The sequence below is a fragment of the Neopelma chrysocephalum genome, unplaced genomic scaffold, assembly GCF_003984885.1.
Source record: "Neopelma chrysocephalum unplaced genomic scaffold, ASM398488v2 Primary Assembly neopelma1_79, whole genome shotgun sequence".
Lineage (NCBI taxonomy): Eukaryota > Metazoa > Chordata > Aves > Passeriformes > Pipridae > Neopelma > Neopelma chrysocephalum.
In genome coordinates this window covers 3,056,740-3,128,828 of record NW_020897740.1, presented here as the reverse complement: position 1 = coordinate 3,128,828, position 72,089 = coordinate 3,056,740, and the positions used below count along the sequence as shown (strand labels likewise).

Here is a 72,089-nt window from a genome sequence, read left to right as displayed (position 1 = left end):
CCTGTGAGGCCATCCATCTATGAGAAGGTCACTCTAAACAAACCTACGTCCTGAGGACCTCACTGCCATTGTCCAAGCTTGCTTGGCCCTGGCAGATGAACCTTAGGATTAAAGGGTGGGCTCAGTTCAGCGCATGCTGTGTCTCACCTAAAAAATCCATTGCGCAGGCTGGAAAGGTAAAAGACCTTTCCCCAAATCTTCGTTCGCGAAGACTGGCCATTATTATTATTATTCACTGAGAGTGCTGCTGTTCTCACTAATCAAGAGGAAAAAGTACAGCTTCAATGGTTCCAAATTGTCATTGATTCCTTACTGTAAAAGACTTTGTGTCTGTTTATTGAACAAAAGCTTAGAGGAAATCTCAGCTCCATTATGAGAGTTAGAAATATGTCTGTACACAATGCAAATGCGTGTGAACACATATGAGTGTGTACATACACGTGTGCAGTGCTCAAGCTGCCAATTGAGGAAAAAATCCATCCTTTTATATAGGAAAAAGTGTTTCTAAATATACTGTTGTTGCATAGCTATTATTTTGAAAAGATGAACAGATCTACGTATGAATGCATGTTCTCATGCTAGGAAAGATGAATCTATAAAGGTCTGAATTCTTGACATTAGACAAGGATGAACACTAAAACCATGAACACTTCAAAATTACTGATCACATAATTTATGAATAATTTATAACTTTGGCAACAATTATTTCCTAATTTAGAGAAAAACAGAATGTTGGGTGACTGATTTTCAAGTTTTATTTGAAGAAAAGACTTCAAGTTCATCGACCATTCTGATTGCCAGCAGTGCAACATTCATAGCAAGACAGATATCCTGTTTGGGAATAAAAAAGGGCAATTTTGTGATTACTTCCAAAATAATCTCCTTTTTCTCAGTTTGAAAATATCATTAGTTCACTAGATGCTTATTTACTAGATGTAAGTATGTGGTGGGGGAAAAAAAGTTTTCCCCCTGGAGTTAAAAAAATGGTAACACCCAAGGGGATGGTGTCCCTTGGGGTTGAGCCAATCAGGGCTCCTGCAAAATATAAACATATCACAACCAGACCGGAAAAGAAGGTTAAGGTGGTAGTTGTTGAAGAGAAGAGAGGCCATGTTGTAAAGCCACGAGGAGAAGGGGCAGGAGCCCTGCTGGGGGGTTGCAGGAATTTGGAACAGTGTTAGACTGGGCCAGGTAGCTGTAGCGAAGAGCTGGGTGAAGTTTCTCCACTGTAAGCAGCAGCAGGAGTAGCAGCAGAAACAGCACTGACCAGAGAACAGCGGCAAAGAGCCAAAAGAGATAAGAAGAAGCAGCAAAACCAGCCTGCAGCCAAGCAGGAAGACAGAGAGATCTCTAATAGAGAGAGAGTGAAGACGGAGAGAGTTTGGAGTAAGAACTGAAACAAACTCCCTAAACCCCTCTGCGTCCTCCTAGAGAGGAGGAGGAGATGGAGTCCTATTTGAGAGGAGTCTTGGGGTGCAACATGCACTGGAGAGAGTAGCTAAGAAGCTCAAGACGTCCCGGAGCTGGACCGGGACGATCAGACGGAATGCGGAGGGGGTGACCTTGGCCCCCCCTCTGCTACTGCCAAGCTGACAGTTTTGAGACAGAGCACAGGAGCTCTGATAGAACTCTTGAGGCAAAGGTTTTCAATTGAAAGCTGCCCGAGATGTTCTGACTCAAGGGAGCTTGAATCCCCTGAGGAAAGGGACCGTCACGAAAACCCCCTGCACTTCGTGATATGACGTGGTGACGTGAGTTTGTCCCTGATATCGCAGTCCGTGGGAGAGAGGGGGGAGAGGAGACTCCCCTTGTGTGTATTGGAAAGAGATCCAGCTACAACAGTCCAGCTACAGATGCTGCATGGAAGAAGAGAGGCTGCTGCTCTAAAGGTGGAAAGGATCTTTCCTTCTCCCTTCTGGACTTTTATTGGAGGGAGAAGAGATCTGATCCATTGCAAATACTTGTTTATCATAGGAGAGATAGTTAAGACCGTATATGATGTATTATAATATTTATTTGTATAGCGCATTGTAATATAATTCCCTTCCCCCTATATTGAGTCTTGTGTTTTTGCCTGGAAAATCCCTCTCACACTGGGGTGAGATGTAGAAGGGGGGCTTAGACTCGGGAATTGGATTTTAGGGGTCTCAAACCAGGACAAAGTATTATTGGTGCTTCTAATTTCTGATACTGAAAATAACAATGTGATCACTAGAACCATGCTGCCACAGAACAATGTTTTCTATTTTCTCAGTAATAACCAGACTAAATAAGATAGACTGTCAGTAAAATAATCCTGCTTATACTTCAGGTAATTACAGTTGTATGTGTATATCTTTATATGTTTTTTTATGGTTTCTAAAGTAGATCAGCATTTTTTAAAGGCCGTAAAAGAAATTAAAGTTTAATTTGAAAATTATATTACTCTCTATCAGAAGAGCAAAGCTTTCTGTTCAGCATATCCTATGACATTTTATGTCCTTCCCCCACTGAAATACCTTGACTTTCAACAAGGCACTTTGCATTAAGCAGAGAAACCCCTATGCACCCATAATTACAGACAGTTGTTAATTATTGTTAAGTAGTGCATGATTTCTGAATAATTAAAGTAATGAAATCCATTCTGCAATACTATTCTGATTTGAAAGAGGAATTTTAAAATTAAGATAATTAAGATGAAAATATCATAACCTCTCATATTGACAAGTTAAATCACATAAAGGAAGGAACAGTTGGTTGAAGTTTTCTTTTGAAATGTTCTCTAAAAATTGATGAGCCATAGCTCAGATTGATGCTTTATGCTTAATTAGTCATGTATGGAATTGCTATGCAATTATTGTAGCAATCCGTAAACTAACAGCTAGTACGTGGTATATTATTAAGTTTAGAGTGTAAGCATAGGAAATAAAAAAGGTAATCAGAAGGAAAATGAGACTAAGATTTGTGAAATTTTACAGATGTATGGTAAGGAACCTAATGACTCTTAAGTTCCTCTGCCCATCTTCTAGGGAAGCCATGGTAAAATTTCTAATAAGTAATTGAAATGATAGAGCAATAGAAAGACTTTAATGTAGGAGGAGACTACAGTTCTTTACTGAAGGACAGGGGAGGACATGAGCAGATGTGTTGGGAACTATTTGCAAATGTGCTTGCCTGGTTGTATTAGTTTGGTTTGAGGGTGAGTCTGTCTCCTTGCACTCTCTATCACTGTTTTATAGAGGAGCAGTGGAAGACATGGAATGCTTCATTGAAAGGAAAGGGAAAAAAGAATAGTATTGCCAAGACCATTTTAGGTCCTCAAAATGTCCCTGAATCAAGTGATAAAACCCCATTCGATTTCAAGAAGGTACAGTTCAAGATTTGTACCTTCAGTGGTGAGTCTTCCAGGAAACAAAAGACATGATGTAGCATTCTTTTTGTACAAAAAAAGTGAGAGTAATTTCTTTAGTTGGCATTGATCCCACCAAATTTAAAGTACTTAATTGAAGATCCTAATTAAGAGTATAGTTGTCCTAGGTTCTTGTACAATCAATGGAGAGAAACTTCCAGAGGGCAATTCAAATCTTGCTTTAACTCAGTCACTGCAGGAGAAGCAGCCTTTCTTCACTGTCTTAATCAGCTTTTTACTAAAAAATGCTGGTTAAGTTGTTTCACATTACAGGGGTGAGGGCAGACATTTAGTTTCGAAAACTAAACTCCAAAAGCGGTTCATTTTTTCTCTTTGTTCCATAGCAGAATTTGTTCTTTCCTCTACCTTTTCTACTGTCCTTTATGTTGACCTGCTCTTCATGAATATATAGAATATATTGATGAATATACAGGAATCAAAACTTTGACTGAGAACATGATTTCCAACTAGGAAAAAAACCCCTAAAAAAATATTATGACATCAGTCCCTTAACGCATCTGAAGTAATTGAGTCTTTTCTTGAAGACCTTTCAACAGAGACATGAAAGGTAATAGACACCTACTCTCTGTCTTGAACTGAGCTCTCTCAGGGTATTTAATCCTTAAAGTAATATGTATTTCTCCTTGTTTTCTAGGAATATTGTTTTATACGCACACTGAATTCTCTCTCCCATTCACAAACATAATCTCATTACAGATAATAACCTATGATGGACTTATTTGCTATTTTTGAGCAATTACTTTAATAATTTCTTGTGTACCCTGCTTCAAATTCCCTGCTGTTATCGAAGTCTAGAGAGTCTCAGACCTGAAGACAGGAACTGCAGACAGACTTGACAAGATATTGACATACATCTCGGCTGAATGTTCAGCTGGTGAGATCATGAATTTTTTCTTTCCTGCCTTTAGCACTGAAAAAGTACTTTAGGTTTGATGTGAGGGTTTTGAACTGGTTGGACTAGGCTGGGCTTTCACTCTAAGGTACAGTTGAGGTTGCTTGAAGTGGTACAGGCATATTTTTTTCCCCCTTAATGAAATAAAACCAACATAATTTTTAGATGCCTGAAGGGTTGGCTGTCTGACTCACAAACCAACCCATGTAATCAGCTTCAGAATGTAATAGCATTGTTCAAGTGACCAGGGATACAGACCGTAGGATTAAGTGGTCAAATGCACATAACAGCTCACTTCACCTCTGTAATCAGACAGGTAATTATTATTTCTCAGGATGTCGTAGTCCAGCATTTATAAAATTTAAATATTAATTTTAGAAGTCTTAATTATAGCAACCAGAATAGTTCTGTTCAAAATAGTCCCAAAAATAACCTAGCAAGAAGCTAATAGCAATTTATCTGATTGAGGAACAGGTAGAGGTTTAATTAGAAATGGAAAATGCAGTTTACTTCTATTTGCATAGTAAGTAGGAAAAAATTTGCTCATTTGGGGGAAGTTTTTACTTGTTTTTCATTATTGAAATAATAGGTTATCAACAAATTCACAAAAAATAAGGTTCATTTGATGAACGTAAACATACGATTTGCATTGATATATGCCTGATCCATATCTATTTTGTTTATCTATAAATGTCAGGTAAATAGATTGCAGTATGTAAACAACTTTTTTTACAGTCAGCCTTTTTTTGGGATATATGGAAATTACATAATGTGCTATTTTGCTTCTCAATGGAATTCTAATTTCAATCACGTCCTTCACTGGCAAGTAAATACTATGTAGTTTTCTATTTTTGCCTCAAACAGTGGTTGTGCAATGAATGGTCACATGTTGGTTCTATGTCTGGCATGTCCACTGGGATTTTCTGTCTTCACATGGCTGCTATGGAGCTGTCTATACTGACTCTCAACAGCAACCCAATTGAAACGTATTGCTATTGAATTTGATGTTATTACTAACAGCACTAAGCTGGAAGACCATGCTATCATAAATACATAAATAAGGTTCATGGATTAATACTGTAGAATTTAAAGAATGCTGTAGAATTTAAAGACTACAGCTGTAATCTGATGCAACTGTGACAGGTTCCATAGATCCTGGTGTGGAGACTTCACATAAATAGGCCAAACAAAACGAGAATGTCTGGTCCCTATTTAATGAAATGGGAATACCAAGTACTATAAAATTTAAATAATTTGTTTCATATCTCAGAGAAGAACACTTCTTGATTCCTTTCATAACTACTTTGTTTCAGCTAATTCAAATATTTTCCCCCTTTCATGCACTACATTGAACTATCACTCATTTTCCTTCGCTCCTTGAGGAGCACAGAACATGAGTCCTTCCTTTCCTTCTCTTCTTTTCCCTCTTCCTCCCCCCCATGGCCCCCCCTATCAAGATTTACCTATCCAGATGTTATTCACAACACAATGGTCCCTTCTCTGAGTTACCAAAGCTATTATATATCTGAGCTATTGTGAGAATTGTTACAATACTTCCCATTATTCTTAATTTACCTTTGAAGGATACAGGGAAACTGTTTTATGATATATATATCCAGTGTAGATGTTTGCTGTACAGTGGAGACAATACTCAGAAATCAGTGTTCAGAGCTCCCTGAAGAAAATGCATATTTATTCACCCATATTGCCTAAAGAGAAACTCTGCTTGAAGGAAAATGGTTTTATTATTCTGAGAGAATTGTCTCAACTTAAAAGATTCACTACAGTGGGCTTGAGGGTAGGAAAAAGAAGATCAAGCAGATGAAATACTTTTTAGCTTGGTAATTTTGTTGTTTTCCTGTGATGGGGATTCAAGTATTTGTTCCAGGAAGTAATCACTAAATACAAGGTAGAATAAGACTTGCAAAGTGTGATAGAGAACAGTGAGTGGGGGACATTGGAAAATGGAAAACTGAGGTTCAGTTTTCAAAATTAAATTGGTGTCTTTTTGTGTCCCGGAAGGCTGGACCTTCTGCATTGCTTTTGTTCATCATGACCATAAATTTTATTCTGGGCATGAGATATTTGGTGGATTTTAGTGGTTGTGTCTCTTCCTGAATGAACAATTTCTGATGAAAATGTTTAACTGAAGAATTTCTGACTGGCTGTAGACACTAGAGGGGGTTACTTCAGAACTGTACAATATCAGTACACAACCTGGCAACCTTGGCCATGCTCCTCCCTTAAAAAAACAATGGTCACTTTTTTTCTGCAGCTGAATTAATCAACAAAGGTTCAGTGGAAATGGTGGCAGTAAATTGCACAAGCTCTGCATTGCCCCAAGCCTGATCTAAATTAATCTTCTCTGAACTATGTGTCCTGAATTTAGATCACTATACTGGCCTTTCTTGTAAATACTGTAGAAAATGTAGAATACAAATACTCTGTGAAATACAACATCAAAATAAATGATCTGTTGACTCATCTTTGACATAAAACTTGCCTCATAAAAATTGAAGGAACCTTTCACGTTTTTTGAAATGGCTTCTCATAACACCTGATAAATTACTCCCTCTTTCTAGAAGTAGAAACCAAGTGAACATTTTTGATTGCCATCAAAAAGTGGTATGCTTTACAATCTACACCATTGGTCAGAAAATCAGTTTAGAACTGAAAAAGTTGCATCTGTTACCAAGATTAGTTTATGTAGCTCTCACTTATGGTGGTGTCTTATTTTATACAGGTGTTGAAACAACTCAGCAATGAAAATAGAGTAAATATACCATTAAGAAGAAAAAAGGGATAGTCCCCAAAACACAAATGGCTTTCCCTGACAGTGCTGAATGTACCATCTGTTTCCATTGCATTATAAATTGACGTAGAAAATTGATGTGCAGTGCTATTTCTGAGTAGCTTCTCATTTGCATTTGCTTTTGTTAAAAATGAGCCCAATTGAAAACCATCATGGACTTTGCAAGGAGGCATTCAAACCAGCCTGGGGTGTTCCAGCCTAAGCCTGGACCCACAGCCAAATGATGCAGCTGCCCACATATGTATAGCATGTTAAAACACAACTTTTGATCTAGGCACCACGTGGCTTGTCAGATGTTCAGGTTCCTGGTCAAAATTGTCCACTTTTATTTAGCACTTACATACATTCATTATGATGACATAAGACTTATCACCTACCTACATAAAATAACCATATAATCAGTTAACTCAGACAGCCAATGTGTAATATCAGCAGTAAGGTTACTTTTAAAGAGTACCAAGAATAAAAACTCAGTCATCTTTGATTTATTGTGTGCAATACAATTAAATCACTAGAACAAAACAGGGTAACCATTTGCCATGGCCATGATTGTGATTAATCTCAATGTAAATCACCATTCAAAGTAATATTTCTTCCTATGGCTAGAGGAAACTGAGTTACAGCTTTTTAACCCTGTATAATAGTCCAAATCACTTGCAAGCAGACAAAGAATAGCCAAAGAGCTTGTCAAACCTAAACTGGTGACATATTATCTATGTTGGACTCTATGATAGGTGAGAACAAACGTAAATTAAACTCCTTCCTAACATCCACTTCTTTCCTTGCATGACCTGTTTTGGAGAGGCTTAAGAGACAAAAGATGCAGAACCAGCTCCAAAAGATGCATGTGTATGGTGCATATGTCTGTCTCAATGAGCAGATGTATTTGTGGAACAAGAGTTTCCATGGTTTTGCTTCACAGCACAAGGAGCTATGAATGTCTACTTTATTCCAAAAAGCAGTAGCTATCTTTCCTGTTCTCTAATAAATCTGAAATAAGATTTTTATTTTATTTAGTCCTCTCCATTCATTGTTATTTTTTATTAGCTTTTGGAAGGAAGAGAAAGGAGAATTCAGTAAATATTACATTCGCTCAAAGAAATATGTTGCTGTACTATTTAAGCATACTGTTGAGTAGGGGTGCTAGAACCAGTGTGAATGCAAACTTTCCTGTGTTGTCTATTTGTATTTCTGGTAATTAGAAAATTTCATTCAAACATTCAATCACAGGCAAGGTTGAGCCCCTCTCACAATGATGGGATGCAAATGATTGTCTACACAATTGCTGAGAAAGATGGCAATAATATCCACACCTCTGCAGACCAGCAGGAAAGCTAATTTTGACAGCAGGCTGGTGGCATATAAAGGACGTGGGTTTGTGTTGATTTACCACAGGAAAATTTGGATCCATCATTTCACATTCTGGGCTTTATCAACAGCCTGGGATCCACTGGGCATTAGACCCAGCTTGTGGTTCCCGGTTGGCAGGACAAGCAAGGAAAAGCTTAATTTGCCTTTCCTATGTTCTCTGTCTTCTGTCTGTGTAGAGCTTAAATACCTGGTTTCTGGGTTGTTATGGTATAATGTTGCATTATATGTAAGTATAGAAGAATCTTTCCAGAAGATTTAATCTGAGTAGGCAAGTGGTATGTTGCTCAAGAAAGCTTTGCCACCTGGAAAGAGGCATCTTTCCCAGGGAGAGTCTTAGGTGTTTTCTCCTCTTGAATTCCAGAGCAGCTGACTCCCTGGTATGAGAAAAGATAAGTCCTTGCAGCGATGTTTGAAGTGGGGCCAGGAAACGATAAAAGCCCTGAAAAGAGCAGAGGGTGTGTCTTTCCCAGGCCCGCCACACCTTGTGCCAAAATGTTAAGTGTTCTTGGCTTTTGGAAATAAATCTTCCTAAATCCTTCCACTGCCTGGTATTTTGGGATACCTGCACATAATCTTTCTTCACAATGTGATAATGTGAAAATCCAGGTAAGTGCATAAATAACAGATATTTGAAACTCACTGATTTCCATCCAGTAAAAGAGGTTGGTTTGCTTCTCTATATTATTTGTTAATGAACTGGAACTTTTCCTTGTCAAATTCTTGACTGGTATTTGCTTGTCAGTCAAGCCACTGCTTTTTAAAATTTTGAGGTCATAGTAATCAAAATGTTCTGTTTTAATGGCATTATATTTTTTCTTTATGTTGCTATGTCTTGCTGACAGGATGCCAGAGAAGGAAGAGATCAAAATTAACATATTCATTGAGAAACTGGAGATTTAAGCCTGCTATGCATTTACTCTAAAGAACCTGAAAGTATAGAAGATAGTGAATCTGGAAGTATAAATACAGAGAACACAAGATAAATTCAGCATTTGTTGTAGATATCTAATGTTATTCTACCTTCTTGACAAATTAAGTCTAAAGGGTACATCTAACATTAAAAAAAAGTATAGTCACTTTTTTCTGATTGTATCTAAGGTATTGGATGACAACATGAACATTACCATTAGGAACAAGCAAAAGATACCATGATATAATGAACACAAATTAGCATAGATGAATTGGTGATATAATTCAGACACAGGTTTGTGACAATATGAGGGACCTCAGCTGTTTGTCTGAAGGGTGTAATCCCGAATGTGTTGTTGCAACTCCTGTTGATTTTAATGTTGCTTATGTGTAGCTGGGTCACTGTCAGCTTTTGTGCTACACTGGACTTGCTGCAGGTGTACTTTTAGAAACTTGTGCTTTATAATCTACTTTCTGGACAGTAAGTGTATGGCAGCATCAGTGTCAGTCTATTTACAGTGTATGAGATATATTCCTCCTTGGGAATTGTACAATCCAATTTCAGTCATATCTATAGGGACACGGGTGCTGTCTGCTGCAGAAAAGAACTTGGTGATATTTGTCTGCTTGTAAAAATCACATGCTGGGACGTACCTTGTGTCTTTACTGTGGCTTGGTCTTGCTAAGTTGTATCCCTTGAAGTGTTTGCACTGGCATATCTGAAAGACATGAATACCAGAGAAAGAACTGAGTTTTGTGATGACTCCTCTCCCTGCACTTAATAGGGCTTTCTTTGTAGGTGTGCTGGGCAGAGGAAACAAAAACCAACCTTAACAGACCTTCTCCTCTTTAGATTTTTACTTTTGCCTTATTTGAACATTCTGCTACAGTGGTATCACCCAGGCTAGCTGCTGCCCTGAAAATGAACAGATTGCTTGTGATTTCCAAGGATCTAAGTCACAGTGCTAGAAACCCTCCGAGGGGACAATAGGACACAGATCTTGTGAACATTTAATTGAATCACATTTATTATATTAGTAAGTTTTCAAATGCTTTTGGATCAGAGAGCAGGAAAGTGATAAAAAGTGAAACTAAATAGTTCTGTTTACCGTTATGCATACCTGTCTGTGAGCTTTGAGGACCACCTAACCCCAAGCAATAAATGTGGGCCCAGACTGTATCCATGTTTAAATAGGTTTTAGATTCTTTTTCCTGTTTTATGCTGTCCATTCCTTTAGAAGTAAATGAGGAGTGTTTGGGTGATCATGGAGCAGGACTTCAGGTCTTCCCAAGAGTGTAGACTTGGGCTTAGGTCAGTATAACCAAAGGTCACAGGTTACAAGTTTCAAATTACAAGTAAATTGGACAGCATATACTGATATGCTTTTCTATTTCCCTCTCTTCCTTTTTTTTTCTTTCCCCAAATGTTAGTTAACAAACCCAGTGAAATTTTGTTTTGTAGGCCATGAAATTAAAGCAAACAAACATGGTGTCTCATCAGAGCTTGTATGATCAATGGAAAAGTTATTGAGGCTGAAGATGTAAAGGACCAGATAAACAGGGGAGTTATGATTACAGAGAGTGAATAAATTCAGAAATTTAGCTGAAAAATGGCAAAACACAAAATTAAATATTTCTACTGGAATTATGTGCTTTTTATAAATATTCCTGATTGGTGATTGATTCAATTAAATGTATTATTGACCCTGTTGAATATATTTTTGAAAAGACTGAACATCAGAAGGCCTTTTTTCCCCCGCACTTCTTTGTAAAGAACACAGATAATGTATAAAAAATGCCAGTCTGTCTAATTTATTTGATGAAAACAAACCAGTTTCTAGCCCCGCCTTCACAAACTCATACAATAACCAATATTTGAATATTGTTAAGAATTCATTTCACAATAGAGAGACAAAGTAAAACAGAGAGTAAATTAATTTTGCAAGATCACAAAAAGAATCAGTGACAGAGGTGTCAATGACATCAATGCGTAGCAGCTTTTTCTTAATATGAATGTTATTTTGTCTTTTAACCTGGTAGTCTCCTGAGATCATGCAATATTTGGTGAAAAAAATGTTCAGCCATATTTCCTGTTCTGGATTTGTTGTTCTAAAAATGGTAGCCACGTTATATTAGAGACTCAGACTCTATAGATAGTTAGAGATTTTTCTTCTCACTAGAAACTAAAATAAAACAACTTTGAATCAGTGCTAAAGCAACATTAAAGTTGGTATTGATCCTACTGAACAATGAAAGTGTATATGTTGGTGGTTATCTTACCTATCAATAAAATATTTAGAGAAGTGTGCAATCCTTGTAGCTGTTGACAGCAGCAACAGTAAGAAAGCATTGCTAAAACAGAGACTTTCATTGATCATTTATAAGCTAATATCTTATGTGTCAGTCACTCTTTCACTTCCAAGATATAGATGTGGAGGGGTGGAAGTTTTGCTGTCATCTGATGAGGAGCTGCTAATTTATTCCTCCCTCTTGCATGTGAGCTTCATCAACTTCTGGAGCATTCAGCAGCTGGTAAGAGCTGCTCAGTGTTGAAAATACAAAATAATCAATTTTCCTTTTCAACAGGTGCCTTTTTTCCATTGACCCTGCAAAGAATTGAAGAAAAAAGATCTAAGGTAGATATATTTCAAGCTGAAAAAATGTCTACAATGTCCTTAGCCATTTTTCCAGCTCCTGAAGATATTCAGGCATGCATTCTGTCTCTCAAGACCAATATGATGACTCTCCAGGTAGCTAAGAGAATGCCACTTAGCACTGCAATTGGCAGGGGTATCCTAGGAGATAATATCACAACGATCTACTACTGCTTCACTCCTGCAGAACTGACTCTGAAAAAGGGGAAGGTGTTTGTAAAGTTTGAAAATCTTGTACTGCAGCCACACTTGTTCTGCGGAAGTAATGAAAAAATTTCAACTCTGGAGGCTCTGAGAGCTGTAGCTTTTACAAGCATGAAGTTGAAATCTAGTCATTCTTAGATATGTTAGAAGCACCTTGTCTACTGGAGTGTCTTGTCAGACACTTGTCATGGGTTTACTTGTTCTAAAAAACCAAGTGGGGTTTTTTTTCTTTCCCCTACATCATTATGAAAGAAGAATGTTGAATGAGGGAGAGGGAGAGTAGTTCTTTTGGCTGGGGTGCTTTACACACACAAAAGAACTGGCCGAGGTCTGCATTCCAGACTGATGGCCCTCAGAAGACTGGGGGGGTGGAGATGAGGGGTTTTTTTCTCTCTTGGGGAAACGGCAGGCATTTTACTTCTTCTCCTTAAAAATAATAACTGGAGTCAATATTGGAAAAAAACCCTTGGTAAAATCTTTCTGGGTGCTGAATGATAGACACAGCATTTAGTGGGGAAAATGCCAGACAACCTGAACAGTCCAAATAACAATAAAACCTCTATCAGAATAATGTTTATTTGATTTAATTTAAATTCTTTTGGATTTGAATCCTGAATAACTGTCTTAACTGGTATTTTTATAGTTAGTCACTTGTACTGTGCTGAATAGCTCAAGTTAATATTTGAGTTTTATATGTTGAATATAATTTATGTTGAATAGTATGATCTTCCTCTTCATTACTTTGAATGGTCTATTATGATATTTTTTCAGTGTTTGATTAGGGGATGTATGACACTGAATTCCAAACCTGTCACATTGCCTGTTTTAGGGATGATTCTGCAAATACTTACAAGCAGGCATAATTTATTCTGTGTAGTTCAGTTAACTGTGCTGTAAGGTACCTGATAACAAGCTCTGTGAAATGTTTGTAAGACTAGGACTTTAAATTTCAAGTGTTTCAGAACCTAAAACGTTGCACAGTGCCAGGTCAATGCAGAATTCTATTATTTGCACATTATTTAATGTTAAATAAGTACACTTTCTACTATATAATACATTATAGTTTTCTGGGAGACAGTACACAGCTGAAAAGTGGCATTTCTAGAAGCTAGGAAGAGGCTCAGAATTTTAGCTTCATAGTTTTTGTGCAACCTGTATATTCATAATCTCTGCAGTCTTAAGAGATGAACATTTGCCAACATGCTAACTTGCCTTAATGCACTCTTGTATTAGTAAATAATTTTATTTGTATACTTTATTCACAAAGTATTTTTGTGCACTGAACTCTGACCTAGTCACCAAATTAAGTGATCCAGTGATCAAGAACTCCTTTTATGTCTATTTATAGGTATCATTCTGCCCTTTTTCTACTTAGTTAAAATTTGAGAAAATTGTGAACTTGCTTTTGTGTGACTTTATGTTATTAATATCAAAATTAAAGTGGTGGAGAGCCTGCCTAATCCTTAATAGCTTCAAAATTATATATCAAAATTATATATCTAAGAATTCCTCCTGGACATGCCAGTGAGTGGGTGTGGGGAGGAGGATTTGTTATTATTTGCAAGAAGATTGTCAGCCAATATAATTGAAACATTCCAGTAACCACCCACTATGAAATCTGAGAATACGTAAACCAAGCATTTCACCAAAAATAACCTGAAAATTCGTTTTCTAAACTGTTCCAGGAGAGCATATACATAACAAATGTATTAAAGACAATGAGACTCTGTTTATGAACAATTCATAAATCTAATAGAACTGAGGTAGTAACAAACATTATTCATGCAAAAGAAAGTGATAGCTTTATTAACTTCCAGTCATCGAAGTACATGGGAAATTCTGCATACAGCCTGGCTCTTCAAGTCTACTTTCTTGGCTTCTGCCTAATTAAATAGCTGAATAACTAAAATTAAATAATTTGGTTTACAGTTTGCCTGAGTAACCCTAAATTCTTCTTCATCTAATGAGTATTTCTTGACTTCATGAAATATTGGACTACAAATAGAATCATAGGATGGTTTGGGTTGGAAGGGACCTTTAAAGGCCATCTAGTCCAACCCCCCTGCAATGAGCAGGGACACTTTCAACTAGATCAGGTTGTTCAGAGGCCTGCCGAACCTGGCCTTAAATGTTTCCAGGGATAGGGCACCCACCACCTTTCTGGGAAAGAGAGGTTGTCACTGTTTTACCACCCTCGTCATGAAAAATTTCTTCTACTATCTAGTCTGAATCTACTCTCTTTTAGTTTGAAACCATTACCCCATGTCCTATCACAGCAGGCTGTGCTAAAAAGTCTGTCCCCATCTTTCTTGTAAGCCCCCTTTGAGTACTGAAAGGCTGCAATAAGGTCTCCTTATAGAAGTTTTCTCCAGGCTGAACCCCAGCTCTCTAAGCACACAGAACAGTCCCACAGACTTCCACCACATAAAGCATAGGATATCTGTGCTTTTCCCATGTATGTGTGTGGATAGACCCTGTGATTTTGCATATGAAATAATAAAGTCACACTGAAGATGCCTCTGTTAGTATGCAGGAAATATTTAACCTGGGGAGTCATCTGTGTATTACCTGCCTTAGTTAAGTGTGCCTGACTTTCAAAAGCAGATCAGAACATTTCTTTTTTCCTATATTTTTGATGCTGCCTACTCTGATTCTTCTGCTGTCATTTTGACTGTAGATTTCCTTATCAGTCATTTCCATACAGGTTTCTAGTTTTTTTTCAGTAAAGGAAAAATCATCCTCAGCTGTTTAAATGTTGTGAACTTTTACTGAATACCATTTTACTTTCTAGAACTGTTCTGTGCTATTTGATACCTGCTTTTAGTTTCATCCATTATTTTTCACTTTTTTTAGAAATCACAGTGATTTATGTTTTCCCTCTGCTTTCAAAATGCTTATTTTAGAGACAGATTTTACTTTGAATGTGTTTAAACGCTTTAACTTATGGGAACATATCATATCAGGGCTATCCAGTATGCTCCATTTTTCTAGGAAAATGTGGAATATTTAACCTATTTCTACTCCAGTTACTACAGAGTAATGCAGTTCCTGCATTTTGGTGATACCTTGTCATCAGTCAGAGTGCAAGTTGTTTTAACTTTCATTTTTATGAAGTAAGGTTTCTGGCCATCCAATCTTGTAAATCAATTCTTTTACCTTTCGTGAGCTACCTTGGAAATTGCCCAGCTTCTAAAATCAGGTCCCATGCAGACCTGAGCAGCTCCAGAGGGAATGCAAGGAAGGCTTATTCTGTAAGGGAGCACTGCAGGAATGCTCAGAGGGCTTGCAAACACTGCCTGAGAGAAAAGGCTCTTGGAACTAGGGTTGGTTTTTCTAAAGGAAAATAGAAGAGACGCTCGGTAACAGTTTTCAAATATACATATTGTTTTAAGATCTAAAGGAACTAGTTATTTTTCACATCCACTGCTATATGAAGATATAGTGGCCTGAAGTTGCATGAAGGGAGATCAGATTATGTATTCAGCATTTCTAGTGAAAGGAGAGTTAAGCACTAGAATGCGTTACTTGTGGAGATTGTGGGACTTTCCTCACTAGAGGCTTTTTAGCACAGTTTACGTTAAACATTGTCAGCCATGAATTTCCTATAGTTAATGCCATGGGGTGGTGAGGTGGTCCTAGACAAGCAAGAGGCTGAAGTATATCAATTGATCAGGGGCAAATACTTCCCTGGTACTGAAGCCAGCAGCGAGTGTGACGGTCTGAGCACAGGGAGTAAGCGAGCGCATGGCCTTTTTACTGGCCTTTTACAATTGAAGACTACAGCTTTCAATTTGAGTTCATCTGACTGGTCAAGGCAATCAAATGCATAGATAAATACAAAGCTGAGAGAGGTTTCTTTGCCCCTCCTCCCCAATTCCTGTAGTTATAATTTGATAAGTACATAAATGTGTGTAAAAGTGCTCATTTAGCTGCAGCCTCAGTTTTGTATAGTCTGGATGTAGACAGCAGGTCAGCACAGTTTATGTTCCATCATGACCTGAGTGGAGGAAGGAAAAGTCAATAAGGCAAAGATTAAAAATGTGAGGTTTGTGTATACATATATACATATAGACATTAGCCAATATGACAGTTGCTTGTAGTGGTCAAAAAGTATATTCTCGCATGTTTTCACATTTTGACAGACTTGTGGAAATGCACAGGTTAACAGGTCTCTCTTGTCAAATTAGTTTTTACACAGTACAAATAGAATTTAAATTTCACAAAATTATTAATGGCTAATTGAGGGCTACTGAGAGATGACAATGTCCTAGATGGCTGCAAATTGTTCCAGTGTCACTGTCTACTTCTCTGCTTCAATGCTTTGAAATGACTCAGTAGTCAGCTTTAATTTGTTCAGTTTAATTAAATTCCACCTGAATAAATGTGTTGTGCAAATGCTGAAATTTTCTGGATGATGCATGCAGTTGAGATCTAATTTGATAGTACACAGCCCTAGATTGTAAGTTACTCTCTGCCATAAGAGTGTGCTCCGTGTAAATACTTAAACAATAATTTAGAAGAACTTATAAGGACAACTATATAAAGTAGGCAAAGCAAAATTGCACACAGAAAACTATTTTTGAATATGCCATCATTATTCTTAGAATAACAAAAATCATCAGCAGATCACAAGTACATTTCACTTTCAAAACACATTCTGTTAAGATTAGTAGCTTGTTTACTTAGCCTGATACTGTCCTGTCTACCCATTACATTATTTAAACAAGTACTGTAATCAGATAGAACAGTTTTTTCTGCTAAGATGTCTTGACTTTGGTACAACGACTTTTATGAATCATATTCTTGTATATGATCTGTGATGTGAAGAATTGAAATAAATGCCAGGTCATTGTCCTTCTCTTTCACACTAAGCGCAAAATGGACCAAAAAGACTCTTCCTTTACCAAACCTCCTGGCCCTAACTGACTGATGGAAGCATGTTGACCAATATATCATACTTATTTAGGAAGTGAGGAAGCATGGATACACAGCATTCAGGTAACCAGTGCTTAAGGAGGCTGGGAGCAAAACTTGTCCTTCCTAGAAGAGACCCAGATTGTTCAGAAATTCCTCTTCTCTTGTACTGTATTTAGCAATACTGACTTTCCTTCAGGAGCTCCCACGTATGATTTTATAATACATTATTTTAACTTCTAAATCAGTGTAGTTATCTGAGTCCTTCCTTGCAGGGAAATTCACTTAGACTCTGTTTCCTTTCTACGTGCTTCTAGGTAATTTTCCCTGTTGCTTTTTTAATTTTTAATTTATTTCTTATGAATTCTTGTTTCACAGGATCTGTTTCATCTAGGACAATCTTCCAAAGCATGAACTTTATTGCCTGAAAGTTGCAAAGCAGAGTTGACCAAAAGTAGTGGCAGATAACTGACTAATGATTTATTTTCATATGTGAGAAGCTTTGGAAATCATTATTGGTATAATCACATCAAATTTCTTGGAAGTTTTATTTGCATGTTTAAAATAAAGTCCAAATTATTGAGTCCAAGATTTGGAAAAATTTGCTCCAAAGTCAAGCGAGAAAGCAATGTCTCAAAATGGACAGCACCTGCTTGTACTAAGCACAGAGCCAGGCTGAAGAAGGGTCCAGGTTACTCACAGAGAAGCACTGTAGTATCCCATAGATCCTGCTCTGAGATCCAGCGCCTTTAACGTGATATCAAGGCATGAGAGAGAGCTCAGAGTGTCAGTTCAGAATGAGCTGGACAGAGACACATGTACAGCCAACCAATGGCAGCAGCAATCACTCTGATACTGCTCAAAACCCACCTTCTTCAGCCTACCTTTCAGGTTGTTGGAAGGCAACTTGATTCAGCTGGGATCAAAAATCGGTATCCCACAGAGCCAGAAACTCTTATTCATTTTTTTTTCATGAAATTTGACGTGCATTCACTTTTTATTTCAGCAGAGACCCAAAGAAGGATTAGTTTTGATAATGTGCCCAGAGTTTAGCAAATGCTCTTGGGAACCCACACACATATCTGAGGGCTCTAATCCACAGATCATGTCTCCCAGGAACTTTTCCAGACTGCAGGTTTACACAGTGAGTTCTCTTTAGCCTTCTGAACCTTGCATTTGCTTCCATGTAAATGCCATTCCACATATGGTGGCAGTCCTAGATGCAATGGGAAGCTTAAAAGAAAGGAGTGGCTCCTCCTGGAGTGCTCCAAACTTATGGCAGCTCAGAGCAGAGGAGCATACTGGCAGGGTGCATGCAGAGAATGAGAATATAGAGAGACAGACAGTGGGCAAGTTCCAAGAGTATTCAACTGGCAGATGATGGACAGAATACTGAATAGCCTTGCTATCTGATTGGATAGGCAATAAAGCCCCGTGATTTGATAACCACAATTTGTGGGTTGATATTACAAGAGGAGATTAGAAGGCAATGAGTGCTCTTAACACTTGCTTCACCAAGAAAACAGTGAAACAGTTTAAAATATTATTATACTTTGCGTTGAGAATAATTGATTGATTTGATTGCTAGTAAGAGGGACCAATCCAATTCCTAGAGTAAAGTAATAAATATTAGGTTTAGATACTACTCAGAGATTAGTGAAGATTAAATTGCACAGGTGCTCAGAGAACTTCAATTTTTCATTATTTCCTTCCTAAATTGCTGCAAGCTTTTGCACTGAATTAGAGTAGCCACTCAGTCTGAGGCACATTTAGTTGATTTGCTCAGGTGACTGTATTTCTTCTCCCTGAGCTACATATTGTTCCCCACTTCATGACACAGCGATTAGTTTTGTTCTTTATATTAACAAAAATGAGAAAGAATCTATTACTCTATTTAACTTCTGTCTAAGTTTTACTTGGCTCCCCGCCAAGTCCCCAGACCCAACACAAAGCAGAGAGCTAAGAAAAAAACCTGAAAAATCCAGACTAGCCAAACTATATGGAAATAAATGTATTTACATATATTATAGTTATATACAGTTGAAATACTATGTACAATTCCAAAAGGAAAAGGGGAAGGGATGGGGGAAGGGAGAAAAAAAAGAAAACAAAATAGATATACACACAACCAGAAACTGAGGATCTAGCAAACTAAAGAATTAGCAAAAGAATATCTTACTACTCTCCTTGGGACAACAGAAATCACGCTGGACGACCGCCAGCACCCTCCGCCTCCCAAGGTCTCACAAGGCCTCACCAGGCCCCACTCACCCACACGGCAGAACCAACAGCGGGGAACCCGCACCTCCAGAGCTACCAGAAGGGAATAGAGCAAAGGCCTCTCCTCCCTTCTTCTTTATACCCCTGGCTTATGTAAAAATCGTAGGGAATACTGGGTATTATGGCCACTTCCTTGGTTGCAAACTGGTCACCAAGGAAGGCCTAGACTAAAACTACCACAGCTTCCTGTTTCTACTTTATTCTCCCCCTTCAATACAGCTTTCTCTAGTAATTTCATTCATTCTGTGAGTAATAAGGAGAAGTGGAGTTCACTCAGTGCACCTGCTTTACTAAGAGGTGTGCGGTTAGATTTTATTTCAGTTGTTATGGCCCTTAAATCTGTGTCCACACTTTGCTTTCTCAGCATGAATTTCACACTGGTTTCCTTTCTGAGATTCCCCGAGCATGCTTGGGGAGCTGGGTGCTCTATGTTTCTTGTTTCCACCAGGAGGGAAAGGTCTTGGAGTGAGTAGTGTTGTGCGTAAGGGGTATCAGGGGACACCAGGTATGGACACGAGACAGCCTCTCTCTTGAAAGAAACCCTACAAAAGACTAAATTAGTGATGCAGCTGAACCCACTGAGCTCACAAGCAGTTTAATTTAATTTTCCTGGATTTTTGGTCAGTGGCTTACGACTGTGTTTATTAGGAGTTTCTGGAAACTGAAGATTACCCTCATTACTGCCTGACAAAAGTGTTACATGTGTTTGTAATTAGGTGGTCTAGCTCAGCTGGACATATCCGGCACAAGCCAAAGATGGAAAACAGCTCAGGACAGAACAAGTGAAAAGGATAAAATGCCAGTGCCTTGCTGGATGTCACTGGATAGGGGTGTATATCTCACTTAAGAAAGGGGCTTGTGACATGCCCCCACATGTCACAGGTGTAGTGTGGGGAAAAGGACAGAGAGGACATGCAGTGAGGTCAGCAACAGCACAGACAAGTCTTGGGAGTTCAAGGATACTGCAAGAGAATACATTACTAATTTTAATAAAGATCAGTGTCTTGTCTGTTTACCTCAGTATAAATACAGATGTCACTGCCACTTGCTATTGAAGAGAGACATATAACAATGTTCTAATGCTCTAATTAAGAGAGTAACTTTTCTAGCAACGCTATAATAGTTTCCTTAGTTTTCTCTCTTTGTAGTCAGTTAATAATTGTGACATTTTTCTTGGCTTTAACTGTGTGTCCCTGAAGGCATGTTAAAGACCCCCTGTTATTACAACAGTAGGAATCATGTTGCTGAAGTGACGGAAGCAGAGATACTTATTAAAATTTGGCCCCTGCTGTTTGTAGTTTCTCAAGACTATACTTTGGCAAAATTTAAAACAGACTTACGTGATGCCTGACAACTAGAAATTATGCTATAGCCCAAGTGTTGGGTGAGAATTAGAGAAGCAATTATGGACTATTGTAACACCTGGAAACAGAAGTGATAGTGGATTGTTTAATGTTGCATTTAGCAGATAATTGGTTTTGTGGCTGATGTGAAGCAGATCTCTTGGCATACTGTGATTGTACACAAAAAGATCATATGGTGTACTGTGCTATTTGAATGTTTGCAAGGCATTCACACTGTTTATCTGCTGTTCTCGAGTCTCTGGTGGAAATGTGATGCCGCTTTCTTTGACCCTGTCCACCTGAACAGCATTTTAAATAAATACTTAATGTGACATGTATCAGAAGAAAACAAAATTGGTACTTGATTGCGACCAGTTTACAGTGTCTTCTGAATCAGCAGCTCCTGTTTGTCTTGTAACTTACACAACAATTCTGATTCACCTCCAGTGTTTATTTCCCTTTCCCTTTCAGGCAACTGCAAAAGCCAGAAAATGGCCTTTCTGATAATGCCACTGAGATTTAGAGCATTAAAGCAATCTCATTATCAGTTTACATCCCCAGTTGGAAATCTGAGATTGTTCAGCACATCAAACAGTAGAGTGGGGGCATGTAATGTGCAGACCAAGGGCCAGATGAGACCTGCTGAGTTATATAATGTGTGCTCCAGCTGCCCTCTCCCTGTATCTGAGGGATGGGGACAGAGCTGCTGACTGGTGCTGCTAATGAACTCGAACTACCATACATTATTTTCCATCTACATGCCAAATATGGTTATATGCACTTACAGAAAATGTCTATGGTTTATATGCAAATTGGATGTGACCCTTGGGCTCTTGTCAAGTAACCTGTATAACCTTCAGGTCTGCAGAACATAAGCCTCTTGCTAAAGCTGAAATTAGTGCATGAGGCTAGAGGCTGCCTTGCAGAGTGAGCTCAGGCTGCTCTGTGCTTAATGGCAAAGGAGAAGGCCTAATGGAAACCCCTTTAGCTCATCTTTCCCACTCAACTCTTGGATACATGAGCAAGAAGGGAGGGAAACAATATTCTGTTGGTCTGATGCTCGCTGTATAAATTCTTGCTGCCTCAACCCTTTCATCTTAGCAGCCATGTACATGAAAAACCCCCATCACGTCATTGAGGTCTTCATGATGAATCTGCAAATGACATTACACTGTTGAATTTTTATGCTGTGTAAAGAATTTTAATTATTTTAATTACTGTTTCTGAGTTACTGTGAAAATAAACTCAAAATCTATCATTAGTGCATCCAACTGTGCAGATGAAATATATAATCAGTATAAAATGCTTTTGTCATACCCAGTTTGAACAAAGATCTATGATAGTTTAAAATTCAGAGGTTTCTTCTGTGTTAAAGTTCTACTAATGCATTCATTAACAAAAAATTACACTACAATGTCTGGGGGCTTACTTCATTGAAAGAACAATTTCTTTGTTGGTAGCTTCATCTTGATGTTACTCCCCTCTCTTCAGCTTTCCCAAAATGACATTTTTCTTAAAATCAGCACTAATACAGTAGTTAACCTTTCTCAATATTATGTAAGAAAATAATGCTGAGATAGTCATACAAATAATAAATGTTGAAACCTTCTATTTTTCCCACTGTTGAGAAAGTACAGCACAACTCCAGTCATATTATTTATTTTAGAGATCGTACTTTTAAAATGGCAATAATGACCTTGAAATTATAAATGAGTGTTGGCTGGCTGATATTCAGAATGTGAAGATTATTTTTTATATGGAAGGAAAGCATGTAAAGATATTGTTGAAGTCTTTGTACCAGCTTCACTTATTTTTAGCAAGGTACAGAACTCTAATGTCTGGGTTATTATTTCTTTTATAATAAAAATAATATTGAAAAAGATATGGAGGAGAGGTTATATGACTGTCAGACTGACAGATGCACAAATAGTTTACTCAAAATAGCCCTCGATTTTAATTTATTTAATTTATTTATTGTCACTAAAAAATGACACAAAAGAAACATATTTTCTCTTTTTAGGGTACAAAACCTGAGTGTGACCACTCTTATGAAAATTCTGGTTTTGCCTGGGGAAAGGAGGGTGTCTGTGTTGTGTCATGATCCATTGGAGAACTATGGATGACAGGTACTGGAAGCCGAACTTCTACAGTGTAAACCATGAGGTATATGCATCAACCTTGACTTGCAGCACCACTTCAAAAGGTGAGGTGAAAGTGCAGGGCTTTTGCATCCTGGAAGGCTTTATTGCCATAAATCACTTCTTCAGTGTCTCCCAAATGTGCAATTTTTTTGAAAATGCACACATCTAAAATTATTGATTCATTTTATGTTTTACTTTAGTTTCCATTTATTAGGATAGGGTGTTTTATTTGCTGGCTGTTGTTGACAATCATGGGGGATAAAAACATTCAATTTCCTTCATGTGAAAGCTGACATTCTCATCCTGTCATTCGATTCTAGGAGCTCGTATCAACTATAGAGAGACACTTAACCAAATCTCAAGAAATTATATGGTTGCCTCTGTTACAGAACTTTCAGTAAGAATGAAAATAGTTCTGGTGTATTATGACCAGTGAATGAGTATAGATCCTGTGTTGTCCTAAATCCCTTTTGAGCTGCTCATAACAACAGATCTTAATGCTATATGAATAAATGAGCTGGGGATTTCTTTCCTCTAGCTAAATCCTAGTGTCACAGAAGAATGTCATCCATAGATCTCATAAAAGTAATGATGCTATATTACATTAGAGTAAGGCCTGCATTCAGCATGATGCTCCAAAGGGCCTCGGCAGATCTCGATGATCAGGACGGTATCTACATTCGATATCGTACTGATGGAAGCCTATTCAACCTAAGGCGACTAAAGGCCCACACCAAGACCCTAAACCATCTTGTCCGGGAGCTGCTTTACGCTGATGACGCCACCCTTGTTGCCCACACAGAAGCAGCCCTGCAGCGTTTAACATCCTGCTTTGCAGATGCTGCTGAGCTCTTTGGGCTGGAAGTCAGCTTAAAGAAGACTGAAGTTCTCCATCAACCTGCACCTCAGGAAGTCCTCCATCATCCCCACATCACCATCGGCCAGTCAGAACTCAAATCAGTCCAACAGTTTAATTACTTAGGCAGCCTCATCTCCTCAGATGGTAAGATCGACGGGGAGATAGATAATAGGTTAGCGAAGGCATATAGTGCCTTTGGAAAACTCCATAAAAGAGTATGGCGTAATAAACACTTGAAGAAAAGTACCAAGATCAGTGTTTACAGAGCCATAGTGCTGTCTACTCTTTTATATGGTTCCGAATCATGGGTCATCTACCGCCACCACCTGCGTCTCCTAGAACGCTTCCATCAACGCTGCCTCCGTACAATCCTGAACATCCGCTGGTCAGATTATGTGACCAATACATCTGTTCTTGAACAGGCAGCAATCACAAGTATTGAGGCCATGTTACTGAGAACACAGCTGCGATGGGCAGGGCACGTCTCCAGGATGAAGGACCACCGCCTCCCTAAGATCCTGCTTTATGGTGAACTTGCCTCCGGCTGCCGCAAGAGAGGAGCTCCGAAGAAAAGATACAAGGACTCCCTGAAGCAACAACTCAGCCTCGGGCATATTGATCACCATAACTGGTCCACTCTGGCCTCTAATCGGGAGGCCTGGAGACAGACCATTTATAACGCTGCTGATGCTTTTGAGAAGGCACGCAGGATCACTCTTGAGGAGAAAAGACAACGCAGAAAGAATCGAGCCTTGCAGAATATACCATCTAAGGAGTCTTTCTGCTGTGTCTTTTGCAACCGGACGTGTCTATCTCGTATTGGCCTTTTTAGCCACCAACGCGCTTGCATGAAAAATGGGTAGAGCCCTTCCCAAATCTTCGTTTGCGAAGCCTAGCCATGAAGGCCTGCATTTAAATGACCACAGTCTTCTCTGCAATGAACTTTTAAGCATAGACAACTTCTTGGCTGTTTGTTTGAATTTTCTATGTTATATGGTTTTAGACTGGAAGACTTCTTTGATGTACTGTGAAAAAAGCAAAAAGCCCCCACCAACCAGTCAACCAACCAAACCAACTAACCAACTAAAGACCAAATCGAAAAGCCATCCTTGACTTCAGATCCTAGAAATGGTCCCTCGTAACTATCAGAATAGTTACAAGCTATAGAAGACAAGGTAATCAGGGAATCATACTGTTCCCAAAAAGGTTATATACCACGATCTATAATTAAAATTCTGGTAGAAAAGTATCATGCCACTGAATTTTTAGTCTGAGCATGCAGTTCGCAGAGAAGTTGGATGGCCAACTTTCTGCCGTCAGTACTCTGCACTGTATTTTCACTCAGATTCTTAAAGCTGAAGTACTCTACATAGTTCTCAGTTAAATTTTAAGAGGCAGAAAAAAATTGGTGAAACATAAAAGACTCAAGTAGCTACATACCAGCTAGTCAATATCACAGTATAAAAAAAGAGAGAGATATTTTATGAACATTTCAAGTTCTTGCTCTACTATTCTAAGAGACTATTCTTTATTTAACTTTTATTAGAGTAATGGTGATCTTGAGAAACACCAAATACAGGAGGACACATTTTCATTGTGTTTAGCAATTGTGGATGTCATAGAATGAATGTAAGTATTAGGAATTGACATAGTCTAAGAGCTACTCAAATTAAAAATAAAGGATGCGTATTTTTAATAGATGAACATGCCAGGAAAATAGCATTGGGGAAGAATGTCTGCCTCTGAACAAAGAGGGCTCTTTGAAAGTGAAAATAAAGAGATATAGGAAAGCATACAATGGAGACATCAAAAGAACCCAACAAAAATGATTACATCAAATAAAAAAAGATTAAATATTTTAAGGTGCAAGACAGATCAAAGGCTTCCCAAAGATATCAAAAACATGATGCCTATGAGGAAATTAGGATGTTAAGAAGGAAAAACAAGTTCATAAAAATGTACATACCACCATTTAAAGTAGAAAAGGAAATACAGTGTTCTAGGGTCAGCCAATGTACTTGGTACTAATAATCCTTTCATCTTTTATTAGCTAAAATTAAAATATAGAATACATAACACCTAAGAATTTATGATATGACTGAGCTTGCCATCAGAGTTATGCAGAAGAAAAAGGGTAACCTACTAATTACTTAAACTTCTTTGAACATGAAAATAAAAGTACTGGAGAAAAAGAAATCAAGGATATTTAAACAGTGGGAAAGCCTCTGACTTGGATTCAGGACAGCTGAACTAAGTATTTTACTGGAATATTTATACTGATGTCAATGCTAGAGCTAGCTTAAACAGAACTAGGCTAGAGGAGTATTTTATGATGTAAAATTGGTGAAAAAAGCTATATTATGAACAATCTGTTCTGTGAAAATATTTTGGTTCACTGAAGTGATTTTATAAAGCTTTATTTTGTAAAATTGACATTTTCCCTTGCTGCTTCTTACCTCAGTATAGGTCTAAGTACTGTTCATACAGGCAATAAGAAAGACATATAAATATTTACTTGAGAAGGTGCTTTTAAACACACGTTTTTATGTTGAATTTTGCATCCACATCTCCAAAACCAGGAATTAGAAAGCAAAGTGATAGGTTTTCAAGCTTATAAATTAGCGTTAGTGTGATTTTATTCTATTAAGTTATCTAGACTAGGCTTCCAAATCATCCTCTTTTCCAATACCCCAGAACATATCGTTTGAGGGTCTCAAAGACATCAGCTAGTTCCTTTGAACTTGGGTCATAACAGGATCCTGCTTCATATTTATCATTGGGACAATATGTATGGATTCTATCTTTCTCTTTCCTTCTTGGCATTCTCTTTTGCTTCACTGCTCATGTGGTTGCTCAGCATGTGACGAAACAGTGTCTTCTGCAAGGCTAGCTAAACAGTCAGTGTAATTCACCAAACCAATGGCATTGGGGGTGAGGGGGTACACAGAGCAAAGATTTCATTTTTTTCTGTTTTGAAGGTATTAAGAGTATACATCTGCTATATAGACCAAGAAGCTGCTGCAGAGGGACCTGAGAGCCAGCTGTAGAGGACAACACAGTCTGTAATGCTTTCGGATAATAAGCAGATTGTAGCTCCACAATTCCAACAAAGAAACACAAGCAGTATGGATGTACAGTGAGTATCAATTTGTCCATTGTCTCTAATGAAATTAAATAATGCATATGAGACCACATGTTTGAAGAATAAATAGACATTAAAATACTTAACAGTGTGAAGATTAAGGTAATACGATTTTTTTATAGCTTTCATCCAGGGAAAGATAGCTTCCTGCTTGCTTTAAGTAAGATTAGCTGGAAAAAATCTATAGTACACCTAGAACAAAGTCTGAGTGGCAACAGGCAAATATTTTAATGTGGATTTTTATTGGTTTTAATTAAGCAATGACGTTTTTGTTGAATGTCTTAAATCTTTAATTACCACCCAAGAGCATTGAGCATGACATGAGTTATTTACTGAGTCACTGAGAAATACAGTTCAATATTTTCTTATAAATACTTCATATAGAAACGACAGAAGGCCTTCACTGGAAATAAGAGCGATTTTTAGAAATATGAGTGTTTCAGGTCCTGATCTGAACCACAAGGAAGGCAAGTGAAAGAGTCCCAGTGGCTTCCATGGGAGTTGGCTCATGTCTTTAATGAGCATTAGAGCTTGTAGTAACTAGAGAAATGTTTTCTTATGATTGACAGTGTCCCACAAATCAGAATCTGTCACCAAAGGTCAGCCCTGAATATGTGTTTGGGGGTTTGGGGCTTTTGTGCTTTTGTGCTGGGTTTTTTGGTAAAATGAGAGGGGGAAGTTACTCCCTAACATAAACCTTGTTTAAAGTTTTAGATGTCAACTGTAGCAGCTGCATGTATGGATGTGATGTACAGTGTAATATGGGTGAGATTTTCACAGGAGTTCATCACTCATATATCACAGAGAAATTGGGTTTTTGATTTAAATACAGCCCAGATCAACTGTTGTGGGCATGAGAGAGACACCAGCACTAGCAATGGGTATATATTTATGAATAGCTACAGCTAAGCTGAGGCAGACAACAAAACAGATATTTATGCTAAAGATTTGCTCTCAATCTTCAATAAAAAGTAGAATTAGTGCCTACAGCTCTAGTGTATTTATCAGCTCTCCCTAAATTTTAAAATCTATGGCCTACGTAATGAGGTACATAGAAGAGGGAAGGAAGCAGCAGTAATCTCACGGCCTGCATGAAGGTGCCTAATCTGTGGAAGGCAGTGCATCTTTCCAAGATTCCCAGGTACTTGGGGGAAAGAAATCATTGCTTTCCAGGCTCTCTTATCAGCCTTGCACATGGCTCCTATCTAGATCATTATCTGGTGAAGTAAATTTCTCTCCTCTGAGAGAAATTTGCTCCATGAAACAAGGCAATTTGTGATTACAGTAACCAAACGGAACAAATGAGATCAGAACAAACTTACAGCTGATACAGATCCCAACTGGATAATGATCATCAGGATAGCAAAGTTTGTGACAGTGAAATGCAAGGCTAATTTTGTTTTACCCTATGAAGAATATGACATTATTTTTTTTACAGAGAATGCAATCCCATTGTCATACAGAGCTGGATTTCTTTTGAGGATTGTACTGCAGATTTGTCACAAGAAAGTGAAGGAAACATCTAGATGAATTATGGTTTTAGAGACTAGATTTATGGGAATGAGAGCCTGGAGAAGCAGGAATTGGGGCAGGAGCCCAAAGCTCAGGAGACTTACTGCTCAGGTGGCGTAGAACAACCTTTGGGGGGTGTTGGTGCTAGAGGCTCTGCTCATCATCCACAGTTGGCAGGGTGGACTCCTCCTCCAAAAGGGTCACTTACTCAGTGTATTCAAGTGTGAGAACCTGGCTGTGTCATCACTTTTCTGACCTATCCCTTCTGATAAAATGCAGACTTTTTATCTGTAGGAAGGGCAATTTATTCTGTTAATCACAGACTAAATCTGACTGTTTCTGCTTCTGTTGGTATAAGCCCAGGTGGTAGGCTCTCCAAGCAGAAAATCTGCCAACAGGGAAACCATAAGAGGAAAAAACAACTGCTGTTTTTTATATTAAAATCCTGGGCATACTGTGGAGCCCAAACCACAATCCTAAGTTTTCCTTTCCCAGAAGAAAGCTTAAAGGTGCATGAAAGTATCAATGCTGCCTGATCACTACACAGAACTTACCTCCAAAAACATGCAGGGCTTATTTGAGACTCAATGATACCTCTCGTAGGTGGTCCAGGTTTGCAATTTTAGCCTTTAGACAGTGTTTACCGACTCTCAATGAGAGCTATCAGCAGTCAGAAAGGAGGAACTTTAACCTATGCTTCACTGAAGTTTACTTAGATGTTGTGTACTGAGTTTCCATGAAAGAATGAAAAACACTTAAGACTTGATGAACACAGGATATACAACATTATAAAGGAAAGAAACTTGTCTCTGTGTCTGTACAGGACTTGGTCACAAGGGTTCCCATCCAACCCCCTCTGCTGGAGTCAGTAATGTCTCATAAACCTGATATAACCAGATTCTAGTCAGTAACTGCTGTGAAGAGAACCACACTATTAAGTCTTTAAAAACATGCCTAGTCCTATTTAACATCCTTCATAATTTTCTAGCAGTGACTCCTGCAGAACAGAAACTAGAAAATTGATTATTTGAGATACTAAAAGCCTTCTATGTAAAAGCTTACAACACGAATGCGTTCTGAACTCTTTGGCTCTACTTTGGTTCACGACTTCCATCTTTTTACAAGATCAAGTCCCAGGTATAAGACTAAACACTGCATCTTGTACCTGCTTCATTTAAAGGTAAAATAAAACAGAACCATCTAGAAATCCTGATAACATTAGCACAGAGGATGGAAATGTTACCTTGGATTTCTTGTGCCTTATGCTGCTGGAGATATCAAGTTCATAATTTAAGTGATAATATGCGGTTTTTTCCTTCCATGGGGAAAATGTTACCACATTGCTGTGTGAGTACTTGTCCCCAACCAATTTCCAGAACAATATCTGACATCGGCCTGTGAAAGTTTCCTCCACTGAAATTCCGTGTGAAGTTCACTGCAGGAATTATATCTGTGGTCTGATTCCTTGGCCACTGAAATGAAATTATAGCCTTCTATTGAGCTCCTTGCATGAAATTAAGATACAATCCAGGAAAAATAGTGGAGTTTCATACGTATTCTTGTACTGAAAAAGTGGTTCTCCCCTGCCACTTCCCCTGTAACTTCTTTGTACTTAAAATGGCAGTATATAACATCCTCCAACACCCAAATTTTCAATGAGAGCCAACAAAAGCTACATTTTGTGTTATAGGCATGGATTATGAAGAAAATCATATTAATATTTAAGAGCAAAGCTTTACTTATTTACATTTTTTGAATACATTTGTCAGTCTTAAGTGATTATTTTCTACTGATAAATGTTATTAGCTTTTAATGTGACCTATTCAACACTATAATAAGTGTTTCACTCCAGCTATGTTCCACATGCTGTATTCAAGTTCTTCACATCACCATTGTGTATAGGAATTTCTGGTGTGTTTTTATGAGACGAGAGAAAGAAAGAGAGATCAAAATGTTTAATAGGTAAGATGGAAGGAAGCAACTATCTATCTAGACAGTTGCTAATGTCTGTCATAGTTAACTTCACTATCTTATACAAAGTTTAAGTAATTTTTTTTTCCTGTCAAAGTGAACTTTACTATTTGGACATAAATCCTTTGTGCTAGAGGTGCAAAAGCTGTTGATGATATTTATTTTTGAAGTTTGGTGCCTTGTAGGAAATTTCCAGGTGCTTCAGGTACTATAAAGGTACTGTCTGAGACTGAATTGAGGCACTTGTAGTTACTCTGATTTATGTTTACACTGCCATTTCATAAAAAAAAACAAACAAAAAACCCCAAAACATTTGAGAATTTGATTTTTCATTCTTTTGCTGGACAAGAAAATAAAAGCTTGGGAAAGCTTTTAGACAGAAGTATTACCAGTCTTGCTTTTAGGCTATTACATGTTCTTAAAAACTAAGCAAACAAAACATTTTTTTCTCAAGATCAAATTTTACTGCTTTCAATGATGGTGTATCTTTGGTAACTTTTGATTCAATTTCCTAGCAGGAAGTGGTTTTGGTGGGCTTTTTCTTTATAGCAGGCAGAAGGTTGATGTTTTTCAGCCATATCAGAACTTTAGAAGTTTGTCAGCTTTCCCTAATATCTGTAAAAATGACAGAAATCTTCAGAAAATTGTTTGGATTTGGCTCTGCATTAACATCTCTGAGCATGTTAGTGTCTGAAGGAGGGCAATGAAGATATTGAAAGGCCTTGAGGGGAAGCTGTATGAGAAGCAGCTGAGGTCACTTTGTTCAACTGGAGAAGAGGAGGTTGAGGGAAGACCTCGTCGTGCCCTTCAACATCCTCACAAGAGGAAGCAGAGGGGCAGGTTACAGATCTCTTCACTCTCATGACCAGTGACAGGACCCGAAGGAATGGCCTGAAGTTGTACCAGGGAAGGTTTAGGTTGGATATTAGAAAAAGATTCTTCACCCAGAGGGTGGTTGGGCGCTTAACAGGCTCCCCAGGAAAGTGGTCACAGCACCAAGCCTGACAGAGTTCAGGAAGTATTTGGACTATACTCTCAGGCCCACAGTGTGATTCTTGGGAATGGTCCCATGCAGGGCCAGTTGGACTTGATGACCTTTGTGGGTCCCTTCCAACTTGGCATATTCCATGATTCTATGATTCTGCTTGTGTGAATCACAAGTTGATGACCTACATCTATCTCCTAGTGAAACAGCTTCCCTAGTACAAAATCTATCCTCACAGCTGGCACTGACACCATTTCTCGAAGTGTTTGTTATCTCTGAAAGGAAGGAGCAGACAAGGAGCTGGTGTCCACTTATTGCCCCTCTAAAATCATGGATAATACCTGAAATACAGCACAGAACAGTATTTGAACATTTGCTTTATGCTCCCTGCATGACCTTAGCTTTGAGACCTCTTTTATAAAGTCCACTTGCCTTAGTACGAGGATAAAATAAAGATAATTACAGATTACCAAAATTTTCTGTGATGTTGCTGTCCTTCCATTGAGAGAGTTGCAACAACTGTTTGATGCCTTTTTTCTCTTTGGGGTATTTGATGTCTCCATAAAATAGTACCGTGCAGAAATCTAGGCAGCATGCCCATCCCCAGCACATGTGCCCTCGGATTTAGATAATGATTTTTCACTTCATATGAAAATTAAAAGCTGCAGAATGTAGAAGAACATGCTTGATTTACTTTTGTCTATGAAGATTTTCAAGGTCCACTTCAGAGTTAGTTAAGGAGAAATATCTATTTGTGTTCCTTGATGCTTATTTTTATATGTTTCAAATTTTGCCTAGATGTAATTATTTGAGGTGAACAATTTGGGAAAATTTTGAAAGTATTCACTCAATTAGCATAGAAAAGTATTTCCTAGCTGAATTTAAAATAATTATGAACTATAACTGTCAAATAAATGTCACTAAGTTTGGCAGAGAGGGCTGCTCCATCAGGACTCTGTCCTTTGTTGTCTATTGAAAATTTGCCCGAGTTTGCCCAGGTTCATGGAGCTAAGTAGAGACTTTATATTTTCCAGCATCACTGTTCCCTGAAGACGTCTTCTAGACTTCACGTGCTTCAGGTTTTGCAGTGAAGATGTTGTCTGTTCCTGGCTGAAAGGGGAAAGGAGAGGAATGCTTCCTGACATAGATGGAAATGGGAGAATAGCTAGATGTGCTTAGAAAATAGAAGTATGGGAGAGCTGGGGAGTGAGAACCAAGGTAGAGGCAAGAATTTGGGAAATGAAGCATGTGCCCATACAACTTTTTGGAGGGAGGCACAAGTTTTTGTGCCTGATTTCTAAGTTGGCTAGGCATTGCATTCAGCGTGTCATTATGCTTCAGCTAATAAATCCTGATGCAAAATACATGAGAATTAATTGGACAGGGTATCTTAGATCAGATAAACCAGGTCTGGGACCTAGGGAACTTAGTTTATCAGGACAATGGGCTAAGATAACAGCAAGTAAGGTTTTAAGAGGCTCTAGTTAATAAAGTGAAAATGGAATTAAACACTGTTTTATAGTCAAGAATTCTAAATGGAAATATTTTTGGCATTTATCAGTATTTGATTGTTTAAGTTTGCAATATAACCTTTGTCTTTTAGCACTGGATGTATGAGTACATATGCACGTCCCCTTCAAATTCAAATCAGTAGAAGCATAGGTTTTTTCTGTAACTTTTAAAGATTTATAGAGTATCACATAATTCAGGATGGCACATATATTAAAATGAACATATGACAACTATATGACAGATGGAAGCACTGTGAAATCTGCCTTTATCATCATTTCACTAAGTTGTGCTATGGAACTGTTTGGTTTTATTTCCTCTGCATGACACAATTTATTTAATTTCCAAGAGTCTTCTGCTACACATGGTAGTTCCTTTTTGATGGGGCAGAGAGACACAGAATTTCACTGGAGAGGGAAATACACGGCTCTTTATTGCACAATTTTTTTTTGCCCATAAGTTTTAGGCTGGTTATGATTAAAAGAATACAATTGTCCTTTATGTACAACAACTCATCTTTATAGAAGCATACACATATATGCATTTGTGTAGGGAGTAATCAAGAGGTAGTGTAAGAATTAATTACAAAAAATATTCTAATTGGCTATCCCAAGAAAGATGGTAAATCTTTGATTACATTTTCTACTGATGATTTAGAAGAGGGACAACATATTTCATGATATATAGGATAAATCTATAAGTAGGTTTGCAAGTAGTAGCTCTATTTCTAAAATTTTAAATGTGTTCTTAGATCCTTTGAGGAGGAGTTTAATAGAGATATCGTCCTCATCCGTCTTTCAAATCTAAGTGTTGATGGGTAGTGCTCTCAGTCTTTTCAACATGAATATTCCTAACCTAAAAAAGGTGATGGTAAAAATGCCATTCTACATCTAAAGGCAGAGAGCAGCTTTGTCAAAGTCCATAAGGACCTTTAAAAAATACGTTTTACTATTATTTTTCAAAAATATCAGTACTATATACATGTACTTTTCTACTGTATAATTGAATCTTAATACTTATACAATATTATGTATAATTTTATTTTAGTCTCAGACTCCCACTGTAACTAAGTTATGAATACATTTTAGGACTTCAGTCTGTAGTACAGGTTATGCAGTGCAGCATAATCATGGGTAGTATTCACATTAAATATCAATAATCTGATCTTCACCAGTCAATAGAATGATGTTTCTATCTGTACAGCAAGTGACTACTTATGCCATAAAAAGTGGTGGTCAGTGCCAAGTAAATTTCGATTTTTAATGTTCAACCACTTGTCAGTTTAGCACCCAACTATTTGGGTGCTGGACCTTTGCCACAATCTCTTACATTCTTGGGATTGTAAGAGATGACTTGGGGCTGATATGGTACAAAATTAGGTCTAAAGAAAGAAGATTTTTATGAAACTTGCATCAGTTAGAAATGTCTCTGTGTTTCTAAATTTTTTTCTCTTCTTAAGGGCATGTTTGCCATGAGCTCTGAATTCTAAGGTTTCCACTTCAATGTATTCATTGTATGTTCTTTTTTGAGTTCCTCCTGTGTTGCATCTGGGAGCATGACTGCTTGGGAGATTTATATATCCTAGAGTCTTCTTTCAGCTGCCATCATGCATGTGGCTACAAGAAAAAGCCTGCTGGGCTGCTGGTTGTAGTGACATTCTAAGTTTACTGGCAATAATCACCACACACTGTTTCTTCTTCAAGAACTGCAAAAGCCTAATAATTATGAAGGATGTTCTTAGAGTCATCCCATCCCAGAGAGAAACCTGGGGGTTTTGCCCCAAATTCTCATTTGTTCTGTGGATCTATACTCAAAATAGCACCTTTGAATCCAGGTTCCGGGACACTGTTTGAGGATGAACCCCGCCAAAATGATTGTAATAACATTTATGGAAAAGACATTACAATTTCTACATAGTAAAATAGTCTCACTGACTCCCTGACTCCCTCACTGTGGCACCTCTGTGAGACAAAGAAACTGTACACAAAATACCAGTTTTTGTTCCCAGGGTCATTCAGAGAGTGAGTGCTAAAAAATGAAACATAACTCTTTGGAGGCTAGAAGCCAATACACTGACTACTGCTCAAATGGTGCTGAGAGGATATTACCTGGTCCTGGGGCACACAGTAGTAGTCAGGTAGAGAGAAAGCTTAGGCTCTTATTTTTGCAAGAGGGATAAAATGACCTCCAAAGTGCTGTTAAAAAGGTCCTCTCAAAAAGTTCAGATTTCATAAGATTTATATGAGATATATTGGTGTATTCAGAACTTTAATTAAAAATTGTAAAAGTCCTTTAGTTCATTAATTGAAGATGTTTGCCTGCAAATGAGAGATTAATTTATGCTTGTTTTTAATTGTTGAATGCCACCACAATTGGTGCTGCATAAAAATACATACAGTACATAAAATATGAATTAAAACAAGTGAATAATTATAATCACATCAGCCTAAAGGCAGGAAGCATTTTAATATCAGAGTCTAGTAATGGTGCATGAATTAAGAAGGATTAATTTTTCTGAGACAGTTCACAAGTATTTAGCTTTTATTCTGCCCTTATTTAAAATGCCTCATATAATACATCTCGGTATTTTGCATAATTTAAAGTTTCATAAGACATTTTGTTCTTACTCTATGAGGTTCTTCAACATACTGAAACACTCCTAAGATCTTAGGTCTACAAATAATAATCTTCCAAACAGATCCTTTGTTCTGAGGCTTTGCATTGGTAATCAGTAGTATCAGTTATAGACCAGCTTCCTAATTTACAATGGTGCTTCTCTTATGGAAATAAAAATATACTTAGATATGTAGGTAGGTGTGTATGTAAAGATAAAGGCATTCTGCATTGGTCAGAACACCACACTTAACAGACTGTTTAGCATTAAGATGTCATGGAAAAGTGCTTATATTCTCTACTCTCAAGTATTATTAATTAATGTGGGTGGTAAATGTACAGCAGAAAGCAGACACTGACAGACAAATGAGATGCAACATCCTGTAGTTTTGTGTTCTTAGGAAACAGATAACATTTATGAACTCTACACATGTTAGGACACATACTACAGAAAGACACTGCTTCAGCAGCAAGGCTGCTGACCATGAGCAAAGTATTTCACAACATATATAATTTTGAATCTTGTTCCAGTGACTGTTCAGCTGAAGTTAACTATATATAGCTAAAAATAAGAGTATCCGAGGGCATTTCTGTGTTTAGCTCAGATATTTGCAGGAAGCTTTGTAGCAGTGAGGTTCTTACTGGCCTGAGTGTATCATAGCAGATTTTATAGCTATTATAGTAATGTGCTTGAATACGTATCTGGAGTTTCTTAAGCAATTCAGCAATAGAAGAAGATGTGGTTAAATCAGGAAGATTTCTAAGGGGAAAAAATGAGAATCCTTACCAATTGTAAAAGTTTCACTGGAGCGCAGAGGTTGTATTACCATATTAATGCCATTATTAAGGTTTTGATAAACACTTTACATATGAATATTAACATAAGATAGCCTGGATTCAAGCTTTTCAGAGAGCATAGAAACATTATCTTGGGTTCCTGAATGCATGTCAGCATAGCCTTTGATCCTGCTTTGTAACACGTCTTCTGTTTCAGTTCTGGGTTTCTGGGTCTTTCCTCTACAGAGTCTTCCAACTCTAACAGATTATTTCAAAGTATGTGGTAGCTTTGTGATGTGAACAAACATCTACTGGGATCAGATTCTTTAGAGTATATATGAATAGTAAATTAGGTAGATGGAGCACTTGTTTGCCTGCAAAGTGTTTCAGTTCCCTCAGCATGTGAGCTTTCTCTATATTAAAAAGCAAATCACAATCAAAGAGCCTTACATGGGTTTTATATTTTGACCTTGGGCAAGTCACTGAGGCCCCCCGTGGTTTGGTTTGAAGCTCAGATTCTTGCATGTGCAAAATGCTGATGTTCTGCGCATCAAGGTGTACATTTTTTTCTTTTTTTTTTCTGTGTAGAAATATATGAATCCTACAGCTGACTTATTTTTTTTTAAGTTTCTAAAGCTTTTTTTCTTTTTTTCTTACTCTTGGCCAGTGCTATACACACAAACTGCAAGTCTATGTCTATTTCCATAGACATGCATTCCATGTCTATTTCCATAGACGTTTTATCCCTATCTGCTACTTCAGTAGCAGAAGTTCTTCAGTTTGCAGCACAGAGGTCCTGAGTTTTGCCTCTATGCTTAAGGAGAACTCTTATTGAGTTTTAATCTTGGCTGCAACAGCTTCTGTGACCCCAGAGTTCACAGTCTGCCTCTTCTTTGGCTATGAATCCTTCTTTTTCTCTTGTGGGAAGAACAGTACATGGTTTTTTTCCTGCAAATGAATGGTATGACCTGAGAGGCTCTTTTTTATAGCAACTTTCTCACTCTTAAAACTGTAGCTGAGGACTTTGTGCACAGTTTTTCACCCCCTGGGGTATTATGAGCTGATTAAACCACTGAACTACTGCCCATTTGCTGGTCCCCCAGAGTCTTCCACTCCAGGCTCCTTCAGGATTTGTTGACTTTAGGAAGTGCTTCTCCTGCTCTTATTCGTGTTTCTTTCTGTCTTGCCTTCCTCCTGCTCCCCCAGCCAAGTGTTTCTAATACCAATTTAATGTTTTTTTTTCAAAATGTGATTTTAGGAATAGAAAAATTCCTTCTCTCCTGAAAGGATAAAGGCAGAGTTGTCTGCAGGCTCTATGTAGCATCACCAGTCCCAGAGCCAAGCCAGCCCTCTGCTGGACAATGACTAACATTCGAAGGAGCCAAACTTATGAAGAACTACCCAAAAGGAAAATAGAAATCTAATTTTCTTGGCAGCTCTGTCAGTAAAAAGCAGAAGCACAACTCCCTTTTCTTGCCAGGATGTGGAGGAAAAGGTAAGTAGTTTGGTCATGATAAAAGCATGAAACCACAAAGCATGAAACCTTGTCCCTTTCAGATTTTGCCACAGAGCATTTGCAGGAATAAGAATGTTTCATCCCTTTCCCGCGAAGTGATGCTGGTTGCTTAAAGAGCCTACTGGTTATGAACTCCAAACCTTGCAGAGGTGAGTAGTTGTCTCTGAATATCATGTTTCCTGCATTAAAAGAAGAAAGGTAAATGCTGTTTGTTGGGGTTTTTTTGGCTGCAGTTCTGATCTTTTCCTAAAAATTAAAGCACACTGTGAAGTGGGGGTTATTGAAATTTATAGAATTATGTATAGGGTTAATCAAGAACCCTTGCTGAAAATGATACATCCTTTTCCTTCTTTGCCTGGACAGGTTTCCTGGAATTTCTCACTTAGTATCTTGACCTTTTTCCCTGTCTTTTAAGCTTTCAAATATTCTTCTTCGGTTTGGGTGCAGCTTTTAACATTTATTATATATGTGTCTCAGCTCTGTCAATGCACAAAGGAAATAATCCTCGATTTTTCTGGTGAGCCTATCCCAGCTAAGACGATGAGTTGTGTCTGCGATCAAGTGTTCAGACTACAACTGTCCAAACAAGCTGATTGGTGATATCATGCCTTCTCTCAGAGGCTTGTTTTATATAGTCATTGCTTTCTGCACTAGCTCCTTTTAATTCCTCTGCCTCTCAACACTGCTTAACTTTGTGTTGACTTTCCACTTAGTTCTTTTAGCTTATTTCTGAATCCGGGGACAGACTCTAATTTGAACAAAAGTGCTTTTTTTTTTTTTTTTTGTATTTGCTGAATGCCTTTGGAACACATTTTTTATAGATGTAAAAAAGCAAGATGAAGAATAAATTAAAAGATATTATGCTCTCTTCCATCAGTGTCCTAAAAACCCTGGATGATGAACAGATATATTTACTTGTATTCAGAGATAAGGTTTATTTCTTTTCATTCTTTTAGTGGATAATGCATACTGATGTGTTTTAAAAAGCAGACAAATACACATAATCCTATGAAGTAATCTTATTGGGCATCTAGCAAAAGTTAGCTTAGTTGTTTGAGGTTTCCTGAGGTAAACATAGGACTCTCCTATGCTTTTTGTATTGAATGGAAAATTTATATTAATTATTCTACCTTAACTTGGATTGTCACTTTAAATTCACCTGCTGAGTACTGTCAACTGTTATTGGCATCTGTGTTCATGCCTGAAGATGTCCATATTCATTACCGGATTCCTTTAGCTTAAAAAAGCTTGGAATTAAATGCAATCCACAAAGCAAGCATTTATCATTCTGTGACGCATTGAGAGCTAGTGCTGCTAAATGAAAGGATTGTTCCAGGCATTAACAGTCCAGTCTGTTTATGGAACTCTGTCCATTTCTGGTGGAACTACTGCAAGAACAACAACGTATCACCATCTGTGTCCTCGGCAGAGGCTTCATATCTGAATGTTTAGCATTTCAAAAATCTTACAGATGTTGATATTGCATTATTCATTTAGTTGGAGACTGCCACAGCTGTGTACTTTCCTGTATATTCTTTCAAACAATCTGGCAGCAGACTCTAATTTGAGCAGGGCAGAGTACAGACTGCAATTTTGATGGGCATGACTCTGCTATACGTAATTTGTGCCTATTTGGCAAACTTACATTCTCTGAAGAAGCAAAATGGAGTATTGTCACTGCACTCCAGCAATTTCAGTATTCCAATGACAATATAATGGATTGAAAATTAACATGTCTTGTGGATATCTGAATGTTTCTGTGGTATTGAAATGATTTCAGAGAATCCTTTCAAATCAATATATCATCTTGTCAATCAATACATCAACTTGTCAATCAATGGATTGATGGAGTGAAAGAAGTGGAGCATCAACAAAAGCAAGAGAAATAGTGAATGGAAAAGGAGGAAAATAATATGACAAAAAAAGGAGGGAAGGATATGGAAGAAATGGAAGAGAGTGTGAAATGCACTGTATATTAAAAAACTGAAAAGAAGCAAACAAAATGGAAACACATTTAAAAATGGAGAAATAATTCATTAAATGGTTAAGAAGGGAAGTAAAAACTCAAGAGAGTTCATGAGAAAATATTTGATGAGATACAGAATGACATTAAATACCATCTGAGTTAGCTACTTGAGAAGATACCAGATTCAACAACACCGTTTCTCAAATATTTCTAGTGACTAACTGGTTAAAAATACTCTACTTTTCCTGTGACTGCACAGCAGGAAGAAAAGGGGGTTGGAATCCAAATTGCCAAATGTCCATTGAACACAATTCTTCCCCAGGAATCAGGACAAGGCTCTGTTTGTTTATTTCTACTCATAGAATCTGATATTGGAAGTTATTCAATTGCTTGAAACCAATTTGTTTTCATAGCTTGTGACTGGGAAGCTCTGCAAACCTTACTGATAATTCTTTGAATCCACTACAGTGATACCAAAAGTGAAAAGTGACCTTAACTCAGTGATGTCTCCTAGAAAGATGGTTGGTGCTTTATGAATTTTTAGGGAGTCAGATCATGATTGTTTTATTTTCTTTTCACTTGTTAAATCTCCATTATTGACAATAACAAATTCACACATTGGGTGATTCCCTTGCACAGTCTGAAAGAACCTCCTCATCCTATCTTTCTGAGTTTGAGTAACAGCAATTGAAATACATGTTCAAAATGTAATGAAAGAATGAGCATAGTTACCTCTGCCGCTGCCCATCTAAACTAACTGTCTCAATTTAGGAAACATTTACCCCTATGACATGGTAAAAGTAGCTAGTAACATTACCTTATACCTCCTTTGTTCTTACAGCTCTCCTTTTCCTAGGGAAAGACTGGTTTTCCGGCATGTTCTAGACTCCAAAAGGGTACTTTTTCCAGGGTCAGAAAAAATGAATTTGTCACCGGACAAGAAATTTTTATTTTCAACTCCCACACATGTAGTTGGAAAGGCAAGGTTGGGACTGTGTGGGGCTTTAAATTTCACTCATTCTAAGTGAATGCCAGTGGTTTTCTCATTCCTCATCTGAAGAGGATGATCCTTATGTGCTTAATGCCATGGAATCCTTGCTCCAGGACTCTACAGGGAAAGCTCGGTGCCATCATCCTACACTTGTATGCAAATTTTGTAGCCTGACCCGACTGGACAATTTAAATAGAACTCTGTGATCATTACGGAGGAGGGCCACACTGTTCTACATCTCTTTACTTTTCCTGTGGGAAAGTTTAATAAGGCTCCCACATGTCGGATGCAATCTATTCCATAGTGTCAGTGTCTCGCTTTTCTGGAGAAAAAATTAACATCTTTTGGGACAAGTGTAATGAAACACCTGTTCAGCACCTGGTAACAGCCAAGCCAGTAGAGTTCAGTTCTCATGAAGAGCTGGAGGAAGCACAGTAGTGAAATAGAACAATTTTATAAAATCAGTCATGTTTTCACCTTGAACTCCCTGCCCTACTTGGATTATCCAGATAGAAAGGTGACAAAAATTATTTGTAGCATTCCGTGTTATTGTAGAGAGACAGACAAAAATATTTAGTTATTTAGAGGACTGAATTTGTTGTAGTAAGTAAAAGCATAGGAAGATTAACCCAAGTAACCATTTATTTTTGATGCAAAACCACACTCAAATTAAAAGTGTCCTTTTAAATGTATAGGAGGAACCACACTTTATACAGCAGAGTTAACGTGTGAAACTCACTGACTGAAAATATTAAGTGTTCTTTGGTAAAGATTGGTCCTTTATAGCAAGAACAAGGGACTGACCATAATTTATACTGTTACAAGTTTAATTTCATATTTATCAGATAGGGCATATAGTCTTAGCTGTGAGGTCCTCTGTAATGAGTTATTTCTCAAAGAGTTACTCTCAATTCGTCAATAATATCTCTGTTACAGGAATGCTTGATGTTTGAAACAGATGGTATGGACAATGCTAGAGATATTAAAAGTACCAGTAATGTAATATGGAACACAGAGCTGCATTCTTATATGTAACCTGTCTTCCTTACAAAGGAAAAAATGGGCTACTTTAAAGTCATTCCTTCCCTTTTCTAAATAAAAAGTAGATAAAATATTTTAAATAAATTTTTATACCTAAAGGTTGTCTTTTGTAAAATTCTTGTTGCCTTTGTTATTGAAAACAAGACTATAGTTTTTCCATATTTTATAACTAATTTAACTATGAAGTATTATGACATCAAATGTAAATATTCTACCTTCACTCAGAGGATATGCTCATTGATCATTACCGATGTTATTAACCTATGGAATTTCTAATCTGCCTTCCAACACTTTATCTGTAAACCAATGTGAAAATAAAAATAAGAAATTAGATAATAAGGTATAACATTTTTCCCTCCTGTCCTTCTAAAACCAAATTTTTCTTCCTCCTCCTGCTTTTTAAAAAATATTTCTACCGTGATTTTTAATGTTTCCCCTTGATCCTTAGTCTTCCATGATTCTTTGATGAAGTCTAATTTTACCAGCATTTTGTGCAGTAACTTTTGCTGAGTTTTATTAACCAGGAGTGTACTTTGATCTTTTCTTTACATGTCCATACTTCTCAACATCAAACAGCAAAAATCCCGGAAGCGCTAGCAGTAAAAGAAAAAAAAGAAAAAAAGTGTTTTAAACTACCATTGAAATTCATGGGGCAAATTCAGTTTTTACTTGTGACATTATGAGAAATGAAAAGTTTTGGAGCCTAAAGACAACTGAGATAGGGTAGGAGATAATATCAATGATACCTGTCGTGGTTATTAGGAGACAGGGGAAAGGATCAGATGCTACAGAAACAAGAACCCCCTGAGCAACAGTGAAACAAAACTGCCAGAGAGGGACTGGGGGAAATCAGTGAGTATATCCACCCATTCTGATCCTTAACCTACCAATGTTTGTTTTTCAATGAGGACACAGCTCTATAAAGGGATCTGTGTAGGGATCCAATCACATAAATACCATCTCAAGTTTTGTGTTCAAGCTGACCCTTATCAGTTTGTTTTATCTATTTTCAAACCATTATTTTTCAAAACCCCCAATGTTTCTCCATGAATTATGCTAACTAGAAAGTTGAGGAGGGTAAGTGGGAGAAAAAAAGCATTTTTAACTTTCTGGGAGCATTATTCATTTAATGTATAATACAAGAAAATGGCTGTTACCTGGTTTTTCTTAAAAGCTTAGATCCTTTCTAATATTTTAAAAATATTATAATAAAAGCTGAAGTACTTTCAGACCATCACATTTTCTGATGCTATAATTTTGAGAAGTTATTTTACAATGGCAGGACTTAGGAGGATGGGTCAAATTATCAGACGGTTTAAATTGCCGTAGCTTCACTTAAAGGGGCAAGCAAAACTATACCAGTTAAAGAGAAGCTCTGGATGTGGTTATGGCTCTTATATGTACAATAAGGTATATACTTCTGTTGATATTTATATTGCAGTTGCTCCTAGGAGCTGTGCTTATTACCAGGCCCCACTGTGTTGGAGCTACGTGTTCAAAGAACAGAAAACTGTATTGAGAAGTGGCACTGTCTTTTGTACAGTGGTGACTAGATGGCATGAGGACTGCGCTAGATTGTTTGCAAAAGGCAAAAATAATTAATCTCAGTCATATTTCTGCCCCACTTAGGTGTGCTCTGTGCAGAAGTTTTCACACTCTGCAAAAGCAGGAAAACACTTCAAAAGCCTTTTAGAGGAAAGAGAAAGAGCTCTTTATTTCCTCTCCTCGTTTAGAAAGAAAATGGTTTCACACTTAATAAATTCTGTCTTGCTTTGAGATTTTATACGGCTAAATAAGCTGATTTCTTTATTAAGGCCATGCAGTGTCTGTCTGTATACAACATTCTTAGGAATAGCTATGAATTCTTCAGCTAACTTCTGCAAGTTTGCCCCTTCTTCCTGTAGAGTTACCTAAACCTATGGAGAAATGTCCATGCATTAAGAAAAGTGAGGCGATGGTGGAATCACGAAATGGCTTGGACTGAAAGGGACCTTTAGTTCTCATCTAGTCCAACCCTCCTGACATGGACAGGGGCACCTTCCACTAGACCAGGTTGCTCGAAGCCCCATCTAACCTGGCCTCGAATGTTACCAGGGAGGGGACACTACCACCTCACTGGGCAACCTGTTCCAGTGTTTCACTCATCATAAAAAAATGTCTTATATCTAGTCTCAAATAATGTTCTTGAAAATAAATGTTCGTTTTGTAGCTTTTGGGGTTCTACCTACCCTAATACCTTTTTTCATTCTCTCTCTGTTGCTGAAAGTGGGGGAATATACCCTTTCAGTTTTCATTTTCCAGAGAATATATGTTGTTCTGCTTTACAAATGACCAAAACATTCTAGACCTTGTTTTTTTCCACCATGTTAAAAAGTCTACAATTACTAAGTGAAATTCCTCTGTACTGTTTCATTTATAAAAATCAAATTATACATATGATTTGCTTTTCAGGATTAGAAAGTAAAGAAAAATTATAAAGAAATACATTATATATTACATAAGGAAAAATTGCCTAGAGATGAGAAAAACCAAATAGCTGATAGGACTGGTCCCCATGTCAGACAATACTTGTTCCTACAGTCAGTAACAATGCTTCAAATCTTTCAGGCTCTTCATCCCCAGCATCTCTTCAGTTTTTTACATGCATTATGGATTCTTCTCTTGTGGAAAACATCCCTGCTTTGATGTGTCAGAGGTTATTTTTTTCACAATTGTTTTTAAAATTGTAATATCTTGTTAGCTGAAATATTAACATTAAACCTTTCTTTCTTAACCACATGCAAATTGCAGCAGAGAGAAGAACCTTGTGTTAATGGACCAGACCTATCACCTCCTAAGGCATGAGAAGTAAATGAAAATATAGCTAATGAGTTCGTTATTGTGTCTGTGAGCAGGTCAATGTGAAAAACAGCAAGGATGGTAGAATATGCTGCAGTGACAAGGTATGGAGAGGAATATTTATACAGCTTTTTCTCAAACTATGAAAGATGTTTTCTTAATTTTAGGCTCTGACAAAGAACCTGTATGGAAGTTTACCTCAGACTTTTTCTATTCATAGTATTTGAGTACTTTCTTGAAGCAAAGCATTCACTAAATTTCTCCAAGATTTTTCTTTTAAAATAAAAAAGAAAAATTACATAAATGAAGTATTCAACCCAGAATCTCCTTGCTGCAGCTTCAGTATGCAATAAACTAGATGGCTTTAATGAAGATAGTAAAGCTTTTGTAGTTCCATAAAAGTTCAATGGTAAATTAACTTTAAATGGAATGCTAAAGTTTGAGCAGGTTTTATCTCTTGAACTTAATGGCCAAGGTCTTTGGCTACTGGTAAGAAACATGCAAGGCAGATCAGGTGAAGGGTATTCAAGGGTGTCTTTCAGCATTTCTTACCATACTGCTTTTCCATACAGGAGAGAGAACCTAGAAAACTGCACTAAAACATGGCCACTGCTAATTGCAGTTACAGTCATTGGAGCTGAAAGGTGGATGGTGGATTTCATGATTTTTTGCTCCCTTTATTTTAGGATGACCATATCTCTTTTAAGTTATATTGCGGGAGTAACTTCACAGGTTACTGCTAGGAGATAACCGTGATCTCAAGAAATCATGTTAGCAAGCGCAATTATTTAACACTCGTGCTATTCTGGCTACTTCATGCTATAAACTGATTTTTTTTTTCTTTTTTTTTTTATGTTGCCTCTAAAATTCCCTTGCATGAGTTTTCACAGGTCATCTTTATGGCAGCATAGAGCTCTGAACGATTGGGTCATGCATCTTTATAGTGGAGAAAAACATGATAAAATACCACTCATTACCAGAATTACATAAAAGGAGATCAATGTTTAAATTCTCCACTTATTTTCATTTATTTCCTCACATGTCTTATGTTTAATTGCTTTTCTTAGGCTTTGTTATTAACTTCAAAAAAAACCTTGATTAGAACACTAATGCTGTCTTCAGCACTTCACAAAATATAACGTCTAACACCCTCCTTTTCCCTCTTTTCCTTCTCCTGATTGATTGTATGGCTGATTTGTTCAAAAGGAAGCTCCTAGGAATCAGCAAAACCTGTACACGTGGCATTTCATACATGAACATCCTAGAGTCAGAACTATTTCCATTCCTCATGTGTTTTAGACTAAGTGCTGTCAGCTTGAAATTACTAGCAATTATAAAATGCACCTCATCTAGACAAAAAACCCTATCTACCAATACTGGTAAATATATTTATTTGCAAATGACAACTTGATTCTCACCTTTTTCTTTCAAGATCCAGGAGAATAAATGGCTCTGTTAGGCCCTCAAAACGAACTATTTCTTTTAATATTTGTTCGGATAGCTCTGTTGTGGGCAGGAAGTAGATGGGATCAGAAATTGATGTAGTATTTTTCTTGTAAAAACCCCATGTTTTATAAAGGGATTTTTCCACCCAGAAATATCCATGTGCCTTTGTCTTCCACCTGAAGTATAGGTTCACTGCAGTGTAGTAGACAGTATCACCAAATACTTGGTGCTTACAATGCTAAGAACACTGAAAATTTTACCAATGCTTCTTTGAGAGTTTGATCATCTCATTCTGCAGAAGCCATTTGACTTTCTTAGGCTTGATGCCATATTAGTCGGCACAAGAAATGCAGTACTTGGGAGAGTGCAGTAAGGCTTCCATTGAAGCTGAAACTCTTTTTCCTATCAATATTACCTAGTAAAATCCTAAACACCAAAGCAGTATTGCACAAAAATAAACTAACCATGGATATTTTGTTTCAAAAAGTGACTTATATTGTCTTATACCTCAGTCTATTATATTCAGAAAGTGAATTTTTAGTTTATTGCTAGCAGCACATTTTCCTAAGCGATGGGTGAAGCTACCATTTCAGAGATCTGATCAGTGTGTGGCCATTTCCAACCTGTAGAAAGTCCTTAACCTTCTCACGCATGCATGGTTTATGTAAGGTGTAGATTCTCCAACACAAAGCACCTCAACACACTCTCTAGCCTTTCCAAAAGGCTCTCTGGGGGCTAACACAGGGTACTTGCTCTACTTGCTTTGAGGTCTGTGCTCAGGCCCTTCCTAGGCCCTATCTCTGTGTGTGACTGCTGCCTGGGTCTGGAAGAGGGAGCAGCAACTGCTTTTCAGGGTTTTATTATGTAAGTCTTTGTGCAGTGAAGCTTTGATGCCCTGAAATGGGTGTAAAGGCTTTGGGAAGTAATTCTGTGCACTCAGGCAGTGAAGCCTGACCAGCGACTGAAGACCTATAGGCTGAAGTGAAACCTCTGGGGAGATGTTAGACCTCTAATAACTAAATATTTCCATTAATTAGACTGTGGCTAATCAAGATATGGTTACTTGAAACATGCCCATTTTACAGTAATAGATGAAAATTTGATGTGGAGTCCCCAAAAAAGTGATACTGCCATCTGTGTAGGTTCAAACAACTAGCCAAATCCCAAAGTCAGAAGCAAATTTTAAGGAGGCAGATTTCACAGTCTCTTCTCAGTCACAATGAAACATCCCACTCAGCATCAAATTTGCTGACTATTGATTTTTGTTTTTCATCTGCTTAGCTGATGAAATTAGGCTTGTGTCACATAAATAGAACAAATAACAAACTTTAGCCTGCTGGAACTTGGCTGTACCTTTTTCATAGATAAATGAAAAGAGATTTTAATAGGGCTGAGACAACACCAAAATAAGAGCAGTGTTTTATTTACTAAGAGAGCTTGTAGTGCTAAAGACATCATTGAATGTTTTATGTAGAAAGCAAATCTAGTGGTTATTTGAATTTTAAAGTCCTCCATAGATTGAAGGTCAAAAACTGCTAAATGTTTTTTTAAGTTGGATATCCAGTTGTTTTATACAGATTATAACAATCATTTGAATATCCTTACAGGCAAAAGTTTTATGTACTGTCAGCTCCCATATATTTTCATTAATTTTTGTTTTATTTTTGTTAATGGAAGCATGAGGGTAATTGTTTCTGTTCAGTAACATGGTCCTCCAAAGCTAATATCTGGATATTAAATAGCTTATCGCTCATTTTGGTACTCTTGGTATCCTAAACAGCTACTGAAGCTTTCTAAAACCATGCATCACAGAGATATTTAACATCATAAAGTAAATGGCTCTGTCAATGAATGGTGATATAATTTACAACTTTCTCAATTTAGTTTTAAAGTAGTTCCATAATTTCTTTAAAGGCTAGTTCACGCAATTCAATTAAAACTTTCCCATTGAGACCAGGGGGTGTAGCATCCAACCATTAAATGCATATCTACTAAAGGTAATTCTAATACATATAGTATCCCATTATTAGTAGTTATTGATGAGCCTCAAATATATTTTTCTCTAGCTTTCTCTCCCATCCCTCTCAATCTGTGTGTGTTTTTAAACCAAAGAATCTCGGGTACAGGGAAAAACACACACACACACACACGCACACACATATATGTATATATATATATATGCATGTGGGATTTTATGTATATTATTACATTGTTTATTCTGCCTTTTACCTTAAAAACCAGGAATTTTGCTCTTGCCCTAATTCAAATTTTCTATCCCTAATGAAAATAGACAGTTATAAATACTGTGTCCTTTGAATCATTAGTAAGTTTGGGTTTAGTGTTTGTCAAACAATCTTGTTAAAAGACTAATGTTAAATTGTCTTTTTTTGTGCTAGGCTTGTTTTCTGTAAATTGCCAGAAAACAATTTATTCAGTCTGTCTTTCTTCCAGTCATTGATTATGCAGATATTATTTATCGTACTTCTGCAAGCACGTCTTGGCATAAATTGGATGTGCTTTGTCATTCTGCATTACATTGTATTTACAAATGCGCTATTTTCTGCTCATCATTGACAACTTTATTCCATGGTAAACTTGTCTTCATTAGAAGGGCTTAAGCATTAGTGTTCATTTATCAGCAAGGGAATTTGCTGAAAAGCCCCACCATGCTTTCAATCTTTAGCAAATTCTTTTGCCAACAAATATGCTTTCAAATCCTTAGTTGTTTTTCTCCATATGAAATTACAATAAATAGGAAGAATGATTTTCTTTTTAGCACTCCCACCCTCTAGGTATTTCTTTTAGCTGCTATTAAAGTTTGGAAGTGATTTCAGTTTTACTGCTTAAATAAAAGAGCCAATAATAGTAAGGAGGTGCAGCATGCCTGGCATTTTCTCAAGTGTTAATGACTGTGTTCAGGTCATCCAAGTTAGGAGTAATAAGTTCCCAGACTAGTAATTTACTTGGTTAAACGCAGGGCTGACTGGTATCTACACCACTTACTGTCTTTTTCCTAGTCATGAACACTGCCCACACGTGATGTTTCCGAATTTGACTGAGTCCAGGGAATGCATTCATGAGTCTGATTCATTTTCAGGTACAGATAAACCTTTTCTCTTTATAGCTTTTTTCTTCATAGCTAAGAAAGAACGTTGTATTGCTTTAGTGAGATGTAATTACAGTAATTCATCCGCAGTAAAAAAATTTCAGGTTTGAAAATCTCATCTGTGATTGTACAGGCATAAATGTTATGTTAAATGATAAAAGCTGACATTAGTGTAAATAAGGGCTCAACATCCTGTGGAGTGCCAGGCATTTCCTACTTCCCCGTGAAGTAGCAGGCTATGAAAGTGCTCATAAACTCACAGACTCAAACATCAGAATATGTATGTCAAATAATCACCCTCTCCTGCTTATTTCTGCATGATAATGAAGAAGCCAATTGCAATTCTTTCTGCTTGAGAAAGAGTTTGCAATGCCAGCACAATCCTCATTCTTTACCCAGTACCAAAAATCCTGAGGAAAAGTAACATGAGGACAGATGTGTCATCTGTTATGTTGAAGCATTGCTGCTGTTCTCAGCAGTGTGACACCTCCTCTATAGAAACAGTGAGAAGGAAATGGATCTCCCTCACTTGACCATTCCAGCTTGATGTGCACGTATGCTTGGATAAGGTAAAGAGGACTTGGTTTTGGAAGTACATCATGAGTAGACGATAGAGTACCTATCCAGCACACTACCCTTGAGCTGCTTCAGAAGAGATATTTTGCAAAAAAAATGGTAGAAAGAACAAGACTATTCCTTATGCTTGTGTGGCTGAGTGCAAACTCATCATTGCTGGGACTCTCAGAGCTGCCTGTGTTACTAGACAGGAGGAAAAGAGGACAAGACACTGAGCAGTCCAGAGGGTGGACACAGTCACACAGAACATAGGACACTGGGATTGCATACTCTGCACCACATTAGAAAGAGGAATAAAGAAAATGGTTTACTGCTTTATTATTCTTTGGTTTTCTTTATCATTCTCTGATTTTTGTTTGAGAATAAGAACAAATGTCTGATGAATGTCTAGAAGGAAATAGGCATCACTGTATCAAGCAGTTATGTGACTTATTTACTTTTGAATAATGAGGCTGGAGCTGTGGTGTCTCCTCTGACATTTTCTGCATTCAAATGAGTCGCCACTTTGTTTGCTGGTTCATGAAGTTGCCTTTGGGGGTGCTAATTCCATATTTGCATTGCATATGGAACTATTTTTAAAGTCTTTACAGGCCTCTATGCTCACCTTGACTATCTTGGTCATGTATGTGTAGAACTGATTTTAAATATTGGGTTTTTATTGAAGTAGGCTTTTGATAATCCACAATCACTTTGAAATCCTCTTTCCAAGGAGAAAAAAACTCCAGAAACTAAACAAAGAAATGTTTACAGGTCACCTTTAAAATAGCAGAGTTGCAGAATGTGTATGTTTCAGTTTAATGTGACTGAAGTGTTTTGCTAAGGAGGATGAGTTATGAGGAAGACCAAGCTCCTCCCTCTAAGCAATTGTAAATCTGAAATTGAGGCTCCAATTGAGGAAGTATGGAGAAAGAAAAGATAACAGCCCTTTATTAAAGGGCCCCAGTGCACGGAAGAAGCCAAAATGGAGCTCTCCCCCTGCACTGAGAAGGGGAAGAGGAAAAGGGGAAAAAGGGGCTCTTCCCACAGACTTTCGCTGTCAGTGGCTGGCTCCAACAGGGACTCCCCCAAAAGTTTCTTTGCAGATTGGTCAAGTCTCTCTGATGAAATCCCAGAAGGTCTGAGCCATGGGCAGAACAGGGCGCAGAAAAACGGAGGTGAACCGGGGCCAGAAGCAGCCAGATGACCCGGCCAAAACCAAACCAAACCACTGAAAATCCCTCCTCACACCCCCCCCCTCCCTGAGTCAGGGCAAAAGTGAAGTGCCTGCCGTTTCCCCAGGAGAAAAAAAAATTACCTCCCCCCCAGTCTTCTGAGGGCCATCAGTTTGGAATGCAGACTGCAGCCAGTTCTTTTGTGTGTGTCAATCACCTCAGCTAAAAGAACCACCCTCCCTCTCCTTCGTTAAACATCCCTCTTTCATAATGATGCAGTAGAAAGAAAAAAAAAATTCCCACTTGGTCTTTTAGAAGTAGTAAACCTATGACAATGTCATTTATACAGCTTCATATGTAGGTATAGACATTTATAATATAAAGGACATATTTGCATATATATAAAGTATATGTATTCTGTTTTCCACAGGGTCACATAGGATGGCTACATATGTGCTTCCCCTATTATATATGAATAATTTATCTTTTGGTGGGTGCTCAGTTGCTCTTATTGCAGGGCCCCAATAAGATTTTACTGGAATATTTCCCCTTCTACCCCTTGCCATTTCAATCAGTTTCCCATTCCATAGAAAACTTATATCCTATCTGATATGAATATGGAAGATGTGTACTTAAATTTTGGTTTCTACAAACAATGATTGCTTACTTCAATGGTCACAGAAAGAGAATCTAAAAGGGACCCAAGCATGGCTAGCATGAATTAAGATTTGAATTTCAACAGGCATTCATTGAAAGTGCTTTTTTTCTTTAAAGGCATTCAGTTCTTCTGATGTAAAGGATTCACCTAGCTTGTGATTTGTATAGGACTGTCTGAACCCTACAGATCTGAGTTACTGTGCAAGTCCCTAACCACAAATCTTCTCTTTGCATCCCCTTCCTCAGGGCTTGCTTTATTTCCACAAACTCTAAACCAGAACAAGTCAACTCAAACTGCTCAGTAATAATCACTTGAGGCCTTCCCAGTAACAGCCATCTGGGAGAAGACGGCACACATCATCATGAGGTTTTCTTTTGTAACAACTTTGTCATTCCTTTCACGACACCATCGTGAAACACCATTACCAGTTCAGTAACCTCTAACATGCCAAATTGGCTTTAGCTGAGAACACACTGCTCTTTTGCAATGGCTGTGTATGCCGATGTACCCTGTTTTCACACATGTAACTCACATTCCAGGAAAGATGAGATCGCTTTAAAAAGAATCAATACTTCAAAATAGGGCCTTTCATAACGTGAAAGTGCAAGAACTCCCGTTGAAGGGAATGCAGAGAATTGCTGGGAAATAGTGAGACCCGGAGTAACTTGAAGTAACTTTTGCCTTGCTTAATTTACACATGCAGTGATTTTGAATTGCAAGGAGTTTTTGGTTTTGTTTTTAATGAGTTGTATATCATTATAATACCATATGTGTTCATCTTACCACTCCAAAGGAGGAAAATGAACTTAGGACAGGATACAAGGGAAGATAATGTAAATATATATATTTAAATATATACAAATAGACATATACACTTATGTTTATATATATAGATATATTTACAAATATACATATATGCATATATGGTTACATGTTTATGTACATATGTTTACATATTTATTTATATGTATGAAACTTTAGGGACACGAAAAAAATTGAATATGAAGTACAAACACTTTTATTTGTGTGGACATTGTGAACCATTAATGGTGTATCTTTCACAAATCCACAGGAAAGCCTTTTTTTCCTGAAACTTTGCTTTCTTCCTAGGAAGGGGTGACCTGCTGCAGTATTTTGAAAACAGTTGATGGATCATGTGAGTTGTTCTAGAGAAGAGCTATGCTGTCTGTCAGTTAGATGGCAATATACAGCCTGTGCAAATCAAATTTATTTGGCTTTTATTTGCCTCTGTAGCAGCTGAACAAACATCACAGAGATTGAACTTGTGCTACCATAACTGGTAGTCTAATTTCTTCCAACAACCAGTTTCATTGAGCCAGAAGGTCTGTGGTAGTTGTATGAGTATGTTGTTAGTGGAAGCCAAAAGCTTTCAAGATAGGTAAACTTCAGTGAAGGATTTGGGAATGCTCTATTGCCAGTACAGCATGTAAAACCTGACAACATTCTACTTAGCAGTGGTTTAATTGTTACCTGTAAGGTAATTGGAAGAGGTAAAAAAACACAGACCAAAAAGCTTCCTTAAAACAAACAAAAAAACAACGAACCAACCAAAAAAACCTCTGAAAATGAAACACTAGGGAAAGATTAATGTCAGACAGAAAATTAAAACCTGAAAAAAAAACATTAAGGCAATGAATAAAATTAAGCTGTACTTGAAAATTAAGTCTTGCTAAACAGCCAAAAAGGGAACTACCATATGGTCCTCACTGCCACAAACCATGAACTCTTACACTCAGAGCCCAATTCTTCTGAAAACTCTAATTGACTAAATCTAGATCTTTCTTTTCAGTCTGAAATCTAGAAGGTGTTTTGTCCTCTTGCCTTCTTCCTCTACTCACCTTCTTTGTCTTCATCTAAATGGCTGATTTTTAAGTCCTGTTGAGAAATACTTTTTGCAGTCTAAAAGCAGAGGAAGTGGGAATGATGCAGCTCAATGTGTGCCTCCCAAAGTGAAGATGGAAGCCAAGAGCTCCGCAGTTGACATCACTCAATGCAGTCTTTGGGCTTCTTGATTGTTCTGTACTTTAAGTAAAATGTGACCTGAGGACTGGAAAAAAAAGAGTGTTACAACCCTGCTCCTGCCCCTCTCTCTGTCTCTGCTTGGGGGAAGGAAAAGGACTGTCTGCCATGGGATATGTTTGGAAGAGGAGCAATATCAACTGGTATGTAAGTACATAATAGCGCTAATCCTAGTTGTAACATTTTCTATAATGAGGTTTCATAGGCATTGGGTTAGTTTTATAGGCACAATATCTTTTCATGGTATTACATATGGCATGAAAAGCTATATGTATAGCACATGAAATACAGCTTATGGCAGAGATGGTGACTTAACAAGGTCTGAGATACCAGTATGCTCAGTGCACTAAATTTGACCTCTGTTGGTGATCTTGTCAAAACAAACCTCCTGGAATTAAGTGTTTTGAACCTGAATGTGATCATTTAAGTGTAGGTGACCTAATGATTTAAATGGAAACACAGTTAGGTACTGATGGCAGGTTTAGGATGTATTTTGACAAAACAAGCAAAAAGGTAGATAAGGAAAATAAGAAAATGCAGTAAAATCAGTTCTAAACCAGACTTTCTCCATTGTACTATTTTACTAATAGTATTGATTTCACCAGCAAATTTCCCCCCGTCCTTTGTGACAAATTTAGTGCAAGTTAAAGCCATACAGATTTCAAAACCAAAAAGGAAATAAGCACACAGTATATGAGAGCATGGCCCTGCACTGCCCCTTTGCAGGGTCTATGGTAGGTTTTGGGAGTCAGCAGAGCTGGGTGCTGGACAACGGGGTAGTAGTTTTTGCAAATTTCTGAACAGCTAGGAGTGCTCACTTGGGTTTTTGTGGCAGAGATTATCTCTCTGCTGAACAACTTGCTGCAGTTACAATTTTAATGAAAATTGAAAGCTTAAGTGCCACCATTTTCCATATCACTTTTCCCCTAAAATGATTTATTGACCATTTATACATGATACATTCTCCTGTCATGAATAACACACTATATATTTATTTTCATGAATAATGACTACCATTTTAATTGATAGTTTCAGACAGAGGACTAGACTTAATTCTACAATGAATAAAACTGCCCTCAATATAGAGTCTGTATAAATTATTTTAGTATGTATTCCAGTTTTCATTTTGCAACCCAGATGGTTCTAATCTTAACAGAAATCAGTCAAATAAGATCTATTACATCACTAACCACCAGCTTCTATAAAGTATATTAAGACATTTTTCTATAATGTTTTTAAAATTTTTCTTAAGCATTGTTGCCAGGAGCTTTCACTGAACCAAGAAGCTTTTGACTTGGCTGTTATATCTGTCCATATCATGTCTGTTTCATTCCCTGGTAGCTTATTTGTTTGCTTATTTGACACCCCACCTGTACACATATGACATATCAATTACTTTATTTGAACACATCTCAATTACTCTACCCGTTTTTAGCTAAAAATTTGGATTTCAGCTATGTTAATAATTAAATATTGATCCCAGCAATACATGAGCTTGTATGGGCAGATGATGTATTATGCATTCATTCCTGAGTACGACTCGACACCAAAGATTCAAGACTATGAAGAATTCTCTTAGCAAAGGTGATCACAGTTCAGAACTGAAATCCCCATTAGTTGCAAATGATGTCATTCTGATATTAATGTTCAAGTCAGTACATGCTGTATGCTCACAAATATTGCTCAATCGTATGCTGCAGAACTATTGAAGGAATAAGTGTGCATACATTCCTGTGTCTAGTATAAAACCCTAAAGCTTGCCATGTATAATTTCAAAATAGAGTTAAAATGTTACAGAATGTGCACTAAATGTCTTCATTAAAAACAAGCAAACAAAACCCCAAACAAAGATAAATTCCTGGACAAAGTGCATTGCAAACCATTGAGTCAAATATCTTCATAATATATTCACCTACCTGTAATTTTAGAGAACTATTGTTTATTCTTCAGAGTCAGGAATAATAAAGTTCTCTCTTCCTCTTTAATAAGGATTTCCTTGTTGTAGCCTGACCAGAGTTTTCTAAGGCATTACTCCAATCCCTATGTAAACATTTACATAATAGATTTTACATCCATTCAGAAATTCCAGATTCATGCACCATTGGAAAGTTTTGATGGTGGCATTTTAATATTTTTCAGGATGTTAAGTGATTGGGGATGGGAACGCTCTCAGATGTAGTGGGGAAAGGGCAGAGAACAGAGTATGTGAATGCACTATATATGAAATGACCCACAATGTGAGCACCCAAGAGTGAATTTCAGAATGTCACAATAGGTTTTGGCAAAGACAGAGAGGTAGAATCCAAGTAAGAGAAAAATATATTTGGATGGGTGCCTTGTCTTCAGTAAGACACTTTACTATCTACTATATTAGTTAATTAAATTTTAAATGGTAATAATTTTTGGAGCTAGGTTCTACTTCCTTTTTCTATTCATAAAGCACTCTGCATTTTTTTTAGTGGAAAGATGGTGTTGTGGGGTAAAATATTAGTAATGTAATGTATCAAGATGTTTTAATCACAAGAGGGTATTGCTAACAAATCTGGCATTCATGCCAGATGTGCTGTATAATGGATGTACAGCAATTTAGCATTTACTGTACCTTATGTATAATATTGTATTTGCTTTCATATATATCACAATAATTACATCTATTTTGAAGGAAAATGGAAATACAGGACTTTATAGGAATTTGAATAGCTTTTATCTATGTCTGCATTAAGATGCAATTCCTTTCCTCACTCTAAAACAAATCAGCCATTTTTTTGAGAAAACAGAGACATGATTGCTGGAAACTGGAGTTTTCTATTCTGTTATTTGAGCTATGAAATCAAAATATGTTTTAATAAAACACTACAGTCCATAAATTCAACTGTTAAGCTAAAGCAAAGACCGATAAAAGTAAATCAAAAGGCACCACCTACTGCAGGGAGGCAAGTGAAGCAATAAAGAACTAAACCTAAAGCTACATGATTCTTTTTGTTAGGTAGCAGCAAAGTAATTTGCATTATTCATTACACCCTGGGAAGACAAAAAATCCCTCTCCAAACCCCCAAAACCAACGCATGAATAGATTGAAAAGACTAGATGGAATCTAGCTGGCAAACAAAGCTGAGGTAAAGTAAGGGAAGCAAAGAAAGCAAAATCAAATGTAACAAGGCTACAAAGAGTTCTAGAAATATCTAGAGAGAATAGAAGGAAATCACTGAAAAGTAACAAAGGGACTGTATAAGTGAAGGCTCCAAGATGGATGAAAGATTTTCAAAACTATCTTTTCTTAGTTTTCAGTATAAAGGAAAGTTATGAAAGTGAAAATATTATGCAGGAAGACAGGAAGCTATTACAAGCAATGGGGCAGAATTGTGCTTCACTGGCACACAAGAGCCCCATTTTCTGCCTTCTTTCTCATGTTGAATAATACTGTGGCAGTTTGAGACCCTCAAAAATCCAATTTCCAAGTTCAAGCCCCCCTCCCACAATTTGCTTCAGTGTGAGAGGGTTTTCAGACAAAACACAGCTACTCAGCAGTGAGGGTAGGGGAAAATACTTACAAGGTTTATGTACATACACATATATATAGGTAACAACTTAACTCTCTCTTCTACGATGAAATAACATATCTGCATTAGATTAAATTTCTCTTTTTCTTTGACAAGAGTCCAGGAAGAAAAGAGAAAAGTCTTTTTGTCACTTTTCAGGTCACAGTTCCTTCAAATTAGTTTCTGTGGTATTAGTTAGTGTCCTTTATTTTTAAGGCAGTAGATTGCAATCAGAATTTTTCTGTTCTTACTTTGTGAAAATCCCAATCCCTCAAGTCTGAGCCTTTGGGGGACTTCCTTAGAGATTTTCACTCCTCTTCTTCGATGTTGCTGCATTTCGGAACTCCCTTCAAATGGGAGTCCACCCCTCTTTCCAAAAGAGGGTCTCTGAAAGGGGTTTTGGGGAGATTTAATTCAGTCTTACCCCCAAAACAGTCTTCATTGAGTTTTCTCTATTCTGTTGCCAGCTCTCCGTCCTTGCAGGAACATCTCTGCGTCTCTCTCAGTCGGCTATGTGCCATCTCTGCTGCTTGTTATCTGTTTTGGCTCTCAGCCACAGCTCTCCACTCAGCACTGCCTCTGCCATCGCTTTTCCGTCTTCTGCTGCCCACTCACAGCAAGGAAATTTCCTCCAGTTCCTAGCTACAGTACTTGGCCCAGTTTAATACCGTTTCAAGCTCCTGCAGCCCCCAGCCAGGGGGCTGGGAGCTTTGGTCCCCAGCAAGGCTTGCTGGCCCCTACCTCCTCGTGGCTCAGACCATGGCTACCTCCTTTTCAACTGCCTCAACTTCCTTCTCTTCCAGCCTTTACCATATGTTTATTTTTACAGTAGCAAAATGTAGCTTCTGATTGGCCCTGGCACACCAGGAACACCACCTCCCGGGGTTAACCACTTTTTCTAACTCCCGGGGAAAACACTCTTTATCCCAGGACATCTCCTCATATTGCAAGTAGTCCCCCAGCTACTCAACAGAAGGGAAAAAAAGGAAGCGCTGGCACACGGAGTTGCAAAGTGTAATGCAAGTACACAGCTCTGAGAACATCCTACAGAATCTTTCACTAAAATTTTATGAAAAACATTACCTGAAATAAGTATCTGTGCAAACTAAATTATATTTCTCCTTAGTTCACGTGCGCTGTGTTTGAAATAGGAGACAGCCATTGCAATGCATGGTGTCTTTCATACTATCATACGATGCTGTGTCACGGGAGATTTAGGTTAGATGTCAGGAAAAGGTTCTTCACTCAGAGGGTGATGAGGCACTGGAACAAGCTCCCTAGGGAAGTGGTCGCAGCACCAACCTTGACAGAGCTCAAGAAGCGTTTGGACAACACTCTCAAGCACTTGGTGGAATTCTTGGGGTGTCCTGTACAGGACTAGGAGTTGGACTTGATGATCTTTGTGGGTCCCTTCCAACTCAGGATATTCTATGATTCTAACACCCTAGCACCACGAAAAATAACACAGAAGGCATGCTTCAGGATATTAGTAAGAGCAAAATGAGGCACCATCCATACATTCACTTAGATTCTACTCCAAATAAAATATAATTTTGTTTAAGAGACTAAGCATAGTGTGAAAGAGTATCTTAGAACAATTATGTGGATGCAAACATCTTCACTCCCATATTTTTGGTTCAGTAGAACTTCTTGCCCCCTTCTTTTTATTTTGCTTTTAAATACTTGCTGTGTTCTTATGTATTAATGTATCCCCATAGATCTAGGTGGAATCTTTTATTAAAAAAAAATTTCAATGCAAAATGCCATTACTACCTAATTGACACAAATAGTCGAGAACATAAAACCTGCTTAAAATATAAAGTGTTTTGACAGCATAGCAACACTCCATTTTGGCATTTTTGGCTCAATGGGATTTACCGTTTTTAAATGACTTCTGAAAATTAATTCAAATATGAGTAAAAAGCACAAAAAACTTAAATTCCAAACAAAATGTTTCCGTTTTATCTAGAAAGAACGTTTGTTTGACGTGAAGCATTCTTTTTCTAATATAATTTTATGAAAGATTTGTACATTTGGGGTTTTCAATTAAGTTTGTAATGAGAAAAGTACACTTTATACCCAAGGTTTGGGACAGATCCTGACCTGATTTCCTCTGAATAGATAAAGACTGCACATCCACAGGCTGATATTAAAATGTGAAATTGATAAAAGTGAAACCTAAATAAAATGTTTACTGATTTTGACATGTTTACGCATAAAAATGGTAGGAAAAGGTGCAAGTAGTTTTAAAAATTTGACATGCTTTATAAAAAAAGAAGGCAATAAAACCTATCTGGATTTCATGCATATACAGGTCATAGAATTTCATCAAATGAATCCTGCAACAGGACAACAGCTCTGCACAGGTTATGGGCTGTCTCTTGATTTAAGCTCTTTTAAATTAAGAATGTGCATGCTCTTAAGTAAGTAATTCCAAGAATTCCTTGCCTTCTCTGTTAAAAACACTTAAGGTTTTCCCAGAACCTAATTCCAAGGCATTAAATTATGTTATATATAAATTTGTTATATGGAGCCTGCTACTATGAAGAATTTTATCCCCATTTAGGTTTCTGCAGATCAGGAGCAATTAATCTGTATTAACTAAAATAATCGCTCAGTCTAAAATGCATATTCCAGATGTCAGATAATACTTGTGACTATTTTTTCTGAACTCTTTCTAGTATGTCAACAGTCTTTCCAAGCTTTAAATTTGAGCAATGTAATTGGTTTCCAAAGGTAACAGACTAAGGAATTAGTACTAGTCAATAAATGAGGAAATGTTTATTTTAGGAATGTCAGCACCGGGCTTTCAGGGAGGAGTTTGCAATTAGATACTGACTGAGGAAAAAAAAAGAAATACAGTATTGTCTGCATTTTGATGTCTCCACAGAGAGTTTGATATGTAGCCCATGGTACTGAGTGGGACTCTTCCAGCTGACTTGAACAGCTTTGGAGCAGGCCTTAACTGGATCAAGAAGTTTTATGTAAAGCTGAGGAATCAACTAAGGACTTTGCCAAGCTCTGGTGAAGACAGAATTTTGCGTTCTGTTTTTCACTGGTCATGAAAGCTCTGAAGACAGGCAACAAGAATGCTGAAAGGATTAAAAGACATGTGGGGAACCCAAAAGAGCCAAATGCATGCAGTTCAAAAAGAAGAAAGCTTAAGAGATGCACAGCTACTCTGTAAATTCCTTCCAGAAACTGATGTATCCTTCTACAGTTTCTCTGGGAATAACCTCTTCTCAGCTTGTTAAAAATACAAAGTATATACAATGGGAATAATGTGATGTGTGTTCTAATGCAGAACCACTGTTCTTTTTATGAGAAAATTCCTTCCCCTCTTCCTTGTAATCTATTTCTCAGCTGGGTCACTTTCAACTCAGCTCAGAGCTTTGCAATTGAGTTCAGTAGGAGAGAAATAATTGCAAGTTATAAAGATTAGTTTCTTTAAACTCTGGGTATCAGAACTCCTGCAGTATAGAATGAAAAGAAGAATTTGTGTGAGTTGGAGAATAGTGAAACATCTTTACTTTTCTTTATCCCTGCCCATGATAAAAATAGAGCTGAAATCTTGGTCCCAATGAAGAGTAGGAGAGAATTCCCATTGAATTTAGTAGTATCAATTATTGAATTTTTCATTAACATTTATCATTTTTGCCCTCCAGCAGATCAACAATGGCAAAATAGTCAGCGTAATTCAATGCACATACAAAATATGCAAATAAAGCCCTTGGCATAACAAGCTCTTGCATAACATAAAAGCCACATAATTCATTTATATAATGCAGTAAGGGATAGGCAACATATGTGCATATATACATACATACAGACACCCCTTGTGGGTATCCAAAGCTACAGAATGTTCTTGGAGGGACAGAGCCTAAAGAAGTTTACCAATTCCTGTGTTAATGCATTATTACTTATTTCCATGACATATGTAAATATGCTCAAAAGTTCAGTATTTTTATTTGTCATAAAATACGCATTCTTACTTCCTCTATTCTTCTTATCTTCCTATTATGAGAGTAGATTGTTTAAATAACTATAAGTTGCAAGCTGTTCATCTCAGGTACCAGACACATGTATGTCTACCTATGCATATATAAATATATACCCACCTTGAAGAATTAGAAATATTTGAAAATCTTGATATTCTGTGACTGCTTTGAATTTTCTGTGTAAAGTCACAAGGAAAGAGCCCCTAGATGAGAGGTGTGCCAGATACCAGGGGCTTCAGTCTATTTGTAAAAAATACTGCACATGTTCTTTTTTTTTTTTTTTTAGGGAGGAAAATTAGCTATAACTTTTTGGGACCCCAATAAATATCACTATCAAAATAATGTGCCACTACATTTTTCTCTGTTTTCTCACAAGTGAGTATGCAATGAGTATATACACTCAAATATCCTGCTAACAGTCACTAGCCTATTTTCAAGTATAAAAATAGAAAGTATAGCTCCATTAATATAAAAATATCTCCCTAATTGCAAAGTCTAATATATTTATCTTGGATTTATTTCTCATGACAGAAGTCATTGAATTCTTGATGAAGACAGCCAGAACTCTGTTGGCAACATACTTATACTTCATAACTAAAATAAAAATGACAGTAACACTAAGTACAATTGAAAAAAAAAAACCCTCATCTTTTGCTATGTTCGTAATGTCTCACCAAACTGGTGTTTTACTATTCATTAAAGTCAGTTATCTGTGGGAAAGATATTTTACATACTTTAGAACAATATCTGAAAAAAGTCAGATATTTGTTACTAAACTTAACCATGATGTGAGTTCCAGAGCCGTCATTAAGGGCCTTTTAAATCTGAGTCATTCTGAGTAGTCCTTAAATTTTCCAAGATGCAATTTATGAGTTAATTTCTGTTTGCAATAATTTTCCTTAGGAGAAGTCACATTAGAAGGAGTCCAGTAAGAGCATCTATTCCATTTGTACTTTCCCAAGTTGTTCAACAACTTTGGAACAAGATGCTGAATTCTTTATAAATTTTCTCACTTGTAAAGAAACAGAAGCCCGTACATGGTTTTCTTAGAAACAAGCGGTGGCAAGTAGCCTTAATATCTGTTATAGGAGTGTTTAAAAGCTTCTACTGCTCAGGAAAGCCAGACTTCATCAAGGAAAGCACCACTGAGGAGTGCATCAGAGACACTAGAGGCGGGCTGTGAGAATGATGAGGCTTTGATAGTAGGTTGACTACAGAACTGCTTCTGACACAGCATTAACTCTTTTAACATTGACGTTTACCTAACCAAAAGAAAATAAAGCCTTAGACAGGCAAAGAGAAGCCCAGACAAGGCCTGAAAAATCCTGGGGCCAATGCTGTTAGCTTCACACAGAGTTGGTGGCTACACCATACCTAACTGGTTGCAGCCTGTGGCAACATTGGCTTGGTGTGGCAGCTCTTCACAACACAGTGCCCAGTCAACAGCATCTCACAGTTTTTAAGCAGGTTACCAGTGTTGGAGATGACCTTACACTGACCTTCAATTTAGTCTAAACCTTGCTTATTTTTGCCGCATTGATACAGTTTTCTTTAACATATGTTTAATGCTGTATTTCACAGGCACTGATCTTCAAGTATGAAATACTCTGTATAAAAATCTGAGCTGATATTCACGTAGAAAATTTATACACAGTATTAATCAGCCATTTTTCACCTACCTACAGGCCTGAATGCCAAGATTACCTCAGACTACAGGTTATATTTTCCTAATGTAGCTGTCATATTCAAATAGACATGTACAGATTGATTCCATTTTCAGGTTTTCTCAGTAGCATACATTGGTAAACTTTACATAATAATTACTTCTCAAATAAACAGTTGATGAAGACTGACATTCTTCACTCATGGTGTCATGGTTTGAGAGCCCTAAAATCCAATTCCCTAGTTCTAGCCCCCCTCCCACATCTCAACCCAGTGTGAGATGGGTTTTCCAGACACCACACGAGACTCAAAATGGGGGGAAGGGAATATATTACAAGACACTGTACAAATAAATATTATAATACATCATATACAATCTTAACTATCTCTACCATGACAAAACAGTATTTACAGTGGATCAAATCACTTCTCCCTTCCAAATAAAAGTCCAGGAGGGAAGAAGGGAAAGATCCTTTCCTCTCTCTGAGCAGCAAGTCTCTCCAGGGCAGCAGTGTCTCTTTCTCTCTTCCATGTAGCAGCTGTAGCTGGATCTTTGCCAATACACACGAGGGGAGTCCAAGCCCCTCGGCCCTTCGTCTCCAAATGAGGGTCTTCTCTTCCATGGGCTGCGTTCACCCAGACAAAGGTCGCTCCACCACGGTCATACCACGAAGCGCAGGGGGTCTTCGTGATGGTCTGTGTCTTCAGGGGATTCAAGTCCCTTGCAGAGCTTCTGTCTCTGATTTCAGGCTGCTAGCTAGCTTCTTAGCTTAGCAGCAGCGAGGGGGGAAGGTCAAGGTCACCCCGTCCACATTCCTTCGGCCGTCCCGGTCCAGCTTCCTGGGACACCTGAGCTTCTTAGCTCCTCTTTCAGCAGTGCTGTAGCACTCTGAGACTCTTCTCAAGCAAGAGTCCATCTCCCTCCTCCTAGGAGGGGTCTCAAAGGAGTTTGGGGGTTCTGGTTGAGTCCTTACCCCAAAACTCTCTCTCTCTCTCTTCAGACAACTCTGTGTCTCTCTGCGTAGCTGCGTGCTTGTTTGCTGCTTCTTCGGTTCTCATCTGTTGGCTCTCTGCCACCTTCCCTCGGTCAATGATGTTCTTGCTGCCGCTTCTGCTGCTCACGGTGGAGAAAACATTCCCCAGCTCATAGCTACAGGTACTTAGCCCAGCCTTACACTGTTCCAAGTCCCTGTAGCCCTCCAGCCGGGGCTGGGGGCTGTGGCCCCCAGAGGGGCTCCTGCCCCTGCTCCTCGTGGCTCTCACAACATGGTCACCTCACCAACAACTACTACAACTCCAACTACAACCCTTCTCTTCCGGTCTTAGTGATATGTTTATATTTTGCAGGAGCGTTCATTGGCTCGACCCCAAAGGGTCACCACCCCCTCGGGGGTTACCACTTTTCTTAGCTCCAGGGGGAAAAACTGTTTCCCCCCACCACACGTGAATATTCTGAACTCTTCAAGTGATGTTACCGAAGCCCAATATAGACACTATGCAGTGTGATAAAATTGTGAAGAATAGAGCTGTATGCATATTTACCTAAGTAACTGATCTACTGAAAGATTAACACTTATTTTGGAAAATAAAATGCCTAGATAAGCATTAGACTGTTGAAATGCGCTAACTAAAGTGAAATGCACCAGAGTGCTGCTTATGATCTCTTTCAACAGGAAATTTAGTAGCAACAGGTGACAGCAACATTTGTCCTTCTTGCTAATAAGCATTATATCCTGCCCTGAAATGTGTCTTTATAGCTACTCTGAACTGTAAGGGTCTGATAAAAGATTAGATATTGAGAAAAATTTCTTCACTGAAAGAGTGGTCAGGCATTTGAACAGACTGCCCAGGAAAGTCATGAAAAAGAAAAAGGTGGCATTACATCATCTCTGGAAGTGTTTAAAAATTGAGTGGATGTGTCTCTTGGGGATATGGTTTAGTGTAAATGCAGTGGTGCTGGGTTGACAGTTGACCCCATGATCTTAGAGGTCTTTTCCAACCTTAATGCTTCTATTATGATTCCATAACTTATAAGCTTGCCAGACCCACCAGTAGAATTCACTTATAAATCAGGAAATTAATTGAGAAGGTATATACAATACCACATTTTATTATTTATTGATTTCTAGTATCACTTCTAAACTAATAACACAGTTTATATTTTGATTGTGTGTTTATATTTCTCTTCACAGAAAAAGTCTGCAGACGTTTTAAGTTTTCAGCTTACAGAGGAGGAACCAAATCTGGCAGTTGAGGTAATGCAATGACCGTCTCCAGAAACACCGTCTGCCAACAACATCTGGTGGATTACCATCCTTATTCCCTGTCTTTCTAATATGACTCCTTCACAGTTCGAGTAGCAATGACTCTTAACAGCTTGACCCATCTGAAGGTACAGCAGAAAATGGTGCACCAGAGAATATATCGCCTCTTGCACTTCTTTCACAGTTTAATGAACAGATCTCCCACCATGTCGTTTTTGCATAGATTCCACAAGGGGTTTTGCATAGGTCTCTTCTTGATAAATGGAAAACTCTTTGTCTGAACTCATTAAAAGACGGGCTGAATATTTTTCTCTCTGATGAAAAAAATACCATTACAAAAAAGAAGGGAGGCAGCACAGAGAAAAAGGTATACACTATATTTTACTACATGTTTAAATTATTGATTACCCATAATGTGCCATGGTAGCTTCACAACAAAGGAAATTCAGTTGTAGGTATGAAAGTCAATAGCAGCACAAAACTTAAAACTTCCTCTAGTATTATAGTGATTTTCAACTGATTGCAGGACTGTTGAAGCAAGAGTCTTAAAGCTCTAACAGAAAAAACTTGAGGTAACTTGAGAGGGAATTTTGTGTAATAGAACTTGTCTCTATTTTTTATGATTCTCTAGCACCTCTGAAATGCTACTACTACGTTTTACTGGAAACCAAGGTTCATATCAAAATGTTAATTTCATTGTAAAATCAAGACATTATGCCAAAGGCATAATCATATGATCGCACTATCACATTTCCGGTTTTGGGTGGAGAACACCTGTTTGACTGAGACAGTCATATCAATCCAAGGTGCAGAACCTGTGTTAGTCCACGTGAGTGAAGTTTCAAATAAAGAGACTGTAATATTGGTTACATGGAAGGAGAAATATGGATACACTGATAAGAAGTAGATGGTGGAAGATGCTGTTGCTTCACCTCTGATAGTAGTATGAAACTACCTGTGAAGTGATTTGCAGTTATATGCTACGGACCACAGAAATTACAGGAGAGAAAATAATTTTAAATTATTATTATTTCTAGCCCATATATAAATACTATTTTCACATGGCATATGATTTTTGCCTTGCTTCTTCTTTCTTTCCCATCAATTTTCCTCCAGAAAACTATCAGAATAATAGTAGCAACAAATAGAATAAATAGTAAAGTAAAATAATTTTAAAACAAATAAACCAAACCAAACTCTTTCTAACAATAGAAATACTCTCAGACATGGCAAAATGTGCAAATCTAATTTGCTTCATAAAAGGAGCTGTTACTAGATGAGTGCTTCAATAGCTGACCCACAGTATGTCTTGACTAAATAGCTGTTTGAAGACACAAGTAGCTAGATGGAAGCAGTTGTCCTCAAGGTGGCCTAAATACTGCATGCTGTATTCATTAAGGACATCACTCAGAATGGTGTGTTAGGATTCATGGGGTTCTCTGCTCAATTTGATCATTTTTAGAAGAGCACAGACTAGATTCATCAAAGCAAGGAATAAAAGAGATTTTCCTTTTTACAACTTGGATGTGGAGCTATTTTAAATTAAACAGTGTTTTAATAAATTTAGTTTTAATTTCATTGATAGTTTTGCATTTTGTACTGGATAGGTGGATGACTGCTAAAGCAAGAATGATATGAAAAGCTATGTAGTAGTCTATGTATAATTTTCAAATTTATACTAGAATTTTTGTGCTATTGGTTCGTAGAAAATATTATTAATTTGTGACTGCCTTCATATAATAATAACAGGGCCTCTTAATACCAAGGTTTTTCCATACATGATGTGATTTGAATAAGACTGTAGACTACTGTTTGGGATTTTTAAATTAATAAAAGGACAAGATTACTGTAATTAGATCTCTTTCAGGATTCTGTCATCTCAGTTTATGAGGACCTATGATTGTCTAGGCCAAGGAACTAAAAATGTAAAAGAAAATCATAACTGTCAAAGTTTTAACAGGAATACAGTACAAAGAATGAAATTTGGAGTTGGAACATACTTGAAAATGCCAGAATCCAATAAAACCTGGGAGTGTCTGCACTGAAAAACAATCACTTGTCTTTTGCAACCCATTATCTGGGTGACATCTGGAGTTTATTATAAGAGATTATTTACTTGCATAGGGGAAAGCTTTTCTGTGAAAGTAAATTATAGCAGTTGAAAATGTTTTATTCAGCATTGATAGGCTGTTTTTATATGTATGGAATCACTATTACAGTTTCCTTTGGGATTTGTAGCTCACATGTGTCCTTCTACCGTTTTCTCTGGAGACTGATTTGCCAGCTAAGCTATTTTTTCTATGTACTTGGACTACAATGTGTTTGGGGAGTGGAAAAGGGAGGAGAGTGAGTAGCATGTAGTTTGGAGTTTCAGTGGGAACACTAAATTGGAGAGTACCATTCCTAAACCATGACAATAACACAGTCCATGAAGGAGGTTGGGGGCAGAACAACTGTTGTATGTTTTATACTTAGGAAACGTCTTGATTTTTCCCAATATGAATGAAAATTCCAGACACTGAAAATTCTACGCAGAAAGATGTCTTATTCTTCTCCTCCAAAACATCATCAAAAGTGATGGTTTTTTAAAACCTTATCAGAAAAAAAGATATAAAATTATCTTCTTTTTTGGCAACTCTAAAAGTAACATCAGGACTGAATCTTCTTAAACCTGAGATGGAGAATCAAGTTAGAGTATTACTGTTACAGGCACAGAACACTAAAAATAAAGAATAACAAGGAAGTATTAAAATTTTCTTCAAACTGCTTCTTACCATGGTATAATTAGACATATATTTACTAATTGCTGACTATTCCCAAGCTTACTAGGGCTTAAATTACCATCTGATACGTCAGTAATGTTGACTCCACATTAAAATCAATTAACAGACATCTAATCTACAGACTTTTCAGGCAAGTGCAAAAAGTATAAAGAAGCAGCAATTGACTATAAATGCATTCAGACCATCGTTACAATTGAAGATATTTGTCTATCAGCTGACATGAACTTTGAAAGGCATGCTCACCCACATGCTTCACTGCCTTTGAACACATGTAAATTATTCTATTCCAACTACCAGTTAAGTACACTTGTGCACAGAGAAGTCTGTAAGAATAAATGTCTTCCAGCATTTTAAAGAGAAAATGGCAGGTCTTGTCCATCACAGGACAACAATCCTGATTGTTTATCTAATTGAGATAGAGCATTAAAAGAAAGATGGGAGAGCAAGATACAACTTTACTTAAGATGTCTCAGTACTGTATCTACTTTTTTCCAAAAGCAAGGCTGAATCAACAACGAGAGCTAGGCATGTAAATGACATCAGCATCTTCATTCAATGCTTGCATGTTCAAAAGAATATATGAAAGGCTATCAGAGGAGATTGCCTTTTAGATTGCTATTCTTTAACAGAGATCACAGATGAGTGCCTGTGGAAAAGTACATGAAACAGTGTATTTATGTATCCAGGAACAAGACATGAGGGTGGGTGAGAAAGACAAGAAAGTAAACACAAAATAAATGTCATCAACTATTTTGTCTTTTGATAAACTAAAAGTGAGTGGAGGTTTTTCTTCTCTGGTAAACGTGATAGTTATGGTACACATTATTTTTTCAACCTACTCAGACAACTGATGGTCTGATGTCAAAACCTTGTTTTGGGGATGCTACTTTAAAGGTCAGAAACAGGGAAAATATGAAATTTATCATAAATATCTTTACAATATAGAGCCTTTAATGGAAAGCTATTTTCTTCAGTCTTTAGCTGACACTACAGGTACTGAATTAGTCTACGTAATGTTCTGAACCTTGGGTTTTAGTACTCAAAAATCATTCATTCTGGCCTATCCTGGTCGTTTTCTACTTTTGAGTCTTTGAATCATACCTTGAACATTAGTTTAACCAAAAGGGTTTTTGATCAATATGTATATACAAGGCACACAGTTCACTGCACTCTTAAAGTTCATCATTTTACTGCCAAATAAACTTTATTTTAAAATTTGGCTTATTGCTCTTTGGATCTAGGTTTTGAATTAAGCACAGGTTTTATGGTTGCAACCTTTTAAAGGGATAAACGTGCGCTCATATTCCCTTCCTCAAAATTTCTGTTGTTTTTCTTTCTTACATCAAGAAAAATTGCCTTCTATACAGAGTTTGGCTGGCACAACTTCCTTAGTGTCTATAGTATTGCATAGCAGGACAAGGGCTCATTTACATAGATGAAGCTAAATTTCCCTTCTTTGTTTGCTTTCAAATCCGGTGGGAGCTATGTCCACACTCCTGATGACACTTATTTAGTTATTAAACATTAAAGAAAAGAGTTGTGGGAAAATCAACAAACACTTTATGAAATTACGAGGCTTTTCAGAGAATTCATAGTAGACATTTTCAACAATTGAGACATATTGGAGAAATTATTCTTCGGAGGCCATGGACGATTTACAGCTGGAGCATAAAGGGAGAAGGTGAAAACTATTCTGTTCATCTCAGTCTCCGCCCAGCCAGGAATTGCCATATTTTCTTCAAATACCTGTGTAGTTCATCCGTACCTTTTTGCTGATCACTCCACACCAATGTTCAATGGAAGGAGGCAGTATTAACGAGAAAGAGCTTGGAGCAAATATTTGCTGGCTGCAAGGTGATGACAATGCACAGGTATCAGTGAGTTTTGGTAAGTGCATTTACAGAATATGTTTCACAACTTCCTTAGGTATCACAGTGAGGAATAGATTCCTCAGGCAGGTGAGGACAGAAGAGTCAGAATATCCTGAGTTAGAAGGGACCCACTAGAATCATCAAGTCCAACTCCTAGCTCTGCATGTGTAATGACAGCAAGATAGAATACAGACTTTGTTTCTAGAGGAAGCAAAGGATCAGTCTCATATAACATAAATACGCCAAATTCACCACAAATCCACTGACCCCAATCACCCTTTTAATGGTCGATTAGTTAGCATGTTTAATAACTTTATTCTTATTCTTTTAATGGAACCTTAATAATTAATTTTCTAATGGTCTGTTATTAATGTAAGTTCTATATAATAGCTAAATCCTTCTCCCATAGCTTGAATTGGTTTATGCTTTCTTTTATGATGCTCTCTTAATTAAAATATTGCCAGATGCTTTCTGACTTACCTTCTGGATTTTCTCCACAGCCTGAAGTCTTTAGGTTATTGAGCCACACTTGGTAGCTCTGGAAGCTGTAATTGCTTTCGCTTATGTCATGATGCTCCTCAAACAGTCCTATCACTTGAGACTGCTTTTATTGCCTGATGGGTCAAGCATTTTGGTCATCATGGTTACAAAAGCACATTGTATAATGACTCAACAAGTAGGTTATATTTGCTTTGACTAGACTGAAATATGTGGAATGCTCAAGTATGTTTGGCCTAACCATTTTGCTTCATAAAATGTTGAAGAGAACAAAGGATTCTGCCAAAAGCATCTCATCTCTTCTCCTAAGGGGTCCTCCTTAGATTTGTTTTAAAGACTATGGACTGAATTTGATTGAACTCAGTGGGTCAGGGATCAATAAACAATAATGCAGCAGAGGAATGAAATCTTGTCTTTCCTTGAGGCATCTCAAAAGAGGTATTTTTTAACAACAAAGATGCAAGTTAAACATATAGTATTTAGTGCCTTGATTATCAAAGGTTTGTGTTCGGAGAAAATACCATTAGGTCAGGATGAAGTGAGGAAATCATGGGAAAAAAAGCCCACAGTGAAAAAGTTCTATTGAAACAAACTTAATGGACATTTGCTGTGTGCACTTATGGCACTATATCAATCAATAACCCAGAAGGAGCTATCTCCCATTTTCAAGAAATATAAAAAACCGTGTTCTAAAGAGGTTTGCATGTATAATAAAATATAACCTGTGATGGCACACAATATATTGAGCAGGAAGCCTGGAAATAAATCTTGATACCCTTATTTTGCTTTTCAACATTCATCTGTACATTTCTGAATATTATTAAAATGGGGTATAAAGTTGTATTTATTTCTCTACAGATCAGCTGGCCTACTAATGAAATTCACATCCAATTCTTTTCCCAACTCTTCCTAGAAATGACATGAGATTCCATTCTCATTCTCCTGAGATGTGGATGTGTCTGACATGCTTTGCACTGAAGTACAGTGGGCTTTGGTGCTCTGACTGGGCCTCAGTACATGCTGACCTTCTTCTAGTGCAGGAAATCCAAAATGGGTTTCCAGCAAAGCACAATATTGTTCTTGTTTGACTGTGCAGGGAGTCACTGGTAGAAAAAAGAGAGCTGCCCAGTCCTCTGAAAATCACCACTATTTGTTACAACAGATTGGTCTGTCCAAAAAAACTAAAAGTCACGATACAGCTATAGGAAAACTCCACCAGCTTCTGGAGACACAGATCAAATGCCTGGATGTGTAGATACCATGCTAGCTCTAATTTTGAAGTCTGGGTAATTTCTTGTCTTCATCCTCTTGAATTTACGGGGAATGGCACAAGAAAGAGAGAAGAAAATTCCTCAGGTGAGGCATCCAGCTGTCTATAGGGAGGATTCAAGAGCCCCTTATTAAAAGAATAGTTTTGGGTTGATGTCTGGTTGAATACCACTTGATAGGTCTTCAAAAACCTAAAAATATGTTTGCCCAACCTATACATGTTTCTGGAATCATTATGCTGGTCTGGTTGACCTGCTATTTCTCATCTCTTAACTTCTACAAATAAGATTATGTTAGGCTCAGTTCTAAAGTCTCAAATTTCAGCTTTTTTTTTTAATCTGATTTGAAAATGGGGTTGAATTTTTCTTTTAAAGCATGGATCACTCTTAACCTCAGAGAAGACCAATTTTTTTTCCAAACAAACAGTAATAATTAATAATACATTTCTTCAGGCAGAAAACATGCATGGAAAATCTTTATGACAAACATTTAGGTAGTTAATAATATAGTAAAACAGGAGAATAGGACTGAAATATTGTCAGCCCCTACATAATTAATACTATTGAATGCATCCTACTA

General features: G+C 37.5%; 2 long non-coding RNA genes across 2 annotated transcripts; both read left to right on the top strand.

Annotated features, from left to right (window-relative positions):
• Positions 1–19,357: 19,357 nt before the first annotated feature.
• On the top strand, positions 19,358–37,879 carry LOC113970746. Its single transcript, XR_003535313.1, has 4 exons — positions 19,358–19,673; positions 22,809–22,991; positions 26,795–26,924; positions 37,855–37,879. It is a non-coding gene; the product is annotated as an uncharacterized LOC113970746 (long non-coding RNA).
• A 26-nt stretch (positions 37,880–37,905) lies between these two features.
• Positions 37,906–65,265, top strand: LOC113970747. The gene is made up of 4 exons (XR_003535314.1): positions 37,906–37,962; positions 44,602–44,753; positions 49,113–49,192; positions 65,018–65,265. It is a non-coding gene; the product is annotated as an uncharacterized LOC113970747 (long non-coding RNA).
• Positions 65,266–72,089: the final 6,824 nt, after the last annotated feature.